Source organism: Oreochromis aureus, linkage group 22, assembly GCF_013358895.1.
Source record: "Oreochromis aureus strain Israel breed Guangdong linkage group 22, ZZ_aureus, whole genome shotgun sequence".
NCBI lineage: Eukaryota > Metazoa > Chordata > Actinopteri > Cichliformes > Cichlidae > Oreochromis > Oreochromis aureus.
The window spans coordinates 9329213-9382319 of NC_052962.1; the positions used below are offsets into that span (position 1 = coordinate 9329213).

At 40.1% G+C, this 53107-nt stretch overlaps 1 protein-coding gene across 2 annotated transcripts; it reads right to left on the reverse strand.

Annotated features, from left to right (window-relative positions):
* Positions 1-8172: 8172 nt before the first annotated feature.
* LOC116315960 (solute carrier family 66 member 2) lies at positions 8173-46986 on the reverse strand. 2 transcript variants are annotated; one of them, XM_039605832.1, is made up of 5 exons: positions 46241-46986; positions 44336-44469; positions 39795-39845; positions 27110-27326; positions 8173-11746 (listed from the first exon to the last, which is right to left on the reverse strand). In XM_039605832.1, the coding sequence occupies exons 1-5, from the start codon at positions 46441-46443 to the stop codon at positions 11536-11538; spliced, it is 816 nt and encodes a 271-aa protein (XP_039461766.1). In that variant the 5' UTR covers positions 46444-46986; the 3' UTR covers positions 8173-11535. The 2 variants fall into 2 exon arrangements, with proteins under 2 accessions (XP_039461766.1, XP_031590271.1); XM_031734411.2 differs by lacking the exon at positions 39795-39845 and having other exon boundaries at positions 46241-46984.
* Positions 46987-53107: the final 6121 nt, after the last annotated feature.

Consider the following 53107-nt stretch of genomic DNA (forward strand, 5'->3'; position numbering starts at 1 on the left):
ACTCTCAACATAATGATATAACACTCATTCATCAGTCAGAGGGCTTTTCAGTCTGCTGGGACGTTTTGTTGTTTTAATTGGCAACTGACAGGAAGATCGCTCCCACATTGGCATCTCCATTAAAAGGCTTTGCCTGATGCACAGGGAGATGCTTCAGTAGCATAGTCTGATAGTTCATGCGTATATGTTTATGACTGATACCAGCCTCATGTGGTGCTAAAATGCAAACTAGCATAAACATTAGCTTAGCTTAGCATAAAGACTGGAAATGGGGTGAATACAGGCATGATCTGATGTGATGTGTTGGTGCTGTTCCTGGATCATCAAAACTATTGTTGGTCCAGGTTCAACATTGCAAGTGATCATTTGCATAATCATGATGTCATAGTTTTGCTTCCTGTAAATACCCTCACCTCATAACCATAAAGACAACCCTAACTATAACCTGATCACATCCCGAAGCCTAACCCTGGCACTTAACTTCCCCCTTTTCAGGGTTTTTCTTGAGTGAACATCAGCAGATTTTTCCATGTCGTAAAACTATGACATCATAACAATGTGATTGGTCACTTCTAACCTGGACCAACATTGACTATGATGATTCTGGCACAACACCAACACTGGGATCAGGTACAGCTGAATACAGGGCTGCTATGTTAGTGTGCACAGCAAGAAAAAATAATAATCCTGAGCTAGTTTTGTGGTGGTCAACAAAAGGGAACCAGCTGAAAGTTGAAATCTAAACAGATGCACATAATCATATATCTGAAAGGTCTGGAGAAAAGCTTGAAGTTTTTTATCATCATTCAAAGATTTTTTTGGTTGTTGCTTGCTGAGGGTAGTTTCCTGTGTATTTGTTTATTAAAGATAAGAATGTTTAGCTCAGATTATATTAGCTGCTGTTATAGTAAAAAGGAAAGAAAGAAACAAAAAAAAAAAAATCAACTTCACACAATTTTTTGTCCATATGAAGGATAGTTTTTCAGTTTACTTACTCTAACACTGACACATGAAGACGTCCACCCAGGGTCTCCCAATCTATCCACAAATGCATTCACATGACTTGTTGACCTGTGACAAACATGGACAGGTCTACTGGCAGCAAAGTGGCATTCAAAGCAGCAGTGTGTGTGTGTGTGTGTGTGTGTGTGGTAGGAAGAGCACTGTAATATAAATTTAAAAATGTGTGAACATAACTCACAGCGTCAGTGTTTAATAGGGGGAAAAGCTGGCTGGAAAAGGGGCGACTGGGTCAGTCAATGGACTTACCAGTATCACGAATCCATCATTACAGCACAGCAAGATCTCAGATTAATATTAACTGCATATTTCATTAAAGGTTACATTTTCAATTCTAAATTAATTTGCTCCATAGATGAAGGTTGTATCCTTTCAGATGCTAGCAGATGCCCGCCCCTCCCTGAGCCTGGACCTGACGGAGGTTTCTTCCTTTTAAAAGGGAGTTTTTCCTCCCCACTGTCACCAGGGGGTGGTCTGATTATTGGTGTTTCTCTGTATTATTTTAGGGTCTTTACCTTACAACATAAAGCGCCTCACAACTGTTGGTGTGATTTGGTGCTATATAAATATAATTGTATTGAAATGAATTAATATTGCTATTTTGAGCCTAACTCAATATCATTTCTTTAAATGTATTAAATATTATAAATTAATCTCTAGTGTTCAAAAACATAGAGACTTCTGATATCTTCTCTATGGGTCTAACAACGGTGTATATAGATAAAATAACCAGTACAGTAGCAGCTGGAGTAAAGCAGGATGCTTCAGGCAAAGATGAAGTGCAGACCAACCTGGTGTTCCTGCACCAATGAACATCACACAAACGTAATAAAGTAAAAATATTTTTATTTGTGCAACTTTACTACTGTGCCGATCTGTGCTTTTCTACGTGAGACTTGAAGACGACGTCTTTTACAAATGGCGACGCTTCTTTCCCACAAAAATCACTGGTTAGTAGGCGACGCTAATCTGTTAACCAATGCATGCAAGGTGTGAAGCAGAAGTTGCCATGGCAGTGCATCCCAGTAAGAGGTTATAGTTATTAAGTTTCTAGCCACCTTTCCCACAACTGAACACCCAGAGTTGAACCTGAAGTTACCCGAGGCTGATATTACAGGCCTCCGATTATGAACCAAAGATTGGTGTCTTTTCAAGAAAAGAAGTGACAAAATGTATCACCAGTGATACCTGTATTTATAAGTACATGAAGTTTGTTAGAGAGCAAACACTCCCCAAAAGAAATTCTAATTGTAGTTTTCTTCTCTTCAAAGAGGCTGACTGACTCTGACAAGTATTAAACATCCACCTTCAGGCAGTTAAACAACAGATCCCGGGAATGCTTCATTCAAAAAGCAATAACAGCTATTGTAAATAATTTCTACACCCTCACATGATTTCCTCATGTAATTCCACAAACAGCGCTTCATTTTCTTCAATTTCTCCTACTCGAGTGCCTGGTACTTTGAAGTGATACAACAGCGAACCATTCTCCCAAACTGTTGTCAAGCTGGAGGCGTCCAAGCGTGCTTGAAAGTGCAAATTAGGTTCAGGTATTTGCAAAAGGCCGTACAGGTTGCAAGGACGTGCTTGCCCTGGATTGCAGTCACTGGATTAACAAAGTCATTAAAAAGCGTGGAAATACTACAGAGGGAACACTCTTACAACTACTACATAATATTTTAATGGAAATAGAGTTTTGATGAGGAGCAGATGGTGTGTTTGAGTTTAAAAGGGTTTGTGCTTGGAGTCATAAATCCATAGCCTGAGGAAGTCTCTGACAAAAATGCAATAAAAATGATAATGAACACAGTCCCGTGTGAAAGGCTTAAACAATTTATTACACAAGTGCTTCCTCAAACTTGCAGAGCTGTATGTGATATACTCGCGAGGTACGCAAATCAGGACTGGTTTGATTGTGGTTTGACTTCTTGTTTTTCATTTCAAGCCTGTCACTGATAATAAATTCATTCGGTTTTCATCCATGGTTGATTTAGGCACTCTGTTTGGAATTTTAGCTTCAGTCCAGCTGGATTCAGTCTCTCAAACCAGGTATGAGGGTAAGTCTTGTGACAAAGAAGAGGGTTAGATGTCTTTGGGAAAACCAACATGGTGCTCTGTGACAGGGGTGTCAAATGTAAGGCCCGTGGGCCAGATTCAGCCTGAGAAAGACTCCAATCTGGCCCACCTGAATGCTTTGAAAAATGTGAAGGAAGATATAAAGTTTTGACTTTTAACTATATTTTCTATCGTGTAATTAGAAACTTTCAGTTTTATGATCACGGGATGGTGTGGACTCGAGCTACCAGGACTTTTTCTGTACACGTTTATTCCTTGCAAATTGAGCCCAGAGTCCAGATTTATTTCATGTACTACAGCAGCATTTCTATATCATGTAGAAAAATTACATACTGTTATAATTGCACTTCCTTTCCTTTTATTAAGATTTTGGCGGGATTAAATGTGCAGATAAACTTCTGCTCTGCTCTGTTTGCCGTGTGATTTACAAGTCATTAGCCTGTGAATGTGCAGTCTCCCTTGGTTTCTCACTCAGATCCACCCCTCGCATGTCATCTCTGCTTTGAAAACACCACGAAAGCAACAGAAAACACTCAGCTTGACGCTTCACAATGGGACCTCGCTGACCACTGTGTGATGCCATAGTCCAGTAACAACCAGCTCCTGGCTCTCTTCCTTCTGATTGGCTGCCACTCACCTGGCTTTGCAATCAGAACCTGGTGATGGTGAGCGCCGCTGCTTCTTGCTGTTGTAGAAACAGAAACTCTGAAAAACATGGTTGGTATTGTACACATTGCAATTACCCCAGTACCTTTTCTTTGCCTCTATGAGTAGTTCCCTCTTTTATTAAAAAAACTATATAAGTGGAGTGAATTTTTTCATAACTCATCCACCTGGATACTGGAGTTAGGGGCGTGACCAAGTCAACAAGTCTCAAGGATCGCTCTATGTCCTTTAATCAAAGTTGCACACAGTATTCACCTAATGGGTCTTCACCCATAGTGTACTCATGATCAATGGCCAGGTCACGTTCGTCATTTTCAATGGATTCATTAGTTCTGCCTCTCATTTTACTTTTAAATACTGTAGGAACCACAAGTAAGCCTGCGGTGTGATGGGGTGATACAGTACTATGAGCTCTTTAAGATTTTGTAATTTAGGACAATGATCTTAAAGTTGTTTCTGGATTTAACAGCTGGCCAGCAAAGAGGAGCCAATATGTGCAATATATACTCATTCTCAGTGTTGGGTAAGTTACTTTAAATTAGTAACTTAGTTACATTACTAGTTACTTCTCTAAAAAAGTAACTCAGTTACTTCAAGTTACTCGTTACTTTCAAAGTAACTAGTTACTAGGGAAAGTAACTTTGGTTTTACTCAGAATTCTCTTGTTAATGTGTTGCTTCTGTAACTGGATACCAGCCAGACTGCCAGTCTTCTAGCTTGCTTACTTGCCACAAGTGCACTGTGCCACCTACCAATAGAAAGGAAAAAATAATGTGCACATTTCCATGAGAGAAATCCCACGCCTGGACCGTCGTTGACCGCCGCCATGATTCTAGCCTGCTTTTTACATCCAACACAAAAACTGCAGTTGTGGTGCTTTTGATTGTACTCAGAACTCGGAAATTCTGCCTTCTGAATAGGAAGATGTAGGTAACACCAGACTGCAGATGAGCTGCATACAGAGCTGGACTGGGACAAAAAAAATCGTCCCGGCATTTTGACTACAGACCGCCCACCATTATAGGAAAAATCATAAAGCCTTTGAATGAAAACAAACACTGTTGTGACAGTGATGTACACTGTTCTGATGGTATATATGTATCAATCTATCAATTGTTTGTTGTAAGACTCGGATAATTATTTTTTTAAAAGCGAGACATTTTAAATGAGAATAATAAAGAAAAGTATTTCCTTGTCCCCCCCTTTCCCTGTTAATGCCCTACCTGGCCCCCTGGCAAAACTTTGCTAGACCCGCCCCTGCACAGTTACCAGCTGTCAGCTACTTAGAAAAGGATCCTGGTGTTATTTGTCTCTCAGAAACAGCTCATAACTTCCCTTCAACTCATTCATGTCACCTAAAAGGTAAACCTGTTTCTACATCACCTGTTCAGCTCTGATGATTCAGTAAGAACATCTCCTGGTTTCATCTTCATGTTTCCCTCTCACCAGATAACCAAACCGATATCATGACCAGCAGCTTTACAGCTGTGGCTCCAGCAAACATCAGCTGATACTAGAAATTAATATTAAATAAATTCTAACAACAGCTGATCAAGCTTAAACGTGCTGCTGTTGTTTAACGCGACATCCGCTGGTTTCCTCTTTCTGGCGCAAAGTGGGCGATAAATAAACAAGAGAGAAAAGCCGATCAGCTGATCATTGATCAGTTTCGTGATTGAAGTAGAAACGGGAGAGGAGAGAATGAGAGAAGAAGAGGCAGCTGTGCAGCTCCAGCTTTGTGTCTTTTTCATTGTAGCTGAAGTCCGGGACAAACTGTGGTCCTTTTCACCTCAGTACGAAACGCGTAATATTTTCTCTGAATACCAGACGATTCTGTTTTTTAGGGGACGGTTGGCAACTCTAATAATTAACCGTATGAACAAAATAAAGTTCAACATCAGTAACATAGCACCCACCCAGCTGTGAAACTCCGTCATGCTAGCTAGCACGCAGTACGAAAAAGTCAGCATACCGAGAATAAACTCCACCTAAACTTGGTTTATATCTGACTCCGATAGACTGCAGGTCATAACTTCTTACCTGAAGTTCAGTTCACCTGACACGCGGACCGGCGGCCGCTTCGAGTCTCTCCTCTTGCCTCCCCTTTCCTTCATCCACCTGCTGGCCTCCACCACTTGCTAATGTTATTGAATCTGTGGAAGCTCCGCGCGATATCCACCACACGAAGTAACGAGTAACGAGCCTATCTAAATCCCAGTAACGAGTAACGCGTTCCTGGTTTTGGCATAATAACTAGTTACCGTGCTCGTTACCACAATAATAACGTAGTTACTGTAACGCGTTACTTCCAACACTGCTCATTCTTGCCCCTGTCTGTACTCTCACTGTAAAATTTTGGATCAGCTGAAGGCTTTTTAGGGAGTTTTTGGGACAGCCTGATAATAATAAATTACAGTAGTCCAGCAAGACTTAATAAATGCACTAGTTTTATGGCATCATTCTGAAACAGGATGTTTCTACTTTTAGAGATATTGTGTAAATGGAAGAAAGCAGTCCTACATACTAGTTTGATATGCACATTAAAAATGGTTCCAATATTTCTCACAGTGTTACTGGAGGCCAAGGTGATGAGATGAGATGAGATAAGATAAGATAAGATAAGATAAGATAAGATGAGATGAGATAAGACTTTATTGAGCCCATGACGGGGAAATTTTTTGCGTTACCTCAGCTCAGGTACAGATAGCAGAAGAAAAATATAAAAAATAAAAATAAAATACATACAAATATAAAATAAGTAAGATAATACACTATGGTAGTATACACAGTATGTGATTATTGATATGGTTGTGGAAATATGCAAGACATAAACTGCATAGCTTAACATAATATCCTCAGGTTTGTCTGAAATTAGAAGTAGGAAATTAGAGGTCATGCAGGGGTTTATGTCTCATAAGCATTCCTGTAGTTTAACCAGTTGGTTGTAATAACCTGTGAATTGAGGGCGATTGTGGACGAGCTACCACATCACCGACTGTTTGGTTAACTGACCATCCCAGAAATTTGGGCTTTATAAGTCTGGTGGTTTGCCTTATTTAGGAAACATATCCTTCTGTGTGCTGCACTGATACTGTTCAAGAATACAGCTTGCTAACAAGCTAGCTAACATTAACTGATAAATTAGCATTCCACCTTTCATCAGTCCAAAAAAATTCGACATGATTGTGGTCAAAACACTAACATAGAAGCTTCAAAACTAATGGGTGATGTCACAGTGATGTGCAATTCATATTTTATATCTATAAAAACTATAATCTATAGCTGATAGTCTAATAGAACAGAAAAGATCGGAAACAGTGCCTTTAAAGCAGTCTGACAGTTGAGATTGTAGTTAACATGGATAACTTGTCAGTAGGCAAACCTCATTATTTGTCATTTTGTTTGGTATGAGCATCTACCATTGTAACATTTTAGGAAAACCATAATTGGCCCACTTTATATCCCGTTACTGCTCTAAAGGCATTCTAATAGCTGGGCCAATTGTTATCTCCAGTACTAAACAATAGCCATGCTGCTTGTGAACACCACCACTCACATTCAAAAAGCTCTTGAGTGGCTCTCTGTGAAGAAGCGCAGTCACTTTGTTTAAAATATATTCATTCCATGCAGATAAATTGAATCTTAGAGGAGTACCCTGGTAAGAACCCGCCTGTCAGCGGCGGTTTGACGCAGAGGTGCGCTTGTGAAGAGGTTTGATGCGACAACGTTCACAACACAAGGCCCTAGAGGAGTTTCAGAAGTGAGCGCCTCATATGTTTTCAGCATTTATCACAAAGGGAAGCCTCTCTCTCTCTCTCACATGCGCTTGAATTCCCCGAGGCACTGAAAACAAAGAATTTTATTTCCAGGCCTGTGTGTATGAGGTCCTGACCTTTGAGTTTAAATTAGAGATAAGTTTTAAACACATTTCTGTCAGTCATGGTCCATGTGTCGTTTCAGTTTATATATACAGTAAATATATATGTGTGTGCATGAATCAGGCCTAATCTCAGAGAGACAGATATGTGTTGGTTAATGGTGCAGTGAAAGGCATAAATAGGAACACACTTTGAATGTGAATCTGGTTCAGAAAAGATTTTTTCAAATCCATCTTTTTGATCCTTTTTTGTTTGGTGACTCTGTTATCTTTGTTGTGCCTCCTCTCTGTGCCTGCAGAGAGCTCGGTGTGGAAAGCCAAGCACATCACGATTTATGTTTTTATTATTGCTTCAGATGGCATATGCCCAAAGCCCAAAGAAGGACCATGGCTGGTGGGCTTACTCCTCCTTTGACAACTGATGCCTGCCAGAGCGACACTGTTGATCAGAGCAACGACGGATGTCGTCACAAGTCACAAAAACATCTCCATCAAAAGGAAAAAAAAAAAAAACAATAAGTAAAGACACGATGTAAGAGTTTGTCTGAGTCCTTTTTATTGGGAGGCAATGCCACATTAAATTCTTGACAATACTGGGTGTTTAAACAGCCTCAGGAATTACAGGTGTATGGCCAGTTTAAAAGGAAAATGGATAAAAATAGAGACATCAATCGCTGTACTAGGGTAAAAAACCAAAAGACCAAAAACACATAATAAACATACTCACGGAATGATATTTTTGGTATAGTAACAAACAAAAAATGTGAAAAAATGTTCACATGATAAATGAGCAAAGTGATAAAAAACACGGAGCAAACAAAGATAAATCATCACGTGCAGTGAAACAGTCACAGAAGTGGAACTCTGAGGTCAGTTTGATCTTGTTTCGCACAACAGGACCCTGTCAGGTATCTCACATTAACTCACACAACACACTCGGGCTCAGCACTGTCGGGACAGAGAACAGGCAATCTTACACTGGCACCTGAAGAGTTAATAAAAAAAAAGGACAAAATAAATACGGAAGCTAAAAAGATGTAAACATAAAAAAAAATACCCCGACCGATCCCTCACTACCGAATACTCACCCAACGTGTTTATAAAAAAAAGAAGAAGCAGAGAATGGTCGTTTCTCAGCGGAACAAAAAGATTTATTTTTGTTGCCGTTTTGTTCTTTCTGAAGACGAGGACAGGTCTGCTGTGGTACTCAGATCACTGAAGGGCTGACAGTCCTGCACCTTCTGGTCTGGCATTCCTCCCCAGAGAGAAATGACAAAACAACAACAGTAACGCAAAGAAAAAAAAAAAATCATGTGGCTGCCTCTGCGTTTAAACAGGAAATTAATTTCCTATGACAAAACATCGATGAGTACAACCTGCCCTCACAGAGGACCTCACAGTGATGTGGGGTCATGAGCGGGGGGGATATTAAAGGATGCTATTGGATTTGCCATCAGTGATAAAGTGGCCAGTCAGTGCTCTCCACAGCCAATATGAGGAAGAGGTACGATCTTAGCTGAGCAAATTCTGAACTGTGAGTCTGTGAAGTTCATCTCTTTAAGGCATAATTCCAGTTTATTACAGCCTGGGCTTCAGACATCATTTCTGTGAACAACACCGCTCACAGAACATATCGACTTGGTCCTGCATAAAAGCCTTTTCATAAAACGTATTTACGTTATTATTGCTGTAAGGAGCGAAATCATGTTTGTGCACTTACACTTTACTGGTCAATCCAGAACATTAAAAAAAAATCTAATAACACTGAGGACTCCCATTCATGGGAGCTCTGGTTACATAGGGAGTACTTGTGAAATAATTTAGAATGAATGGGGCTCTATGTCATTGATTTTTTTTTTTTTTTTTTAGAATGGCTTTAAATAACTGATGTAGCTCAGTTTTTAGATATGTTATGGATTATGATTGTACAATTAGGAATGGCACAGCGTCACTTCAGGGCATCCATGATTCTGATTTCAGGAGGGAAACAAGCAGCAGCAGAGCATTTCTAGCAGCAGCCTCCTGATAGTGGTCATCTTCAAACTCAACAAAGTTTGTCTTTGTTATATAATCACAGTCTATCGCAGCTCGATGGACTTCAATGCCACAGCAAGATAGACGATACGGACAAAAGTAACATTTGAATTCGGGTGTGTTCAGTGCCATTACCACAGGTGTTTAAAATCAAACACCTATCCACGCCGTGTGCTTTTACACATGTTTGTAAAAGAATGGATCGGTCTAACGAGCTTGATGAATTTGAACGTGGTGCTGTAACAGGATGTGCCTGTTGCAGATTCCAGTTTGTTGAAACCATATCATACCTTATCCCATAAAAAGGAATGGAGAAAGCTGTATGACGCACATATTTCTTTCAATATGACACCTCACAACGATGCCGTAACAGGCTGACGTCAGCATATTGTAATAAAAACATTTTAGCCCTTGCTCTTCAGAGGGAGCCGCACTTTCTGAGTGTTCTTGTTTGTTTTTTGTCAAACAAGTCTCAGTGAAATATTGGCATCAAACTGCAAGCAAATGTAAAAACATGATTACATATAATTTGAAAAAGCTTTAGAGCGCTCAGCTTCTGGCCGTCAGTTGGCGAGATTGGCTCGCAACACAATAGAAATAGAAAATCTAGTCTATTGTGGTGAATGCAAAGCTGTCATGAGGCCTTAGAATAAAACATGATCCAATTCAGGACGGAAAAACAGCTTCTTGTTATCCTGCAGTTATAGCATGAATGTAGGATGATGTTCAAAATGAAACAGAAGCCACAAACATCACTAAATTAAGCCCATGATGCGACCCTAATATAAATGCGGTCGTCATCATAAAGATGAGTTCAGACTGAACGTGAAGCTAAACTAGCGCCTGGAGCTATGATTCAGCTGCTAGTCCCAGACATAGAAAATTAAACTACTCCTTTACCTTTATGAAGTGCAGTTGTAGGCTCGCGGGATAAGTTTAATGATGTTAACACATCTTTGAGCATTTATTTAGGAAGTTTTGGAAATGATGAAAATATATATAAAATGTCGTCAAGGGCTTTAGTATAAAAGTCTTGGCATTCGCTTACAAAGGCTAATTCGCTCATCTTTTTGCTAGTCTCAAGGCCACTCACATCCATGACCAAACTTGAGGAGTTTTCTTCATTTGGTGATGTTAGATTGACTTTGCTTTTCTGTATTTTTGTCGTACAAGATTGAATATGACAGCATATGGTGTCCAACAAGCAGGAGACTGACTGGCATTTCTCCACGGTGTTGGGAAAAAACAATAACAAATGCCATTTTGTACATTCAGCAATGCTGTATATTAACATTTCTTTTTTTTGTTTTGATTGATTTGTAACACATTACTGGCAATTCAGCAATCCATGTTGAAAATGTGGGTGCTTTAAGGCAGAAGTTCCAAGCAACATTCATCTTGAGGACGACACAAGCTGGTCCACTTTTCCTTGAGCACTGATTTCAGTGCATGCATCTGCAGTTTGCATACGCTGGATGTTCATGTGCTGTGTGTGCATAATATTCTCCACATGCACAGGCTGATTCAAGGGTGTATTCTCAGAGACGTTTGCATTCCTATTAGCATGCATTGGGCCGCTTTGAAAAGTCAAGAGGACAATAAATAAAACAGGCTGACGTTGTGTGTAACAAGTGTCCTTCGGGTATCACTGGAGACATTGCCACCACCTGGTGTCTGTGTATCTTTGCCTTATTTATGAGTGCGTTGGAGTCTTCATTTATACTAGGAGGTGAGGGGGAGCAGCAGCCTACATCATCTCAAGATGCTTTGGTGCGTGTGTGTGTTTATACATTTCCACAGTGCCTTGATAAGGCCTTCTTCGCTGCTGCTTTGTAGTGTCCTCAGAGATTATGCCGATGTTCTCAGAGGGCTTTGGCACTGGTGGTGTGGGAAACTGTGTGTGACACTGGTTTCTGCGGGTAGCGGCTGTAGTAGTAAACCTGGAAGAGGATGGTGATGTCCACGAAGACCTGCAGCAGGCCGCAAATCCAGAACTGCACCGGAGCCTGGGTGAGGAGGAAGTACCCCGTTTTAAAGGTGTCACCACTGGTCCACATCAGAACCATCTTGATGCTTGATGGAAACAAGAAGAGAAGAAGAGAAAACAACATTAATATTGTAGCCCATTACTGTGACGTTACCATTCTGTATCATTATTTTGTTACCAGATTTACTGGAGTTAATTTTCTTTAACTTTTTAACTATTTTGAATGTTATTTTTCAAACAAGCACTTCTGACAACATGACAACAATGTTGTAGAGCTTTGTCATGCCTTCACCAGTCTTTGTTCAGTTTTTCTTTTTAGTACAAGTTGGCTAATCAAACCATACATTATTTCCTATTTAAAACATAATTAATAGACTTTAAAAGTCCCATAAAGAATCGTGCTGTGGTAATTCTCAATAAAAGCAAAGTGATTAGTAACAGGCTAGGTGTCTAGGGGTGCTGTTTGCCAAAGCTGCATCAGAAATGCTGTTAGTGACTATTCTCTTAAAGAAGGGAAACAGAAAATGCTGAGGTATGCCAAACTACACAAGAACTGGACTGAAAGTCGGTGGCAGCAGGTATGTACAGAGGATATCAGGAGGGAGGTATAACAGTGCCTAAAGACATCTATAGAGCACAGTTGCAGCTCTGTCATGGTTTGGGCTGCTTTTCAGCCAACAGTGTTGGCGATCTTATCAGAATTGATGGAATTATAAATGCGTAAAAGTACCATTAGATTCTGATCCACCAATTAATATCTGGAAAGTATAAGATTAGCAAAGGCTTAATTTGTTAGCATGACAATGATCCCAAACAAACTGCCAGTGCAGTAAAAACATACCCGGATATAATAACACAAAATTGAACACTATCGGTCATGGACTGGCATCCGGCAGAGCCTGGACCTCAACAGCAGTGTGGGATCATCTTGACAGAGATTTGAATAATCTACATCCAAAGAAGAGCTTTGGAAGAGAATGTACTTCAAGAAGCCTGGAGAACTATTCCAGAAGACTACCTTAAGAAATAAGACAGTTCAGTCTGTGTTGAGGAATGAAGAAGGACATACCAAATATTGACATTTGTACAAACTCTCTTTTTGCCTTTTATGCTGTATTTCCACATAATGTTGCACATGGGTGCAGCTATTTACTGAAACATTTTCCATCATCACAAGTAAGCATAAGGAAATGAGAGACTTTTTCCATAATATTGTAATTGCATCAACATGGTTGTTACAAAAACCAAACGTGTCCAAATGAAGTTTATTTGGCAAAAAATGTCATTAGGAAATAAAAACAGAATCCTGAGGAATATGTGCAAAATGTAACTGTTTAGTATTAATAAGTTCTAGACTGTTGATACAAAGTAAACCAAATTACTGATGGAATCATTTGTTCTCATATTGAACACTTTGGGTCTGTCCGCACATAAACTTCCACTTTAGCATTTTGACCAGACCTTTTATGCATCCTGGCTTCATTTCTACTTGGACTGAATTTTTTTACTCCATTTGGTCACCAAAACCACATGTTAATGACAGCAGGGCACGAGGTCAGAGAGATGCAGGCAGGAAAGAAATTGAAATATGACACAATAAGTACCAGGGGAAATTGAAGTAATGAATCTCTTCAGGTTGCATGCTTCTCATTAACTTTGCATCCCGTGGCACATTTCTAACTATAAAATTCTGCTTCCGGTTCATACCGAGCTGTTCACAGGGTGCACGTGAGACAATCCAGGCATGAATTCTGCAGTTATCGCTCTACAAGTGACTGGAGATGAGCGCCCACGTGACTTGGAAGAGCCAAAGTTCCTCTAAGCATAATCATCATTGTCTCACTGGCACTGGAAAGCACTGTGTACTCAACTAATGAGATGGAAAAGGAAGCCTAACAAGAGTCAGCGAAAAAAGAACAAAGGCCTGGGGTCTGAAAACACACTTTCTCATACATGTTATACTCTCCCAAGATAGAAAAACACATAATGTACAGCTGCGTATCAAGTAATGCAAGGACATCAGTTCAAATAGGTTTGTAAAGCTCTCTGAAAAGTTTGGCTTGGTGGTTATGGGTGTTTCCCGCTCTCTTTCATGACAGCATCAACAAATCTATCGCCTTCTGCAGAGCTCAGGTACGCTCGCCTCTGTTTTTAGTTTTCTTGTTGCATTTTTTTTTTTGTATTATTTGTTTGAGGCAGAAATACACACAGGCAATGCAGACAAAGAAAGGACTGAACCAGCAGTGTGCCCACAATCCACTCATAGACATACAGAAGGAGGACTTGTCAGATGAGCCTCCTAAAGCTACCAGCCTACAACAATGTGAACACATGCTGAGATATCTGAAATCCTTTCACTCAAGCGTGTTAGCTTGGTTGGTCAGCACTATTTGAATGAGCTTTGCAGACATCTTTTTTTCTGACATTGAGGCAACTGCTACGCTGAATTTGAAGGACTGGTTTATATCCAGTGGTATCTGACTCTGTGAGATACTGCTGGATATGAGCTTTATTGCCCTAGTATGGAGATATGTTTATCTGAGATTTAAAAACTGTGAAAAAGTAGAAGAAAGCATTTCCTTCAAACTTTTGTGGTATTTAGCCTTTAGTAATTGATCAGTAGTGAACTACCTTTTTGCTTTTCACATTTCTGCCCTCATCTGGGTAGTGACCAAAATAATGTTTGGACATCTGACTAGAAAGCCTCTAGGTGATTGTCCTGGATCGCTCTCTACCAGGAGAGGCTCCAGGACACACCGAGCACATGTTGGACAGATTACGCTCCTTTTTTCCCTTCTTTCTTGGGCAGCTTGTTTCCCTCTTGGAGGACTGGTTAGGCAGAGGGACTAAGGATGCTCCCGCTTAGACTGCTTCCCTGCGATCCAGACCCAGTTAAGCATCAGGATGGATTGATGGCTGGAACTCCTGACTGTCACTCATTAGGCTGCTTGCCTTTACTTTTATCAACTTGTAAAAACTAATCAGGTTTTCTTCTTCCCTGACACTGCTAGGCAATGAATGTGATTACCAATGAACATTCAATCAATGTCACCCACTGAGCTGAACCAGACAGAGACAAACTGGCCTTCAGTGTGTAATACCAGGACACAGTTTCCATCAATGTTAAAAAATTCTGTGACATCCCTCCCCTAGAATCAGTGTTCACATACTCTAGAACTGATAACCATTAAACTTAAGTGTTGACCAGCTTTTTTTTGTTAATCAAATAATAGCTATAATTCTGAAAAACTTTTTATTGATATTATGGAAAGCAGATTCTAAATCTCTGTCTTTGTTGTCCTCTATGGGATTCATATATTTAACCATTTCAAAGTTTTACAGCGAGTGGTCTGAAAAAGGCAAAATATCCAGTGAGGGCATTTCTCTGGGTGAAAATAGGCAGAATAGATAACTCGTTACAAACAAGGTATGTACAAGATGTCAAACCTTGAAGCAGCTTTGATGTGTTGTACACTAAACTGGTTACGCATTTCCACAGTCCAGGGAAAACAACTCTGTCTTAGTCATGTGTGATCTCAGCAAAACACCTTTACCGCATTAGTCTTACTGAATTCAACGCTGATTCAATGCTGACTTTAAAAAAAAATGCTTACACCATTAGCTTACACAAAAGCAATAAAGCACAGTGTGCTTACTGTGTACGTTATGAAAAAACCCAGAAACATTTGACCTGTGGCTGATGTTCAGGGCATATTTCACCGTCTGATATGAATGTTCCACTAAGAAAGTAAAGTACATTTTGTTGCGGTTCCCAGTGCCCCGCGGATCCTCTGATACAGCATCCTGAATAAACATGTCGCAGTGTGACGCTTTGATTACTGCAGCAGGTGAATCATGGTGATATGAAGATGAAGAAGAAACAATGAATCGTTGTGTTAGCAGATTTCCTGCCTTTCTATAAGCCTCTTAACAAATGTAAAAGGGAATGGGGTGGAGAAGTGGCTTGTCACCCCAACTGTGTGTGCTTTAGCCACACTGGGGCAAAGCTTTGGAGCCAAATCCCTTCTTGCATTATTTATATCCCCAACCTCACCTTAGACTTGTGTATTTTTAAGATGATTTTTTTTTGTTGTTGCAGATTTTGTCATTTTTCTTACACTCCTTTCTAACATTTCTCCAGCTCCTTCCCCGAATCTTTTCAAAATGTTTGCACTGGCATCTTTTTCTCCATTTTTTTAAGCATGTCTCTCTCTGCTCAGCCTCCCATCAACTCTCTATACCTGTTTGTATTTGCATTCCCTATACCTGCTGTCCTCACACTGCTCTTTCTCCATGAGGAGCTTGTTAGCACTGTGAAAACAACCCCCTCCAAACATCCCCCCAAAAACCCCACCACCCACACCTCCCTCAGTGGCTGCTGTCTTAGTTATGGTGCTGAACCTGGATGTAAAGATAAGAGAGGGAGGATTCTTGTTTGATCAGTTCCTTTGCTGGTTCCCTAATAAGAGGTAGCAAAGGCAGGGCTGTGGGGAGAGGGTGTCTGGCTACTTATCTGCCACCTTCTCTGAGACATATCAAATGAGGGACGGAGAGTGCCAACTGAACTCTGGGCTCAAATGGCAGCAGTGGAGAAGCATAGCTGCACTGACCACACAGTTTCTACACTGGGCTCCAGATGCATGGTATGGTAACACTGGCTAAGTACAAACTGTCTGTTTATTTGCATCCATTTTCAACATGGTGCACCAATAAAACCTGCAAAGACTGTAAACAGAGTAGTTATAAGCTGCAGAAAAGCATCAAGTTCTTCTACAGCTTATTTTTTCTCAGAATTCTGAGAAAAAATAATTCTGAGAAAAAAGTCATAATTCTGACTTTTTTCTCAGAATTCTGGAAAAGAAGAAAAACAAAAGATGTGCCCATTTTTTCCCCAGTGGCCCTAATCCTCTTCCGTAAAATTCTTTCCAGCTCTGCAGAGAAAAAAAATCCCTGAATCAAATTATATTGGCTGTGCATATGTTGCATGCAGCTAGTTATACAGGAATAGTTTAGACTGAACAAGAAATTAATTAATGTCTTTATCAGATATATTCATGTGTTTTTTTGTTTTTGTTTTTTTGCTGTTTTATTTGTTTATACTGAGAGCCACATTTAAGACAAACTTCCACTGCCTTCCAATGGACAAAACTTGATTTATCTTTCCTTGTCAATGAAAGTGTGTTTTTCTAAAACACAGTTTTAAAATGCTAGCAGTTCTGTGCCAGTTCATTCATCTTTGTTTAAAAAGCCTATAAATAAATCCGGCACTTGGTGCTTCAACCTCAGCTGTGCTATTTGCCATTTCTTGGGACAAAGCACAAACCCAGAGTTACTACACAGCGCATGCAGAGGCCATGGTAGAAACGGTCTGGTTCAGTGCCGCTGTAGTTCTCCACTTCTGCCATTTCAGCCCAGAGCACAGCATGCTGACATCAACAGCTAATCAGAAAAGCATATTTCAGTTCCACAATATGATGCATACAGTAAACTAGTATACAGCTATAAGGTTTATGTTAAAACAGAGGATCTGTTGTTCATCTATTTTTAGTTGTTTTTTTTAGCATATTTCTTTTTTGTGCTTCACTCACACTTTAGTAGGAACCATAATATTCAAACATAGTATGTAATTTCAATTCATTGTCTGGCACAAATTTGTAAAAAGCATAAGGCAAGGATATGAAACTGTGGAAACCCGGAGGTAAAGAAGCATTAACAAATTCACTATGATGAACACAGCAGCAGTGACAACAGAGCTGTAGCATTACAGGAGGAGCTTTTCCGATGGTGGGTTGCCAAGTGGCTTACAGATGTACAGCTAGGCTGGCTAAAGCACATTAACAGCTTCGCCTATGAGATTTGCCATTTCGATTCTATACTGACTCAAAGTTATACAAAGTTCTACTGTGAAGGCTCCGTATTTCTCTCAGCTGAACTTTGAACGTTTGCACTTTTACAAGACAAAACAAAAACAGTAGGGTCATTCCATCAAGATTTAGGAAAATATTTGACTCGACAATCCCAATCGAGTCCAACTTTTCTTAATCCAAACATTAAGAAAATACTATTTCTATTCAACTTAAATGCTGAGTTGAGCAAATATGACAAGTTTTATCACAAAAACAAAGATTAGACTATCTACTGATATTTAAGTGCCATTAAAGACAAAATTCAATCAGAAGATGGTTTATGAAAGGCCCGCATATGTTTTTACACAACTACTAATTTACTAATTTTCTTTAAATAAAGATTTTCAAGATTGTATCATTTTGCTGTTCTTTGTGTTCTTCGCTGGCTGGTTGTTCATTCATACATTTATTTACAAAAATATGACTTTAGATCAACAGTTCATTCTCAGAGGTGTAACCCTGAAGGATTGGAAAGAAACAATTCCATTATCATTTAATCATCTAAGAAAGAGAAAGCAGGAGTGATGGAACAGATGGAGGGATTTCGTGTTGGACGAATGATCTGAAGATTCTCCAGCTGCGGTGATCCGAAGCTCTGCCTGACAGCTCTGCTACGCACAAGCGGTGCCACACACCAGACCACAGGTGACGGCCTGGCTGCATCAGCAGTCAGTTCAGATCTACCCAAGGCACGTGGCAGCGTGTGCAGACAGCAGCCTGCAGACTAAATAAGGCTCTGGCACCGTTATCTAGCATACTGGGATGCAGCTCAAAACCACAAACCTTATAAGGCTGCAGTTGGCTGTCTGGATGTCCCATTTCTGTGTTTTGTGTTTGTGCGAGCCTGTATGTGTTGTTGTGTTTTATTTGTTTAATGGTGGGCTGGTCAGCATCAGTATGTACTGTCTAATAATAGCAGCAGCTTGAAAACTGTTACCACAGCCCCCCTCAAAACACAGGATACGCATGCCACAAACACCCCTTTAATCCAGCCTAATGTCCTCCTTAAAGTATCTGCCTTCACAAACATTTATTGTAGACTGGCTGAGATAGTTTCACTTGGTTCCAAGACCAGTGGCACCCACATGATTCAAGAAAACATCTAAATGATCTATTAAACAGCACTTAAACTCGTATTAACATATCTTCTGTCACTTTCTAGAATTAAATGTCAGAAAATGCATTAAAAAGCCAATTATGCTAATTATGTAAGCAAATACTCCAATTTCCGAGAACACTAATAAGAACACTAATAATAAGGATGTCTTTGGACTGTGGGAGGAAGCCGGAGTACCCGGAGAGAACCCGCACAAACACGGGGAGAACATGCATACTCCACACAGAAAGACCCCGGCCTGATGGTGGAATCGAACTCAAGGACCTTCTTGCTGTGAGGCAACAGTGCTAACCACTGTGCTGAATAAAACATTAACATAGGAGAAAATTAGATCCAGATTCAGATTGTTTTAAATTTACGTACGTCTTTATAAATTAATGACTTTATTAATTTTTGATTAATGAGGATTTCATAATTAACAATAAAAACTGAATTAAAAATAAATATTAATCAATATGTCATTTATTAAAATTAGGTTTTGTTTAGAATAAATTAATGCAACCCTCACCCCCGAAAAACCACTTATACATTAGTAGTTTTGTAATTTAAAGTGTCATTTTCAAGGAGTAACAGATGGTTCAATTTATCACTTTTCAAGCATTTTCAAAAAGATTTCTCAAAAACTAAAACTTGCTTCCTTTTACGGAGGCCTGTTGTGATTGATGTTGTGTTGGCTCCTAAAAAGCCAAAAAAGCCACAAAAAAAAAAAAACCCTGTCAGAGTGAAATTTTCAGTTTTAGCAAATAGCAGCACGCTGCAGGAGGGAATAAGAAGTATAAACGTTCGCTGATACAAGCCGAGGCTGACGAAGATGATGGGGAGCATTCACTTTATCCTTATGAGAAAAAAAAAAACATCACTACTAGAGGCTGCCAATGACAAATTTGCTTTATTATGCTTGATGAGGTTAATATGACACCTGAGGGTAAATAATCAGATAACTACCACACGGTTTCAGATCTGTCTTCATGGACATGAGCCGTCTTCCTGAGTTCCCTTCATGATTAAAAACAACAACAACAACGATAACAAAACAGCTTTGCTACCGCCCGTCTGGTGCAGCGATGCTGTATGTCTACATGCTGAGTACATCTGAAATGATTCATAGTAACTTCTACCCCGCTTCAACTCCACCCACTGCCTACTGGGGAGTGTGGAGAAGTGCACTACTGTGAGTCTGAATATATAAATACTAGGAAGTGGTGTAACTTAAAATATACCTACAGTCAGAGTGGGAGCTTGCTGCCTGGGCCATTAATTGAGAGGAAGTCAGCATTATCCTGTGGACATGTTTTTTTTCCTTTTTAGTTCCAGGCACTTACAGGAAGCCGCTCTCTTGTTTGCTTGTATTTGCCTCTGTAAAATACATGTGTGCATTTCTTACTTCCTCTTAACTACACATAACCCGAGCACAAGAACAAACCTGATAGTAACACTGCAGCCAAGTACTAACCTTGAAAATCGTAAATTGAAAACACAACATCCTTCTTTTATAGATTTTTGCTTCATATCACCACAGACACACACACACAGACACACAGACACACACACACACACACACACACACACACACACACACACACACACACACACACACACACACACACACATCTACCTTGATTGTTGGCTGAGGTAAGTAACCTAGCAACAGCCTGCCAGACTCAACAGGTTGTGCTCACGGGAAGGAGAGGACACAAACAATAAACAGGACTGGAAATGACAATGTCCTCCTCTCCTTTTGACGAAGATTTACCTTCAGACTGTGCAGTAAGGTAACAAAAGAAAAAGCAGAACTAACAGGAAGCTTCATGTTTCTCTGGGGGCTGGAGTTCTTTTGGCTTTATTTGAACTAACTCTATGGATAACAGAGAAACAGGGACTACACTGTGTTTATCATTTGGGAACTAATGAGACTGTATCACCATTGCCAATGACAATTTCCCCCTGCTTCATATAGCTTAATCAATACGATCATGATTTCTGCTAAATAGTGGAAAAAGCTTTAATTGGTCCCACACAAACAAGCAATTAGTTATGCTGATTCCTGGTGTTAGTAAAACTTTCAAATAAATAGATTCTTCTAACAGAGTAAGAATCATGGATAGCCATTCTGCCTGGTCTAAAAGCAGAGACCTTTCACATCCTATAATCTGGTTTCCCACATGGTGATATAACCCTTGAAAGTTTACATAAAATGCACTTTTTGAAATTTTCTCTAGTGAGTTAATAGAAATCAAATACAACATCCTGGGCACCAGTGCTTTTCGTTTACTCTACATCACGGATGTTAAATACTGCCAGCGTTGTTACTGAAACTATGATACACTCCATGATTTCGATGGTGAAAATGAGATTTAGTTTCTTATGATGCTTGGAATTGTATTGTTGTAGCGTCTATACCAGTATAAAGTGCCTTCAGGAGACCGTTGTTGTGATTTGGTGCTATATAAATATAACGTAATTGAATGGGTTAACTGATATGGTTGGAGTTTTAGCTTCATGTAGAAAAAAATATTAGTCTGCATATATCTTTAATATATTTCTTTAAATTTAAACACATACACTGACATTATTATTAGCAGAAGTTGGCGCTGTCTTCCATGTAAACTTGGTTCTTGAAAGGCTTGCTTCAGCTATTATGGAGTCCTTGTAGATAACGGAGCGCTGAAAGTAGCTTCTTCTACTTTTTTAATTAAAAATGCAAAGGTTATTTTATCCAGTGGGAACTTTTCAAGTTTTTCTAATTTGATATGGAATGACAGATACTGAGTTAAACCCTGTTCATTTACATTCATGAAGGTGTCTCTTGATACTAAGCTTTCACAGTGTTATGCCGGCCTCCCCAGTGTTCTTAACTCAGTTAGCTCTTAATTTCACTTTAGTTTACTGTTTCTGGAGCTTTTAGTGTAATGGAGTTTACTTGTGCATTATTTCTTTTTAAGAATGTACCAGTTTGTTAATTTGATCAAGATTACTTTCTCCGATTTGTTCTTGTTTTTTCAGCCTAATGATGACTTTCCTTTTACTTGTATTGAAACTTCTTTGGACTATATACTGTATGCAGATGAACACTGCCAAATGAAAATGAAAAACTTGGAAACAGCTCCAGCCCTTTCATCTCCATAATCTTCCTGAAAGTTACACAAAAGCAGACCACACGTGGCTTTTTACCTTAATCGGTTAATTATTCAATATCTTGTGATCCCATGAAAACATAATGGTGGTTTACAGATGCAGCGACAAAGATCCTATATGATTACTCATTGAACTGACTGTACACAGCAGAAAATACTTTGGTTAGACTTTGGTTAGTTTTACTGCAAAGAATTGATCCACACTATAAGACAACAAAAAATTTACTTTATCTCAAAATTCTGGACAGCTACACTATTGCAGCTTACAGTAGTGCTTACCGCACCTCTGTAGTTAGGCTTTCTTTCTACCCACAACATCTGAAGTGGTCACTTGTTTGACAGCTCATACCTGGTGTCTAACAAGGTAGAAACCTAAAATTTAACATGCTAAGATATAGCACTTGTTTTCTTTTCTCTGATGTGATCTTGGAGTCATTTTGCTTGGGTAACCACTCCCGGTGAGATTGTAGCATTGTGTTAATAATGCATCTGCCCTCTTAATTCTTAAGGAAGTAGTAAGAGTGTACTTACTTCTTCGCAGGGCTGTACAGAGCTCAGAATAAACGTGCTTTTTCATGTGACTATGTGTGTTACGACTCCTGTTATTATGCTGTTTAATATGCAAATCTCAGTGTGCAGGTACTTCTCCGTGATTGGTGGATCCGAAAGACGGATCACACGGATTGGCTAACCAGCCGGAGATGGCTCATGCGATGACACCGTCATGGACGTCCAGTCATTCATCCTCGCCTCATTCCAACCGGCAGACCTTTTGTTACATGCCCAATGCTGTTCGCCTTATACAGGAGTATGTAAGGGTGGACTGCCTTTTTGTTTGATTATAGCTTTCTCCTGTTTAGGGAGGCAAGTTCCATTCATTTAGTTTGATTCTTTTGGTTAGTTAGGTTTGGTAAATCCTCGAGATAGGCTCCTTCTGTTTGTTGTTTTGGCTTTTAAAGCTTTTCTTTTGTCAAACAAAAGAAAAGCTATAATCAGCTTTTCTTTTGTTTGACAAAAAAGAAAAGCTAGCCTAACGAATCAACATATTGTAAACAATTCATTATGAAACTTTACCAGTTGTGTGATGTGGCTCCTTGGGGTCTGACGAGGATGGATCATTCTTATGTTGTGGTCTGGCCACCCTTAGACGGGCCATAACAGTGTGTAACATAAAGGGCCGAGTTTACTTGAGTGAATCAACATGAGAAAGAAACTCCCAGGAATTCATAAGCAACACGGTGAGTCACAAAGATCAGCAACTGCAATGACAAGACTGTGTAAAGGAGAGTTCCCACTTCTTGCATGCAATCTTTTTGTAAATACAGATAGTACTATTGTACACCAAAAATGAGTTGGTGCTGGTGGAACACGTGACTAAATCTGGACCTACGATTAAAACTGCTGTTGGCTATTTGCCTGTAATTCCATCATGATGTATTTTCCCACAAAAAATTCTTCCTGCTGTTTTGACAGCAGAACGTATTTGGTTCTTCCTATCAACATCAATGACAAACATTTCTGTCTGCTGTCAGTGCTTCAGAAGACTAAAATTATTTTCTACAGGCCAGAAGAAACTCAGTCATAAAAGCAGCACAAAAACCAACATATTCCTTCAGAGCATCTAAAATACATTTTACAGAGTACAACTGAGAGCACAGACAGTCTCCAGTGCACCATAGAGATACCATTATACCTGCCCTGACCCAAAAGAATGTTTACAACCTTTGCCTACAGGTTTGTTGAAATGCAGTGTAGAAAACAGCTAAGTTTGTCAAGGGAAGAGGATGCTAGCAAAAAAGTGAGAAACACTTCCTAATCACACATAAATCACAAAATGCAGCAGATTTAGCAATACAAGAACAACCGAGTGTGGGGTCCTTCAGCAATCACACAGTGAAGAGAGCTTAAAGGACAAGGTTGGTGGTGGAGAGAGTGTTGGGTGGGCAGAAAATATAAGGAAATCAAAAATAAATAAGGCATTGGACAGAGAGGGTATGGAAAGGCCCAGCGTGGGAGCTGTCATGGCCGGTTAAGTGGACAGGCAGCCCTGCTGGAGCTCTGTTATCTGTCTGCCGCAGAAAGTCAACCAGCAGAGAGGAGGGTATGTGTGTGTGTGTGTGTGTGTGTGTGTGTGTGTGAGGGGGCTCTGCTCTAAGGCAGGACACACACTGCGAGAAAGCTTTTTATTGCATGTTCTGTGAACAATCTCAGATGAACAAGTCTTTTAATATGGACATCATCAGTTTAATCTTTCCAATTACTTTTAGCAACTTAAACATCTTTATCTAAATCTGGTTTAATCATATTGATTCTCTGTGGGTTCTTTTTAAATCCATGCCTGCAATTACTGTAGCAAAGTATACAAATCCAAAAAGCAGTTACCAGGGCTTGGCGACGGCTCAGAAAGCTGCTAGAGCCAATTCTGAAACTGTATATGCTTTCAAAAATCAATATTATATCACAGTCTCTAATTACAGCCTGAGGCTTGATGCAGATCTTCATTAATGAGCCTAAATGACACATTAGCAATTGACGCGGGGAAACAGAATACCTCATTACCATATTGATTCTCAGGCAAAACTTCAGATAGCCAATTCTCACGCTGAATTAACAAATTGTTGCTGTGAGCCGTGCTCTTACTTCAGGTGCCAGAGATAATAAGCATGTGTCAGTGTTAATGATCACATGTGCGACAATATCATCTGGAATCATTACGGTGTGCTGCAGTAGCCACAGAGCTGTCTGTGATGGAAGCAGCACTCACAAAAGAAACATTATTTAACAGGGCAAAGACATTATCATTAATCGAGGACAGGACTAAATCTGTTTTAATTTTCATTGGGCTGACTCTCGATAAATTACACTGAAGACCTAAATAGCTGATGAAAATAAGAGCATGGCGGCCAATAACCATTCTGCATTTAAAGTTGATTACAGTCTGCAAACTTCTCTGAGAAGCCTGCAGACTGAGTCTATGCTTTTCTAAGTCTGGGTCTTATTATCTCCCAACTTCTGATTTTGGGGCGGCTGTAGTCTACCGTCACATGGGACTGTTTGCCAAAGTTAACACAGTCTGATAAACAACTAAAATGAATAGGAATACAGTGTGTAAGGTTCCTTGTTTCCATTCTAAGATGAGAGATTTGAAGCTTTAATTTTGAAATTTCAGTGGTGAGAACATTTGGGTCAAGCGTTCGTTATCCAGTCAAAATAGAAATCCCAGGTCCCAGCAGGACACATCCGTTAACTGAATTTGGAGGCGTGGTTTAACTTTCACAGTGTCATACTGCGTTTTTGGACAAAAGATTTCTTGGGACCTCAAAGGGTGAACTGCTAATTAGGGTGCTTTTCTGAGAACTGCCTACCTTCTAGGACTTTTTCCCCATTTAGATTTGCACCACCAATAACAGGCTAGCAAGCAACTTGGATCAATGTGTCTTTCATGATGACAGTGGTGTTGAAAATTGCAGGCTTGCATACATAAATAGACAATATCAGCTGAACAATTGAAGGGTTCATTTCCAAGTCAGAATTTTTTTTAAAGTTGATTCCTTTTTTTTATTTTTGAATTTCATTTGTTTTACAAACTCTTGCTGGCTGTTTTATATGTCTAAGCAACAAGTAATTAAACAATAGGCTAATTACATCATGAACAAGCTTAATGGTTGTAGCTTATTTGTAACAAAGACCTTTAAAAAAGATAAATCGCCCCAAATTTGCACTGAACAAACTACAAGACTTCTGGAAAAATGTTCCTTTTATAGAAGAGATCGAAGTGCACTGTAACACGTTTGTCGAAAACCAAACACAGCACATCAGCGCAAACACCTTATACCCACTGTCAAGCACGGTGGTGGAAGTGTGAATATTTGGGCTATTTTGCAGCCACTGAGTTACTCCTCTGTCTACCAAAGTATTCTAGAGTCAAATGTGAGGTCATCTCATGCAACAGGACAATTATCTCAAGCACAGCAGCAAATCTACAACCGAACGCCTTATTCTTTTCTGAAGAAGAAAAGAATAAGGGTGCTACAATGGCCCAAAGTCCAGACCTCAACCTGAATGAAAATCTGTGGCAAGACCTTTAGAGAGTTGTTCATAAATGATTGCCTGTAACATTAATCAAGGAAAGCAACACTGTAAAGAGGAGTGGGCTAACATGTCTCTATAATGATGTGAGTGACTGATTAAATCATACAGAAAATGATGACTTCAATTTATTGCCACTAAAGCTACTGAATCATGGAGTGTACTTACAGTCCTGCGACAACTCTCTTTTTCACATGACTGTAAATCATTCAAAAGGCTCCTCTTGTGTTACAGAGTACCTACCCTGTAGGAGAAGCTTAAAATGGCCCTAAAACAGTGATTTATAAGAACTTTTATGGTTTTTGAAGTACAGACACACAACGTAGGCAGGACTTCCTCCAAAAATTTTACTTACACTGTAAAACCTTAAGTGGTCCGAAAGCACAAGACCAAAATCTAACAATGTGACTCCATCCTGACTACATACCAACCAACCTGAAAGCATGAGAACATGACACAGAATACACTGCCTGGTGTAATGTTTTTTTGTTACAGTATTTCTAATGGTGCCCATTCATAAAACTAGCTGCAAGTAACACGACAACTCAAAGCTAACTGGTTAGTGATTCTACAGAAGTTGAGGTTTGGCTTTCATGTATTGTTGCTGCTCCAGATTGCGTGTAAGGGTAAAAAATGACTTCCAAGTCCTCTAAATGCTGCTAGATACTCTTTGGTTTGTCCACAAACAAAGCTTTTGGCTCAGTAACTTGACCAAAAAACACCTGGAGATACCTCAACTTGTCATCTGAGCTCAACGCCAAAACAGCAGAGCACATATCTATCGCCTAATAACTGGCCTGCTTTGTGTTTTAGTAGGGCTCAGTCACTGGGATGTATATAAGAGAATATAAATGTTAATAAAACCCTCTAAAAACTTTACAAGCACTTTGACTGAGCTCTAGAAGGTCATTGCTGATACAATTGGGATAAAGATCTAAGAGCTCAGCACTGCTTTCGTCTGCCTTTCTTGTAATCCAAATATTCCCACAATGCTTGCTCTGAGTCTGCTTTCAAACAGAAAGAAAAATCGACACAATGTGTTAATGTCTTGGTAACTTATTTCATATGGGTATTAAGCAAAACATTCTATAGGTTCAGTGTGTATTATATTTTCTCTTCATGTACAGATCCAAGCTTTTATCCATTGTATCCCCACATGACTAAATACATGAAGTGGATTCTATATGAAAATAACAGATGTACCTCATGCCTTCTGTGGATTTGTTCTGATAGTTGCAGTAGAGCTGCGGTGTACCCAGCATTGCTTCGGTGAAGACTGCCAGGAATCCCAAAGTCTCCACGAACAAAACCGAGTCCAGGAGGAGGTAGGTGACGTACGCTGCCACCAGAGTGAAGGCCAGCACGCACTGCACATAGTCCACAAAACGACTCCATGACCAGAAGTAGTTCCAGTCAAAATCTAAAGGTGCATAACATGAACATAACACAGAAATGAGTTTAAAATAATTCTTTTTAACAGTGCAACAGTGATGTGAAGGAAAACGATGGTTGTTAAGGGTCTAATCCTAACTATGGAATGCACTTTTATTTATATACTGCTTTTCCAATCTTAAGCTGCATCTGTTAAAACCAGAGACTATCAAAAGTCAGTAAATTCATGTGATTACGATTTTTAAAAAAAAAACTGGCAACCAATGAACGTACATGATACCAGTGACTGACATCTGACAGGCCAATAAAAACATTTGATGGTTTCCCAGATAAGTGGCTCCGTCAGGCTTCACAGTAATCTGTGATAAGCAATGCTCCATGTTTTGATGCAGCTTTAGTGAATACTCAAAGTCCTTCAGACTATAGGTCACATTTAACCATGCACTGATGCAGTGCTTTATTCTGTACACTTCAAGCTTATTATTTATCTCACATCAATATATAGATTAATGCAAACTCCATGCAAAAGGACCCAGTCAGTGATTTAACCAGGAAATGCTGTTCACTGCACCCCAGTGGTCACCACTGGAACCACTGGGTTGATCCTAATTGCTAAGTGCCTAAGCCTAACCAGGTGAGTTAAAATACCTACACCTAATCAGATGGAGTTAAATTAGCCCCTAACCAGGAAGATATGGCCTTCTTTTACTGTGGAGACACTTTCATCTGATGTAATTAAAGGAAATTCAAATACCTGACCCTAATCAGGTGAATTTAATTGGATCGACTCTGTTGGGATATTTTTTATTGCCAAAATTCTGAAAACAGTACCTCAGAATATGTCATTAAATCATTGCATTTGGGGTAAACGTTCTTCTAACTCGTAATTTAATTCAAAAAGTGTTTATTCCCAGTGGATGAGCTCTGCAAACCTTTTAGTAATCTGCACATTAGGTTGTAATATTTCTTGTGTAGGTTTCTTTTTCTTATAGGTAGGGCAGAATTTTTATATTCATAATTAAAATCCCAAATGCTTATTACCATTTGGAAATGATGCTCGAGTCATAGTTTAAGAGTCGTGCAGGCAATTTTGTGGTGCCAATTTCTATTAATTTCCCATTTCTTGTTTTCCAGCGCCGGAGACAAGGGATCATCTACTAATCCTCTTTTTTTAAAATTTATTTATTTATTGAAGCCTCAAGTTGATAAAATCAAACAAACTACTGCTGTCATTTTTTATTTATTTCATTAAATAACTGCAAAATTTAATATGCCACAATTCCCTTCTCATAGTCAGAAAACACGCCATGTTACCATGCAACAAATATCTGAGCTGGGCCCCACTGGAATCAGTTCTCATTAAGATTCTTGTAAAACAGAAACATTTTACTTGAGGTCTTGATGAGTGGATGGGGGGAGGAAGAGAGAACGTGGTGAAAAACTGTGAAAGGAGTGTGTGACGGTCAGCCAAGGTTATGTTTTTTTTCCGATGTAGTAATGGGATGAATGGGAATCGAGACACTGATGAATGATTTAAACCCTGTTATCAGTCCCAACGCCTCGCATGTGCATTCTTGTGTGTGTAATTATTAGATAAAGATTCTGAGCACAACAGCACTGTCTTCCTGTAATAAGCAAACAAGCCAATACTAATCACACTGTTATGTCTCCTGGCTTCATTGCCTAAGACTCAACTTTAACTGAAGGAAACGATGACAATAAATCAACTTTGCCTAAAAAGTCTTTGATGACTAAATAATACCATAAAGATATATCGTATGTAAGGCAGTGAAACCACAACACACAACTGAGAAAAGAGGAGAGTGAAAGCTTTAACCATGAAAGTCTAATCATAGCTGAACTCCCACTGCTGCATCTCAAATGCAATTTCTACAAGCAACAAATGTAATCGAGCTGATTCACTTAATCATGTCTAAATGAGGCTTTGCTTATCTAAGTGGCACATCTAAGTGCTCCAAGAAGGCCAACTGCATAGGCCTGTACAGGCCTCCTGAGAAAAGCCTATGAACTGCAGAAGAAAAACAGAAAACAATACCAAATGCCAACCATTGTTTAGCTCAACTAAATGCCAGAATTGGACAAGCCCTTCTTCTTTTCTTTTCTTTTTTAAATTTCACACAGACTTGATAAAATCTGAAGTGAAAGAGTGGAAACGTTTATGACATTTGAGTTTAAGAGTGAATGGATGGTTGTGTCATTATAGAATTAATGGCAACCGATTCTGACATTTCGATGGCATTTCCACATATATTTACGCAACTGTGCCAGAAACCCAGCTCTTTAAAACTGAGCCAATTCAACTGTATCTCTTTGAAAGCAAAGCTAAACAAATACAACAAATGTAATTGAATACATCTCAAAGAGCCATTCAAAGCAGGTCATAGCCTGCCAGTCCAGTACACACTAAGATTTTACCATGGGAAACAATCAGTATCCAAGATGGTAACACAATGTAGGATTGAACAAAAGGAAAGTGGAGCTTTCAGTGGTACGCTGGAGCATGTACTTACTCCTGTTCTGAGTATAATTAAGAATACCCACAGACAGCTGTTATGTGTGCTCTAAAGCAGTGTTTATACTGCAGGTGTAGATATCTGGTGTGGTTGTGAAGCCCTGCTTGCAGCTGAGCCAAAGGACTATGAATCTGGGCCAGCCAGCGCCAGGCTGGCACTCTGTGATAACAGCCAAATATAGTCAGAAGTGATGAAGGGCAATCAAACATCGTTCAACACCAACCTGGAGCTAAAGCCATCACACCAAGTACAAAACTGAACATATGGTAGGAACCACATGTGACTGCAGGTAATGAAAACAATGGGTGCCAGTTTTGGCAGTAAAACATACATATGTACAGTTAGATAATAGTAGCAGTCGTAGGCAAGGCACTGTTTGTGCCATCATGTTTTACTAACCTGTTGTATCGTTGGGTAGCTATTTAGATAGCCAGCTAGCTAACAAAGCCAAAATGATCCGGTAAACTCACATTCTTGTTTGAATAAAGACCAAAACTAAATTCTGCAAATTGTTTTTTTTTAAGCCATAACACAGTAATAAAATTATATTATATTACATTACATTACATTATATAAAATTAGAAAATTATCCATCCATTACCGTAGGGTGAGAGGCAGGGTACACCCTGGACAGGTCGCCAATCTGACGCAGGGCTAACACAGAAAGACAACCATTCACCCAACTAACGCCATGTCTTTGGACTGTGGAAGGAAGCTGGAGTACCTGGGGGTAACCCACGCAAACATGGGGAGAACATGCAAACTGCACACACAAAGTCCCCAGCCAGATGGCGGAGACGAACTCAGGACCTTTTTTCTGTGAGGCAACAGTGCTTTTTTTACAATTAATGTGTAAATAAGTAACTTATATCCAGTTAGCATATTAGCAACAACAACATGGTTGTGTTTCAGGATTGAAAGGTGTATGGGGACTGAAGTTAAAAACACCTTTTATTCCCAAACAAAGCAAAAGTACTCAGTGTTAAAGTTTGGCTCTTTCAGCAACATATAGTTAAACTGTAAATGCTACCTTTTTATTTTTACGTGTGATCTGAGAACTTCTATAACTATTATAATTTTAACTTGGAAATTCTGTGGGGTAAAATTCTTCATTTTGGTAATTTTCATCATGCTTTTAACTGAAATAGTTAAAATATATATATATAGCTATATATTTTTAGATATTTCAGAGTTTTTGATTATAGTAAAATACCTTCCTGGAAGATGTCATAGCTCATGAGCCATTTTATGGGATCCACCAAATTGATTTCAGGCATGAAATGAGCAGAAGCAGAGGTTTTCTAGCAGCAGCAACCACCACCTTCAACCACCACAACCAGCTTCCTCTTAAAAGTGCATTACAGTTTTTGCATTCCCAACTTTTCTAGGGTTTGCATGGGTCACAATGACATAAATTTCAACCTCAGATGGTGAGCATAAGGCCAGATGAAGGTGTCCGCAAGCAGACTTGCCCATGGAAACACTATACCAAACAGCACCAACTCTGCATATGCACTTCTAACAGACTTTAAACAGACCTCAAAGAACTCAAAGAACCTCAAAGAACTATGACAGGAATGATGTCTGCAAATGTTTGTGTCTGTAACAAAGTATAATCCCCATGTTAAAGTCATATACATTTCTGTTGTGACAAGTTTATGGATTGGAAATGGTACCATCAAGAAGATATGTCCTGGTATACATCCTTTACCAACAGCATGCATCTGGAGAATGTTAAGCTTTATGGGTAAAACTAGCTTCCCTGCAAGAAAATCTAAAGAACAAGGGTTTGGTTTTGTTTGATTTCAGATATATCAGCAATCTGTCTCTATACCGCCCTTTTTCTTTTGAGCTGCTTTTAAGCATGTTTCTAGCAACTGTCCTTCCAACACAGGGTTTGTTTTGATTCATGGCCCAGAAATATGGCGCCGTGCTCCCACAATACATTGCGCCGTTACGTCAATTCCAATGCCCTATATCTTATTCAGGAAACTGAAAAATAAAAAGTGCTCAGTTTGCATGTTCTTCCCGTGTCAGAGTGGATTCTCTTCAGGTACTCTTGCCTCCCACAGTCCACAGTCATGGATGGGGTTACATATATTGTGATTAGAGATGGACCGATCCGATATTACGTATCGGTATCGGTCCGATACTGACGTAAATTACTGGATCGGATATCGGTGAGAAATTAAAATGTAATCCGATACATTAAATAAAAAAAACACCTCACAAAACTTGCGACACGGAGTAACTCGGCTCATAACCGTAGCACGTCGGAGCAGTGTGCTCACGTGATAGAGCGGCTGTGTGTATTTGTAGCCTCCCTACCAAACCAGCATTTCATCTCCGAGGAAGTTATCCCAGAGAGAAGTAAAGCAAGTGTGTAAGTTCATCTCTGAATGTTTGTAAAGCATTCCCATGTTAAGCTTAACAACCGATATATGGAGTGACTGCCTCTCTCTCTCTCTCTCCCTCACCTTCCTGCTGCTACTTCAATCGTGAAACTGCTTAACGATCAGCTGATCGGCTTTTCTGTCGCGAGTCCGTCTCTCTTCTTTGTTTTTGGCCCACTTTGCACCAGAAAGAGGAAACCAGCGGCGGAACAACAGCAGCACGTTTAAGCTTGATAAGCTGTTGTTAGAATTTATTTAATATTACTTTCTACACCAGGATCCTTTTCTACGTAGCTGACTGCTGGTAACTGTGCAGGGGCGGATCTAGCAAAGTTTAGCCAGGGGGGCCGATAGGGCATTAACAGGGAAGAGGGGGCACAAAGACATACTTTTCTTTCTTATTCTCATTTAAAATGTCTAGCTTTTAATAAATAATTATCTGAATCTTACACCCAAAGTTTTAATCTGATGTAAAATGTATAGAAGTCCATTACTGTATATAGTAACTGTTAAGTCTAATATACCCTAGTAAGCTATAGTACTTTTTCCTTTGGGAAGATACCATCTGTGCAGTCTGCAATTCTGTTGAAGAAAGATGTTGAATCCATTTAATTATTCTTGAAAAATAATTTATTTCTGTGCATTTTTTTTCACCCTGCATCAAATTAAAGTTGATTACATCGATTAAGCATCATGACGTGGAGGGTGGGGGGTGGTTCCCTATTTTTTTTTGCTGGGAGTTTGCAACCCTATTAGTTAGGTTGCTTAATATTTCTGCTAAGTACTCTTTAAAATACCAGAATAGGGAGGATGGAGTAGGTTTAAGTTTATTAGATTGATCAGTGTTGCTGAACTATGAAATATTTTGGGTGCAGTGTATTTTTTACATACAGGTATAACAGAATAGCTTTAGTGTTATTGTTTATTTAAACTTGAGTATGAACTTATACAAAATGCAGCAAGATATTAAAAAAACAGTTTTATTGATTAAAAAACACACTATATCGGATTCATATCGGTATCGGCAGATATCCAAATTTATGATATCGGTATCGGTATCGGACATAAAAAAGTGGTATCGTGCCATCTCTAATTGTGATTCTAAATTGACTGTGGGTGCAAATGTGAAAATAATAATAATAAAAATAAAAAACGTCAAATAAAGTATTTTGCATCGCATCACATTGCCATTATTAATTCAAAATTAGCCACAGATGTGAACATGAGCGTGAATGCTCTCTGTTAGTCCCGTGAAAGACTGCTGAGTTCTTCTGTGAACACCCAGCTTATGACAGCTCATGATACACCAGGTTAAGAAAATGGATGTGTAGATGTAATTAATAGGAAGTGGAATGCCTCTCCTATATCAGCTCTTTCTGCTCCTTATAGCAGTAGCTTGTCTAAACAAGTATGAAGTGCAGTGTTACCTATAGAATTGAGTAAAAAAAAAAAAAAAAAGCACCTGAAAGCTGCACTGTGTAAGGCTAATTTAATAAAGGTAATTTCATACTGCACCCTAACCTTTTTGAGCCATAACATCATTTGTTCTCCTTCTCGATGTAAATGTGTGAGCACTAATGTATCGACAGGATTTCTTTTTCTTGACTTCTCTCCCAGTTTTCGCTGATGTAAGGAACCGGGGGCTGGAGAGGCTTTCATTTCATGCCTTAGCATGAAATGAAAGCCTCATTTTTTTCCATCTTGCAACCTGACTGCATGCTCACCGATTCTGCAACACCTTTCAAATGAAGACTGTTAACCTTCGCAAATAAAAGGCAAACACTATGACCAGGACATGCATCTTCACTGTTGTGCAATTTCAGCTTCCTATTTCAGTAAATACACTCCTTCACGTCAGTGCTGCCTCGTAATCAGCTTTCAATCCTGCATGTTCAATTTCTGGAGACTTATTTGCCTTCAGCACTGAAAAGTAGCAAACATTTTTTTAAAAGTAGTCTGTCGGCCCACTTCACAGGGACCACAAATGGATGTTTATCACTGTAGTGTACCTTGGCCATTCCCTACACCCTCTCTTGCTGTGCCACTTGCGTGCCCCGGGGAACTCTCGCCTTCCTCTTTAATCCCCATGCTGTGTGGCAGCCGTAGTGGCACTGTGTGGGAACAGACTGAAGCTGCACACAATAGACTCCCCGCGGTGGCCGAATGTCTCAGTTTGTAGTCCTGCAGGGTTGCGGTACATGTGTAGGAAGGCACGGGTCAGAGCTGGCGATTTCAATCGCTTGTTTACCGGCTGTTTCCTGCCAGCTTCACTTAGGCCCCAGAAAAGTCTAAGGGGGTAGTTGAAATAATGGCTGTCAGTCAAAAGCACCCGTGGGAGAAACGAGAACATTATTATAAAAGACGGTTATAACAACCCGGGAAATTGAACCTCGGATTGCAGCGGGCTTCATTTTCTGAAATTTGGACAGGTAGCTTTTTCACGGTGACTAATAGGCTTTCACTGCCAAGTCACAGCAACTTCCTCCACATTCAGCCTAAAAGTTCAGCTCCTTCCTGCCTGTAGGGAATGGATAACTTCACCTACAGGATAAGGTGATATATTCTAAGCTGCCAAACCCAATGAAGCTATACAGGTGCAGACCCCCATGGGACCAAAATGAGCAATGAGCCATTCCCAGACAATAGAAAGAAATGGAAATCTTTTGTATTGCCATGTACCTCCATAACATCATTAGGCCAACATCTCTGTGATATGGGACCACTGAATCATTGTGACATAATCACATAACATAACTGTAGTTATTAAATTCTTCACAACATCAGCACAGGGATGCTTTTCTTTTTGTGGGAAAAATGCTACAAAAGAGGCTTCTTTTAACATTTGGACTTTTACTAATTAATTTTTTCTTTAAAAAAAAATTTGGGATTGTATACTGTCTGGGTGTAGCCACATGATTGAGAAGGAACATAAAGAATTAAGTTTCCCCGCAAGACAAACTGTAATGTGAACAGTGAGTTTACCACCCAGAACAGCTTGTGTTTCGCCGACTTCACAGAAATACTAAGTTACACATTGTGTATTGCTATTCAGTCTAAAAGCCTAGTTAATATTACCAGTCCATTTTCTCGAGTTCTATGCAGTCCGCAACACTGTATAGGTGATGGTCATTTTGCAGCTAAATTGCCGTCCTGCAGCAACCTTGTCAGTACTTGTGGAGGGATGTGTGGTTGTGACTGGACACTGAGTGAATTTGTGTTTATGTAGACCAGCAGTGTCGAACTCCGGCCTCGAGGGCCGGTGTCCTGCAGGTTTTAGACATCACCCTGGGTCAACAACACCTGAATCAAATGATTAGTTCATTACCAGGCCTCTGGAGAACTTCAAGACATGTTGAGGAGGTAATTTAGCCATTTGAATCACCTGTGTTGAATCAAGGACACATCTAAAACCTGCAGGACACCGGCCCTCGAGGCCTGGAGTTGGACACCCCTGATGTAGATGTTCTAAAAGTCACCAACACTGATACCCAGCATTCCCTTTACACTCCCAGGTTTCCATTTTCCAATGAATTTCGCAGTAGGATGTCAAGGAAGTGATCTGCTCATCGCTTTGTCATTAATGGCCAGTCGCTAGTGGACATTGTAGGCTTCTGTTGCCTAAGTACTCTTCTAATGTGATTAGCACTCACTGATATGTCATAAATTTCCTTAGCTCTCACTGGCAGGTGCTTCAGTCGCTTGCCTAACAGTTGGACCCAGTTCATGTCATCAATGGTTATTCTGCTAGCAGTCATTTGAAGTCCCTTGAACTCTCATTTGGTCTCCGGTCGTCATGTGACTGCTAGTTGCTTCCTGTGTGGACGCCCCTTAAGAAGACGTGTCAGGAAGCAGAATGTTCTTCATCATTAAGTTAATCATGACGATTCCAAAAGAAAGGGCAACACCATCAGCACAAAGTAAAGATATGTACTCTGCTTCTTCACAACTACACCCTGCATATGTATCTTTGTAGCTGATAGCCTAGTAAAGATCAGAAGTTAAAGTAAGTGCAAGTGCACTGGCCCATCTGTTAAAACTGTTGTTAAAGCTTTCGCGTTTCCATACTAAACTTCTCTCATTTCCCTGAACTCTGTGTAGATGTGCTGACTGGAACAAATGCAAAAATGTCAGATATTTGCATTCACAGAAGTAATAAAAGGCCTAATATAAAAATCAAATTAGATGACTGAATGGAGCTCAAAACAAATGAAAGTGTGGATGTGACGGAGAGAGCTGCACCCTTTAGGGAACCAACACAGTTCCTGTCATGGTGGAGTGGAGTTTCACATTTTGGTTTCCTTGTTAAAAGTTCATATTTATTCTGCTGCAGATTTAAAAAAGGCATCCAATTTCTCCTTTTATAGATCCTCTAAAAAGTTTGACTCAAAAACAAACTTTTGCACTGTCTTCTTGCTTTTTCCCCCCCAAATCCTTTTACCTCCACCTGAGTGATCGCCGGCATTTCTGCTTCAGACACAGCCAAATGATCTGATCTTTTAATCTTCTTAAAGGATTGCAGCAGGCAGTCTTGCACATAAATCACACTGAGCTGCTATTACACCAGGACTTAACTTCTCTCTGAAAACTACACATGCCACAACAAAAGACTTACAGTCCAGCACCGACGCACACATATGTGAGTGAGTCTGAGGCACCTGTGTATAGAAAGGCTGCAGCTAGTCACATCTATTGCAGCTTCCTTTGGGCCATCCTGGGAAGTTCTATTAAAAGTCACCTACCTTCTGTCTGTCTAGGTACAAATGTCCTGCTGTTTGATGAAGGTGCCTGGTGTGATAATGCCGCTGTGCTCTTATGAGAACAAATGAGGTATTATTGAGGCTCAGAGAACGCAAAGGGAACAAACTGGACAGTCAGACAAATGCACAGGTTGAGAAACTGTCCTGAGGACTAAACAGCACCACAGTGAGTCACTACAGAGCGACATGGTGAATATCTGCTCCCTCTAATGTGTTATTCTGTGCCGCAGTTTTGATCTAACAACAGTCTTACAGTCCTCTCTCCCTGTGTGTTTTCTCACTTTTTATCGACGGCGGACTACAGCATGCTTGCTCTTGATATTTTCACTAGCGAATCAATGAACAGCAGCAAGGCCGCAAAGCTGCGATCAAAGAACATGGCTTTCTGTCAGCAAGGGTCTAATGACACTTGGCAGAGCTAACTGATCGATGACCATTCAGAGCCCAGCAATAGCAGCTTCCACATGTGGTCAAAGTCACGCAGCAGCAACACACACAGGTCAGAAAACACTGAATCAAAGAAGCAATGACGCTAATGAAAAGTCTGCGCTCTGACTTTTTCATGACAGGAAAACAGCAATTCTGTCCAAGTTGTCTACTGTGCACTACAAACTAAACAGGAAAGTTTGTTCTGTATTAGGACACACTGAACTAAAAGTGTTTGCTGCCTTTTCAATTCATACATCTATTGTTTCCTTCTGCCATCTAGTGTCCATCGCAAAAACAACAGCCCTCTCTTCACCAATGCTGTGTCCCAATTGAACTGTGTATACCAATTGCAAGTATATACACATTTAAACATATGTATATGACTGTGTACAAATCTGGAGTACTTCTCATTTATTAGTATTTTAATTCCCAGGAGCCAGACTTTCTTGTCATTATGGAAAAGCGGTCTTGAGCAATAGTTCTCCAGGCTTTCCTGAAGTTTTTCTTTGGACATTGATCTGAAAGTGAGTGGAATAAGCAGCCAGTTTTTACACCTGACGCTTCCCAGAGGACTGCTTTTGTTTGCTAGGCCACTTATCATTGACCTATCAATCATTCAAACACAAAAAAGGCACCTAACTAAAATGTGAACCGGTGTTGTGTCTACAGATAACCTAAAAAGAACAAATTGTATCTTTAGGCACTTTGATACCAACACGCTGTCTCCAGAACAAATAATTTGTTCCCATTTCTTTTATTGAATCTATGAAAAATGCATTTCCATATGTGTTTGCACATTTTGATAAATCATAATTTCCATTTTCCTATCAAAATATAAAAAAATGAAGGGTGGCTAAAGTCTTTTAGGCGGTACTCTATATGCCACAGTCATTTCGACTATTACAAAAGAAACAAATAAAACAAATAGGAATAAGAAGAGCAGATTCTGTGGATTAGCTAGAATCCTAAATTACACAGGAATGTAACAAAATTAATCTTCCTGAAATCCACCAACTGGTCTCATCAGTTCCCATGCTTTTTGGACTGTTGTTAAAAGGAGATGCTACACAGTGGTTAACTGGTAAATGGGGGTTTGTATCTCCTCCTTGGATTCAACCAGACATTTTTCACTTGTTAGACAAATATGTAAATAACCTAAACTATGAAAGCATATATTTTACTTTGTTTTGTTTGTTTGTTTTTTTCTTAAACATTTCATATGCTTCCTATGGTTTATTTTTTAAATAAAATATATGGGTTCCGTTTAGACTGCATGTCATTTACCTTTATATTAGATTAGCAAAACTGTGACACCAAGAGTGCAGTGGGTTGCCAAGTTGACGATCCACACCATGTCAGAAAAACAAGTATGGTTTTCTGACAATTCTTTGGTCAACAGAAAAATAAAGAACTACAAAATATACTTTAAGTGTAACACACGAGTGTCACCATTTTAATTTAATCCCAAGTAATACGCTGGGATTCGTCAATTCAAATGAGAATATTTGAGTTTACTTTAAATGCAGCTTGACTTGTAAGTTCAGCAACACAAGTCCTGAGTCCTCTTTAAATGTGTTGAGTTCTGTTTGGGTTTACACTGTACTGAAAGTATTGAAGTCAGCCAGTAGGAAGACAGCATTAATTCAAAATCATTAGTGTCAAAGTCATTAGTGTTTGATTTTCCAGCCTTTCAACAATGTGCTTTACATTACTGTATTAGTCCAGAATAAAAATCAACATGCCGCAGCTTAAAGGTTATTATTCATACACAAAAGTTAATTTTGCTTGTATGCTGACCCTGAGGTGCGAACACAAAGACAAATCAGAAAACACGACATGTCAGAAAGAGAAAACAAAATCACAACAACAAAACAAACACAACAACATTTTGTGACTGTGTTTCATGATGCAGTGATTTTCCTTTTTGTCTTTTGCACTTCGTCAAGATCAATTATTGCTTTTCAAAATGCAAAAGTATCACAGTAACATGAGTATATTTCGTTGAGTTACTTCATACTGTACTAACAACAGTACACTAACTACTGTAAACTAGTGGCAGTATGCAGGTGTAACAGCATTAGCTTCTTTTTCTTCCTACATTGTTGTGCACTAAGGGCGTGCAGTGAAACATGCTGTAAAGCATCACAAAAGTGTCTATAATGGACAAACGGTTAATGTGCTCGATCATTCAAAAACATGCGAGAGAAAGGGGCTCATGCTTCACGTCAACTCATTGGAAACTGTTAGTCGTGTCAGTGAGACGGCTGGGCTGTGAATGAGAGCCAGGCAGGGTTATCACCATGCACAAGACACACAGGAGTGGAGATGGGAGAGGCAGATGAACTACGACTGATGTTTCATGACAGACACAGTAAGTACATACCCAGAAAGAGCCTCTTAGGGATTCTGACCTCTTCGTCCTTAATGTCTGTGGCTACAGACAAAAAAAACAACAAATATATAGACAAAAAAGAAAAAAATAGAGCTTGGTTTTCTTCAGCAAAACTGGAGTTGATCTTTGTCAAATTACAGAACTCATTGATTCTGTGATTTGTTACACCAGTGATCTGTGAGGTTAGGAGTGTTCCCACCTGCTTAGCTTGCTCAGATGCATAACCTTTATAGCTAATAAACAGCAATCAATAAAATTTTGAGGCTCAACTTAATTCCTTTCATCAAGGTGTTTTTATCCACCTTTAAATCCACAAATCTGGTGACATCTGCAAAGTCCAAAGTTCTATTTTTCCAATTTTCGTACATTCCTTTTACTTTATGTGTTTTAGCATTTATTGCACTAAGCTTGCTCATCTTCACAGCTTCTGCTGCACTGCTGGCACAGTTTTTTGTTCCACTTACACTTTATGCATAGGAAGACACAAAATAGCCTTCATCATGTTATTCAAACTTTAAACGTAGCTGTTACTACCAAAAGATACATAAAAGCTCCATAAAAGTATATTTCACACACGGATCTATTAGCCAGACCTTGGAATGAGCCGATATCTGGCTTGCTGAGGACGATGTTTATCTGTAGTGTCACATGTACTTGACACGGGTTTAATATTTCAAGATGGTGTGATGCAGAGCTGTGACGCTTTCAAGCTTTTCAGTTATATGTTCAATAGCAAAGATTTCTGTAACTACCCCGCACAAAAGAAAACACAAACAAACAAACAAACACATACACACACATTTATAGGAACATGTGATGTTGAGAAAATTGTTATTTTAAACATTGCTTTCACCTCCGAACCAGCTCCCAGTTTGGATTCAGGAGACAGACACGCTCTTTACTTTAAGAAAAAGCTAAAAATTAAAATGTTTCCTTTTTTCAATATATAGTCGGGGCTGGATCAGGTGACCCTGAAGCATCACTTAGTTGTGATGCAGTAGGCCTAGGCTGCTGGGAGCTTCCTGGTGTTTCTTCTTCACTCCCTTTCACTCTCTGTGTTTATACACCACTCTGCATTTAATCATTTGCATTAATCACTTCCACAATGGAAAACAGCCACCCCCTCACCCCCCAACTGGTCGCAGCAAATGGCTGCCCCGCACTGACCCTGATTCGGCCAAAGGGTTCTTCCTGTCAAAAGGGAGTTTTTCTATCCCACTGTCACCTAATGCTCGCTCCTAGGGTGTCGTCTGACCATACTGTGTTTGGCCCATCCAAGTATGGTCACATTTGACTCCATAAAACAAACCTGGTATCAGCCAAAATAGAGCTGGGCGATATATCGAGTTTTTTAAAAATATCGATATATTTTTATACGAGATATAAGATGTGACAATATCCTTTATATCGATATAGTCTATGTTACATAATTATAGTTGCGGAGCCGCAAGTTTGCCTCTCTTTCATCCACTTTTGTCTTTACGCAACGTTACTCGACCTCGCCTCTCCTTCACTGAACACAACTCCCCCTCCTCCTCCATCGCTTCACCTGCAGGCAGCGACAAGATGGACACGGCAAATCTCCGTTAATGAGTTACTGCGCATCGCCCCGTGCGTGGGGCTGGACGGTGTCAACGTGTTAACGAGCTAGCCACGCTAACGAGCTAGCCACGCTAACGCCATGCACGGCCTGAAATCCTTTCATTCTCTCAAAAGTTGACTGCGTGCCTTTTGTATGAATTCTGGTTGTGCTTGATGACCGCGAACCGATTTTATGTGATACACAGCGCTCAGCAATCTGTCAAAAAATGTTTTAGTTCGCCTTTGGTAAGCTACGGAGCTGCACCGCTTGATGGATTGTCGGAGCATTACGGCTACCGAGGAGCCTCGCGGAGTGATACGTACTGTGCTTCAACGTAATATTACCGTATTTTGTGTGTATAAGAACCATAAATGGCACCTGTTCAGAGACATGGTTACGAAGCGGATTTCAAACTCCAGGCTGTCAGTCACGCAGTAGAAGTTGGGAACAGAGCAGATGTGAAATCTCTCTTTGTTATTATGCTCAGCGTCTTTTAGTTTACATTTTGACTGCACAATTGTGAGCTCTTTGTTATGCACAAAACAACATAGTTTTCTTTTATTTATAGAGCACCATTCTTTAATAAATGCTCATAATTTATTTTTGAGTAGTTTTTTTCATGTACATCTATGCTGTATGTTAATAAAATTGCCTGTGTGACATCTGGGACACAGTTTTGACTAAGAACTCTTTTTGTTCTTACTTTATGGCTTTAAAAAGATATCGAGATATATATCTTATATCGCCATCCAGCTAAAAAATATCGAGATATGAATTTTGGGTCATATTGCCCAGCTCTAAGCCAAAAGACTGATACTGCGGCTGATGCCATGCCAAAAATCAGTGGGTGACTTCTCATTGCCTTTATTCATGTTCTGTATAAAGCTTTTATATAGTGCACTCAAAACCTCTAAAAAAAAAAAAAGAGTTTAGAGTACAATCGATGGCCACGACCCAAGCATTACATCTCAGACCAAAGATGAAAGAGAGGAGCACAATATAATCTACCAAAGTATTTGTGCGTTTTTATTTAAATGAATATGCTTGGCATGTATTTATTGATCAAGCTAACGTTGACTGGTGATCTTTCAATTGCGTGACTACAATTATAAAGTTCACAATGCTGAGAAAATTAACCCTGTAGTCTCCAATGTATTTGTTCCTTCAATTTTGCAGATAAGCTCACTATACAGTCCTCCAGGTTACAGGAAGCAGTGAATGATTGTGGATTAAATACACACATTTGTACGAAAACTGAAAAATAAAGCCTTTAGCCCTGACTTCAGTATTTAAGCTAAGCCTAACAATCTCCCCATCTAACTCAACAGTTTTTTTAACTTTGTTTTTCACATCTTAGGTTTGCTTCACTGGAAGTTTGGAATTTCTCTGACAGTTGCTGTTTGGTGTAGACACTTAAACATGAAGCTACACTGCCCTACTGAGGCAAAATGCACTAACTACACATTTGGCCAAAATACAGAAAAACCTGGCACTAAACGGCCCCTCTGTCTCTCTCTGTGCACTGTGCACTGAGTGAGTGAGCAGTGACTGACAGACACCAGCTGTGGAACATACGAGAGAGACAAGAGACTTCCTGTTGTTTCAAACTTCCTCTGTGTGATCATTTTAGATGTCAGATAGCAGAATCACAGGACAGCTATTGTTTTTCTCATGTGATTTGCATTCAGACGCGAGTCTGAAGCTTCAGTTAAAGTAACAAAGCCCAAAAATGTTGTTACATTTAGTAAAATTAACAATCTATCCTAAAGGCTGATGGATAAAACTCTTGTTTTATTGCACTGCACTTCCTGACATATGCTCCAGTTATATTGGCAGGCTGATATTATTGGCCGGTATTAGCTTTTGCCAATAATCAGCATTTATAACAACTGAGAAATGAACAACAACAAAAAAGTTGACAGGAGAAACATTGTGTTGATGTTGCACAGTTTGTCCACCAGAGGGCAACTCTCCTGTTAGCATTTCAAACGCCACAACCAGCTGATCCGGCTGCAGATAACTGCGCATTTAAACTGTACTGTTGTGCTGTTTTAGCAATGACTCATAAAGATTTATACATAAGTACACAATACAAATTTTAGGCAAATCTGTCTATGTATATTCGCCGAAGTATCAGATTTTAGAGGCGCCAACTATTGTTATTGACCTAAAAAGAAATGTGTGAGGCTCTGATCATAAAACAGTGTCTCCATGTTTTCCTTTTACACTGGATTATATTTAATCCTGCCCACACTAGTTTAACTGATACTCTCCCATCATCTGACATTGAGCCTCTTCATATTAGCAGCCAGGTTTAGTCAAATTTCCTCGAAGTAAGCAGGAACTTGCAGCACTCCCAGTACTGCGTACAACACGCATTACAGGCTTCAAAGACATAACCTGTCAGACAACAAAGGGCAGCTGTTTGTGTACAAAGGGATAAATGTCACAAAACAGAATCAAGCGTTTCCCCGTATGGGTTGCTGAATAACTTTATGACAAAAATTACAAAATGTAATCACCTTAATGTCAGTAATCAGCCTGGAAAGTTTCATGGTTAGTGATATTTTTTACCCCATCATCGTGTTTCCCCTTACGGACAAACAACAGATCGACATATCGGGATAATTCATTATTACCCAGTGTTTTCTACTAACTGAAAAATCTGGAATGTAAATGTAAAAATCAGTTTTCAATGGGTGAAAAAAATGTTATTGCTTGAGGCTTAAAATTCCGATGTACTTGCATTTTAGCAAAACAAGTTTATACATCCTATATTAGTTATTTGAACTAAGTGCAATATAAAACCAGCTTTTGAAAGCTTATTATATAGTTTTAGAAAAAAAAAACCTGCACAGGAGATCACAGGCAACAATCACCAGCCTCTCACACACTCACACACACTGAGCCTTATCTGCACTGTAAAGGGGCACCGCCTGGGTGTTCTGACCTAAGAAGGAGCGCCTCTTCGTGCTGAGTTCAGTGGCCATGCGGACGTTGGTGCACAGGTTCAGCATGATGAGCATTGTGCAGATCATGATGATGCTCTGCCACAGCAGCAGCGTCTCAAAGTAGTGTCCAAATCTAAAAAAGAAGAAAACAATATGTGGATTTTAAGATTTCATATTTACCCTCCGGTTCTCTCACCCATTTGCTGGTCACCAGACCTTCAAGGGGACCTATTACACTCAGTCCCAAGTGCATATTACACCATATTGCCAAAAGTATTCACTCACCCATTCAAATCATTGAATTCTAATCATGTCTATGGCCACAGGTGTATAAAATCAAGCAGCGAGATATGCAGAAAGAACGGGTCGCTATCGGGAGCTCAGTGAACTCCAGTGTAGTACATTGATAGGATATCCCTGTGTAACAAGTCCAGCTGTAAAATTTTCCTTAATATTGCACAGTTAGCTTTTAGTGGTTTTATAACAAAAAGGAAGCGAATGACAGCAACTCAGCCATGAAGTGGCAGGCGACGTAAAATCACAGAGTGGGGTCAGCAGATGCTGAGGGGCATAGTGTGTAGAGTCGTTACAGGCCTCCAAAACTCATGTGGTCTTTGGATCAGCTCAAGAACAGTTCATGGAAAGCTCCACAGAATGGGTTTCCATGGCCCAGCAGCTGCATCCAAGCCTTACATCAACAAGCACAATGCAAAGCCTTGGATGCAGTGGTGTAAAGGACACCACCACTGGACCCTAAAGCAGTAGGGTCTCTGGAGTGTTCTCTGAAGCGACAAATCACATTTGTCTTTCTGACAATCTGGTGGACGAGTCTGGGTTTGGCGGTTGCCAGCAGACCGATACTTGTCTGACTGCACTGTACCAAATGTAAAGTTTGGTGGAGGAGGGATTATGGTGCGGGGTTGCTTTTCAGGAGTTGGGCTTAGCTCCCTTAGCTCCAGCAAAAGGAACTCTTACTGCTTCAGCATACCAAGGATGAGCAAGTTTGGTGTGGAAGAACTTGGCTAACCTCAACCTGACAGAACACCTCTGGGATGACTTAGATGGAGACTGTGGGCCAGGTTTTACTGTCCAACATCAGCATCTGGACTCAAAAATGTGGTTCTGGAAGGATGATCATAAACTTCCATAGACACACTCCTAAACCATATGGAAAGCTTTCCTAGCAGAGTTGATATTGCTGCAAAGAGTGGGCGAAATCATATTAAACTCTATGGATTAAGAATGTGACGTCACTTAAGTTTATATGTGTGTGAAAGCAGACGAGCAAATACTTTTGGCAATACAGTGTATCAATGCTTGGATTCTAATAGAGTAGCTTTGCATGATTAAAGCTACTTTTAGCTGCTCACTTATTCACACAGGGTCGCCACAGCAGGCAGCGTTGCATACTTAACCTGTTGGATTTTTAAACCAGATGCTCTTCCTGACACAACCACCAAGGGATCTGTATCTCATCCTGGGACTGAACCAGGAAACGTTTGCTTGTTAGGCAAACATGCAAACTACTGCACTACAGAGCCACAATGCACAGCTCTTATCTTATACTGTGTATTTTTGTGCCTCTTATCATCCACATTGTATGTACAAGTCTCTACATCATTATTTCTGTGGCCTCATTTATTATCCACTATTATAACCACTGTAAAAAACAGTGTCTCCTATAAGTTGAATACTGCTCAGAGGTAAAATACAGTTTGGTGTTTGACAGTAACCAGCAGACAGTGTTTGTAGTGCATTCAACCCAGCAGGCAGCTTTTCCTCTATGAGGCGGTTAACATGGAGGTAAGAGGATCTCTTCTTTTTTAAAAAGCTGTATATCAGTGAATATCACAAGCCTCCCATACCAACCTCACAAGCTCTCAAAGGATGTGAGAGTCTGTTACCTGAAGAGTATCCTCAGGATGTTTGCCACCAGCAGCACCAGGCACACGTAGGTGGAGAAGCCCTCTGCATTCTGGGTCCGGCGGATGTCTCTGTACTGGGGGATGTAGGGCACCACCCCACCGAACACCATGGCACCGGCAGCGACCCACGCCACCAGGTTGTTAAACACGGTGAGGATCTGCTCAAACAACTCATCTTCCATGCTGTTCGTCGGCGGAATAAGCGAAGAGACGTCAGCTGGCTGTCAGTGGCTCTAGAGACTATTTTTGGCTGTTGATCCTCCTCCGGTTCCTCGTTGTGGCTTTGAGATCAGGAGAGAAGCATCCGTGTTTTCCACGCATGACTGAGAAACATCAGCTAATGCCACGCCATCATAAACAGAGCCGTGAAGCACAAACGACGCATCCGGGGCTGACGTTACAATAGCGGAAACAATGAGCAGTAAACACGATAGCTTCGGTACAAAAGCAGCGGTTGTGCAGTCTCTGCAGTACGGTCATTTACTCTGTGTTTCCCATTTCCTTGACTCAACACTGCTGATGCTTGTGAGCGTTTTAGCATTGGCTGAACTTGAGTCGTTATAGGAAACACACGGCTCTCCTGAAAATGTATAAAAAGCCCCTGAAATGTGAAGAAACCTGAAATAAAACAGCATTTTTTGTTTGCAGTGTCCCTACATCACCATCGTTTCTTCTTCGCTGTCCTGCCCGTCTGTAATGTTTCCCAACACTTCCTGGAACGTCTCACGTCACGCGCTCAATCAAAGATTATCCAACTTGATCAAGATAGTTCACACACAGGCAAACTGTATGTGGCTAGCTAGCTAGCAGGTTAGCTAAAATAAATAAATAAATAAAAAAGAATTTTAACACATAGTTTGTGTCAGCTGTTTGGCAGAACGTGAATGTTATGGTAATTTTGGGCTCTGAATCTGTTATCATTAAATATCCAATTTGCATTTTGGAATGCCTGGAAAACTTCAAAGAATACTCAAATCATTCTTAAAAAAAAAAAAGAAAAAGTTGTATATATATATATATATATATATATATATATATACATATATATATATATATATATATATATATATATATATATATATATATATATATATATATATATATATATATACATATATATGTCATTAATCCTCCATTCCAGAGGATTAATGAATTTAGGCCCTCACTTCAACCTGGACTACTCATAAAAAACAGGTTGGCACCAGGAAAACCAACCAGTTTCAGTCTATTCTGCGACAAGCACAGGTGAAATATTCAGACAGAATTATGCCAGAAGCTTGTTGATGGCTACCAAAAACATCTGATTGAGGTGCAACATGAGGAACATGAGGTCGGGAGGAGACTGAGAGCCAGAGGTCAAACCCTGTGCAGACCAACTGGCAGGAATCCTCACCAGCCTGCTCAGCCTCTCCCTGACTCATGCCACTGTTCCCACCTGTCTGAAGGCCTCCACCATCATTCCCAACCCCAAAAAGACTGGAATAGAAAGCCTCAATGACCACAGACCTATAGCTCTCACGTCTGTAGTCATGAAGTGTCTCAGCACATCAGAGACTGCCTACCTCCCTCTCTCGACCCCCACAAGTTTGCTTACAGAGAAAATAGGTCCATGGAGGATGCCATCACCATCACCCTTCACAGAGCGGCGGGAAATCTGGGGAACAGGATGCTCTTCGCATCCATAATACCAGACCATAATACCAGACATCCTTACTACCAAACTGGACTACCTTCAGATCCCCCCTGCCACTTGCTCCTGGATCAAAGACTTCCTCACCAACCAGCCTCAGTCAGTCAGACGGATCTCTGATCAGTCTCTGATGGAGATGAGATAGTGTAGAGGTAGAGAGTTTTCTCACTGGTGCTCAGAAAACAACCTGAAACTGAGCATCTTTAAAGCAAAACAACTTATCATGGACTTCAGGAGGCATAGACAGATTCTCTCCACTCTCATTATATATGGAGAGGTTTCTGGGCACCTACATCTCCGCCGATCTCACCTGGACAAAGGAAGAATAACCTGTACCAGAAGCTGCTGTTGGCCTTCTACCGCTCCTCAGTGCATTGCGTGCTCTCCTACTGCCTGTGTGTTTGGTACGCAGGGGGCACAAATGACAACAGGAAGGCTGTGCAAAGGGAAATTAACACTACCCAAAATTTCATTGGCTACCCTCTGCACCCCCTGGAGACTATTGCCAGCTCCTCCTATCTCAGGAAAACCAGCGCCATGACAGGTGACTTGCATCTGGCTCACCACCTGTTTGACTTGCTGCTCTCTGGTTGGCGTCTCAGAGCAATCAGGTCCCACACCTCCAGACTCACAAACAGCTTTTCCCTTGGGCCATTCGGACCGTTACAAAGCACTAACACATTCACATTCGCAGGTCCTTCTTCTTAGCTTTTTAAAATGGATTTATATTTGTAAACAGTGACACAAACTGCAGAGCAGGTCTCAAACAAGATATCTGAAGAAGTGCAAAAACCACAAATATCACTAAGTTTAACTGTATTTTATTTAGAAAGACTGTATAATATTAGAGAGAATTCCAAAGTACTTGGTGAAAGTGGGGAGGAAGAGATCCAGGGTCAGCGCTGGGCAGCCTGCCTCAGCTTTTTAGGGGGTGAACTAGGAGAAAGAGATGAAAGAAAAGGGGAGCAGAACAAAGAACAAAGATGCTCAATGAGCTGCACAGACACAAGCTGCAGTGGACAGTTTTAATTATTTCTATCACTTGCTAAGAGCATTAAGAAACATTTTTGCTTTTACAAATCTCTGACCCAGTCCTCAGTGTGCAGCATACAGCTACAACTACAGTCCCCCACCCCCACCCGAAGTCTTTGCCCTGAGAACACCAAGCAGGTTAATCCGGCCCTGCTGCAGACAATGAATATTTTAGTCAACTGCAACTGTAGAGGCCTAAAACAAAGTGACACATCTGGTTCTGCCTGTTTTCTGCACTGACTGTAGAGCAACATCTTTTTCAATATTTCATGTAACCTGGTTTATGTTAGCTGACTTCTTCCTTTGTACAGTCCATCCTTTAATCACTGCAGTCCATTTTAACAAGCCTTTGTAATGATGTTATACAGTATAAATGTATTATATTCAGCAGGAGTGAATGAGACAATCCCCGAAATAAAGAAAGATTTATAAAGGCTTAATAAAAGTTATGTAACCCTCATGGCAGACAGCTGTTTTCTCTCATCTCTCACAGTGAGCAGGATAATGTATTACATAAAAACCAAAGCCTCATTCTGGGGGCACAGTAACAAAACCCACAGCGACCTGACTGACAGGATAAACCAGTTTACAAAGAGTTAAAAAAATGTTTGTCCCATGTGCTGCACGCATACAAATCTCCGCCACTGTCACAATTAAGGATGAGAAAGGCAGGTGTTACAACAACGGAAGTGTAACAACATTCGCCTTCAAAATAAAAGGCGGAAATTGGGGAAAACAAGTGGGTTTTTGTTTTTTTGTTTTTTGCTTTGCGCCTTTGCCTGGATGAAATGCCTTGTGGACATTTATACTGTAGACATCCTGCCACAGTGCAAGACTGAATTCAACAGAGTTTCCAGCTCACACATGTGGCGTGGTGTGTTTTCTAATCTGTTTACTTGAGTGAAGAGTTTTACTTTTACAGATTTGCTGCTTAAATTCAAACTCACAGTTTGTCTTCATGGTCATAGTATCAATATTATCCCCCTGAATGTGATCTACCTCATTATTAACAATTAAATTAAGTGGACTTTATTAGCATAAATTCCAATCTATCCATTTTCTTCCACTTATTATATTTAGAGTTGGGTTGGGTCTATCCCAGCTGGCTTAGGGTGAGATAGGGTGTGAGAGGTGGGGTACACCCTGGGCAGATCACCAGCCTGTCTCAGGGGCCAGAGAGAAACAACCTCAACTTCTGGCCCCTCTTAATCTTTCAGTCGTCTTAAACCCACGCTGGCTCTTCTGGACTACTTTAAGGATGAATCCACCCATTCTTAGAAATCTCTGGTGTTAGACGTGCTCCTATTCTATGTCTGTTTTATCCACAATGGTCACCAGTTAACACTGATGACTGAATTATATCCAAATCAAAAAGACTAAATGATCCTACCCTCATGTCAAAGCTGTTACTTGGCATTTACACCTTGGTAATATCACAGATTGGCACACAGATTTAAGACCTCTTTTATTCTTCTACACAGCCTGAAGTCCCTGAATGAAGCTTGTTTTCCATTTAAGTAGTCTTCAGGGTGATCTTTAGTCTCCCTGCGACGCTTTTATTTTGAAGGGACGAGCGCCACAAGCGGAAGTTTGTGTCAACTCGGCATACCGCAAAGTTAAGGGAGTCACCGCCAGCGTCACAGAAGGGAAACTCATTTGGGATTTTTTAACCTTGGTTTCACAGACCGGTGCGGCAAAACAGTCCCGGTCAGGCGTGTGTGCGGCTTGTTTGAGTGCAGCCGAGCGGGTTGTGTGTGTGTGTCTGGAGACACCATGTCTAAAACAGAGTGCAAAGCAGCTGAAGACATGACCGAGGCGGTGAGTTTGTTTCATGTGACCTACGTATATTGTAAAAAGCACAACCCGGGCAGGCAAACGTGTGTGTAAAAACGGGTTTCCGTCTCTCGTCCGTTTAGATGGAGGCAACCATGCAGCGACTTCAGCAAAGATTCCAGAGCATCTCTGAACAGCTGGAGTCCAAACATATCCTTTTTTTCCAGCCGTGTTTTCTTCCATTTCAGGCGCGTTTTATCCACGCAGTCAGTCAGCTCAAAGTTCTGCTTGCTAAGACACACCTGAGAGCAATGAGCTCACTAATGAGACTTTCACTTTGACTCCTGTCAATGAACACGTGGCCACTAGAGGGCGACCGAGCGCTACCGAGACTCTTAAACTGTTCAACTGTTGTACAAGTTTAGCGCCACTGCTACTGAAGGTAAAATAAGTCTAATTTAAAAATCACGTCATTTTTGGTTTTCATACAACAATCACTTAAAAGTGCAGTATGAAGAAAATCAAATGAGACAAACGTCTGTCAAATGTGACATTCTGACTATCCTCTGTGTCTGTGACTTCTACTACTGTATATGTTTATATAATAATTATCTGTTTAAGGCACATTGGCACCCAGTAACGAGATTTCTTCCTGTAAAAGAGTCAACAGTGAAATGTGTGTTAAAAGACGGGGATATACTAAGAAACTGAGCTTTGTCTACTTGAAAATTTGTCAGTGACGAAGAGTGATTTTGATTTATGGTTGGAGAAATCAGTATTTGATCCTTTGTAAGTTTGCTCACTTACGAAGAAATGAATGGTTATAAATGAATTTGCACTGATTTGAGTGTCACCGGGTGAAATTAGTGTACTAGAATTCTGACTCCCACAGTTTGGCTGTCTGCCCTTGTGGTGCACACCTCAGTCAGTCAGTTACAGATACTCCAGGTCTCAACTATTTCAGTGTATAAAGCACACAGAATCAATGTCCTCCATTCTAACCTCTCCACCACCACCATGGGCAAGACCAGAGCTGTCCTGTCAAAGGACATCGGGGACAAGATTGTAGACCTGCCCAAGACCAACAGCAAGAAGTTTGGTGAGGAGGTGACAGCTGCTCGCCCGGGGTCTGGAGCTGCATGTAAGATCTTGCATCATTGGATGAGGATTATCCTGAGGAGGGTATGGACCGGCATGTACACATGTACAGGCCTGTCTTAAGTTTACCACTGAACAACTAATCTGTGGTCAGATTAAACCAAAGTCGAGCTCTTTGTGTTTGGAGGAAGAGAAATGCTACATATGACCCGAAGAACACCATCCCCACAGTCAAGCATGGAGGTGGAGACATTATGCTTTGGGGGTGTTTTTCTGTTGAGGGCACAGGACGACTTTACAAGATAGAGTTGCCGACGGACAGAGCCATGTTCCACATATAAACCCCTTCCCTCAGCAAAAACACCGCAGAAGGGTCTTCTGGCATGGCAGTGACCCAAAAAACTAAACACTCAAACTGTTGCTGATGTAGTCAGAAAATACACACAGTAATGGAGATGCAGCTTCAAATTGCAGTAAATCTTTTATTGAAAAGCAATTTCAATAAAATCAAAGCTCAGACAAAAATAGACAAAAGCACCCTGAGGGGTTTGGATGTAAGTGCCCTGCTGCAATATGTGGGTCACCTGTGCTCTGAACACTCTGTATGCAGGTAGATGAACGCATTAATTCTAAATAGGTAAAATCGCCAACAAGGGCTTCTCCACCGAGTACTGAGTCATATTATGTTTGAATTCAGTGACATGCAAATCGTTTCTAACGTTTATTTAATGTGTTTTTCCTGGATTTCTGGTCGATATTCTGTCATAAAAATAAAAGATTGTTCATTTTGTTGTCAGTGAACAAACTCACAAATTTACAGCAGGGGATCAAATAGTTATTAAAAGCTAACAGAGCTGCAGCTATCGATTATTTTAGTAACGGAGTAATCTGTCCATTATTCCATCGATTAATTGACTAATTGGATAAGAAATACTTTTGAATATTTATAATTGCTAATTAATAAGACAAAAGAGAAAACATGGGTCTTTCACAATAAAATGCTCAGTGGTTTCCATTTTAGAAATTGCAGTGTTTTAAAGTTTAACTGCATACATATCTGTCAAAAAACCCCAACCAAGCCCTTTAATTGTATTTATGTGCCATGTTGAAATTTAATTTTTAAAAGAAAACATTTTCTTAAATCCTAAAAATATATATTAATCTCAAGTATTTAAACAACAGCATAAAAATCTGCCTTTACTTCTTGGAAGGCTTTCTGATGTTAATAGGAGCCAATGATGGTGTAGACATTA

Bases quoted from the DNA above. Each gene is read 5' to 3' on its own strand.
- LOC116315960 (XM_039605832.1), bottom strand. From the start codon at position 46,443: ATGGAAGATGAGTTGTTTGAGCAGATCCTCACCGTGTTTAACAACCTG. The intron at 44,470-46,240 runs GTAACAGACTCT...CTTCTTTTTTAG, and splicing joins ATCCTGAGGATACTCTTCAG to ATTTGGACACTACTTTGAGA. The intron at 27,327-39,794 runs GTATGTACTTAC...ATGCACCTTTAG, and splicing joins CCCTAAGAGGCTCTTTCTGG to ATTTTGACTGGAACTACTTC.